Source organism: Zingiber officinale, chromosome 6B (assembly GCF_018446385.1).
Source record: "Zingiber officinale cultivar Zhangliang chromosome 6B, Zo_v1.1, whole genome shotgun sequence".
Lineage (NCBI taxonomy): Eukaryota > Viridiplantae > Streptophyta > Magnoliopsida > Zingiberales > Zingiberaceae > Zingiber > Zingiber officinale.
This window is the reverse complement of record NC_055996.1, coordinates 89,877,327-89,932,533: the sequence shown is the minus strand read 5'-3', so window position 1 is coordinate 89,932,533 and position 55,207 is coordinate 89,877,327. Positions and strand designations below refer to the sequence as shown.

The 55,207-nt window shown below is 44.1% G+C and overlaps 2 protein-coding genes across 2 annotated transcripts; one reads left to right on the top strand and one right to left on the bottom strand.

The window, feature by feature from the left end:
- The first annotated feature begins 21,653 nt into the window (after positions 1 to 21,653).
- Positions 21,654 to 30,503, top strand: LOC121993067 (translation initiation factor IF-2, chloroplastic-like). Its single transcript, XM_042547739.1, has 12 exons — positions 21,654 to 23,575; positions 23,676 to 23,708; positions 23,814 to 23,927; positions 24,726 to 24,875; positions 24,952 to 25,050; positions 25,159 to 25,221; positions 25,302 to 25,457; positions 25,624 to 25,689; positions 28,687 to 28,923; positions 29,009 to 29,284; positions 29,377 to 29,565; positions 29,917 to 30,503. The coding sequence occupies exons 1-12, from the start codon at positions 22,106 to 22,108 to the stop codon at positions 30,076 to 30,078; spliced, it is 3,015 nt and encodes a 1,004-aa protein (XP_042403673.1). The 5' UTR covers positions 21,654 to 22,105; the 3' UTR covers positions 30,079 to 30,503.
- Positions 30,504 to 30,772: 269 nt separating this feature from the next.
- On the bottom strand, positions 30,773 to 31,777 carry LOC121990408. Its single transcript, XM_042544542.1, has 2 exons — positions 31,347 to 31,777; positions 30,773 to 30,907 (listed from the first exon to the last, which is right to left on the bottom strand). Exons 1-2 carry the CDS (start codon positions 31,681 to 31,683, stop codon positions 30,903 to 30,905), a joined length of 342 nt encoding a protein of 113 aa, XP_042400476.1. The 5' UTR covers positions 31,684 to 31,777; the 3' UTR covers positions 30,773 to 30,902.
- Positions 31,778 to 55,207: the final 23,430 nt, after the last annotated feature.

The window sequence follows — 55,207 nt, the reverse complement described above, 5'->3', positions numbered from 1 at the left end:
AGTGTCAAGCCAGGGAGGGGTTCCCCGGCGACGGTCCTCCGACGCTCAAGTTAGTTACTGGCGGCAAGCGAATGAAGAAGAAAGGAGCAGCACGTAACTGTAGTTACAGTAGTGAACATACCTCCGTCGAAGCTTGGGAGTAATTATATAGGGCTACCAGGAGGCGCGTGTACGCTTCTCAAGATGTGCGCACTTCTCAAAGCATACCTGAAAATAACGTGTCAGGAAAGCGTGTTTGACGTCATACCCGAATAGCCCGAGCATATCTCTGACGTGACAGTGAAAGCTTCCACCGTACGATTCTCTGTCCGACCATGCCGCCTGTCACACCCCGGAGGAGTCCCTGCAGAATAAATTTCGGCAACATCTCCCCTGTACGGGTGACAATCTGAAACTTTCTACAATGCCCTCAGGGCCACATATACATCGGCAAACATGGCCGGAACAACAACAATAAATAATAAGTAATCACCACGCAGTTTAATAGTAAAACTAAACAAATGCAACGAATAGAAAACCAAGTCAAAAATCCTACTCAACTACACCCATAAAGCTCAAAATCGATATCATACTCCACTACACCCATAAAACACAAATCACAACAATCTCACCTCTTTTGCCATCCAGGCAGGCATGTAGCAAAAACACATCCAAATAAAACTCATAGACAATAAAGATAACACAATATCCAAGTGTCAAAACTAGAACAAGTCTAAAAAGTACAATAAGAAAACAAAAGATAAAACACATCCTCGCGATCTGCAGGGGACTAGCGACTGGAACTCCTCCGGACAACCTCAACCTGAAAATAGTAAATATCTACGGGGTGAGTCAACTCCTCAGCGGGTAACTACTGATATGCATAATAAAGAAAATAACAACTAGCACTAATCATGCGTACAGTCTCCTGATATAATAATGATAAATGTAACTGAAATAAACAGGAGAAGACTGTACTAACTAGGACCCGGTGTATGGATAATAAAACCGAGAGGTATAAAAATCCTGTATGCATGTCAAACAAATGCATCTATCCGATATGCAGCATACAAGTGCAGCAAACACAAGCAATAAATGCATCAATGCGTATGATGCCAATGACATGTCGTGGTCACCCCTACTGCCAGTCAGTTATCTCACACATGATGGTGAGACCGAGTGGATAGGGTTGTGACAACCGCGCACTCTGTCATCACTGCTCCTGATGAGTGACCGAGTGGACGGGATGCTATCGGAGTACACCTATCATCCTACCCTAAATCATAAGTGGGGGAGCGCAATCCTCTCATTTCCCTGAGACAATCCAGAGGAGGGATCCCTGACGTGCTACCACGCTGCGTCAGGCTACCTATGAGTGGACCAGCGGAGCACTGATAGAGCAAACTGCCACACACCCTGCCTGATATATCATTAACCCATGAGTGGTTGTGTGTGCAGATCTATGAAACTGGCGATGAGCTCAACAATAATGGGGCTACCAATTGCACAGCATGCAATCATGCAGATGATACATGACACTAAGCATGAAGATCCTGACCATATCTACCTCCATAAAATATGTACCAAAAATATACATGGATCAAATCAGAAGATCTAGGTACACAGGTCAAATATGATATCAAATAACTCCGGTATATCCTATGGCATGGTATGTCATTACCTTTATAATCATAAGTAATCTGAAAGTATAAACATGAATGCAAATAGGAAACAATCAAAGCATGCACAGGAAATGGGCAATGACATACCGATGTAGATATAAAACATAATCATTACTATTTGTTAAGAAATTACTATGCACATCAAATGAAAAATCTAAAAGATAAGTCAAGGTACCCGCCTCCAATAGAAAGGTCTAATCCGGTAATCGAGATACTCGTCCCGCGTCAAAGTCCTGTGATATCAAACAAAATATCTAGTTTAGATAATCCTATCATACAACAATTAGTCAAACTAAATTCTAATCCAATTAAGAAGTTCTAAATTAGATCCAACTAATCAATCCAACACAATTAACGAACCCTAATTAGATAAAGTCAATTGGTCAACTAGGGTTAGTTTCCTTAACCCTAGTCAACCCACTATTTGATTACATTAAAAATCTACACATGAACCTAAGTTAACAGTTATTGCTAACTCGATTAACAATCAATTTACCAAAATATATCTAACTCTTTCACCTCACCTCAATACCTAGCCACTGTTGACACTGGAACAAGATGGGCCGGACCAAGAACACCACAGCAATGTAACCTCTCTGCTGGTTTCCCCACGATCACATAACCTCACCTTACTGGAATCAATCGAATCACAAAGAGAGCAAGAGATCAACACCATAAAGATCAAGTACTCGATTCTAATTAGGGCAGCACCCTTAACTCTGTGCTATGAGCCCCAATCGACGCCGGCGATCTAGGGATGAGGTCCGTCGATGGCGCGGCAGCAACTCATGAAGAGGGAGAGGCTCGGCAGTATCCTGCAACCACACGAGAAGCACCTCCAGCGATGAATGGTGGCAGTCGGGTGATGATGGTCGGCGATCAAGTACCGAAGCTAGGGCTCGACGGTGATGTCGGCAGTGCTGCGCAGAAGTCGTTCTAGGGCACGGCGGTCGGAGTCGGCGCACGGATCAGAAGGGGAGGGAAGAAGTAGAGGAGTCGAGAGAAGAAGAACCCATTTTCACCTTGGTCGATGGCTTAAATCGCGAGGGAGAAGGGAAGGAAATCGTTGCGTGCGGCGCCGGTTGAGACAAGGGGCGGTTAGGGCAGAAGATCGAAGGAGGAGAAGGTGCGGGGAACGACATCAGGCTTAAGGCGCGGTGAGGAGAAAAAGAAAAGAAAAGGAATAAAAAAAGAAAACATTTTCTCGTTAAAATAGGGTAGCCTAAACAGACTTTCCCAGGACCCAATTTTATCCCCGTAAACTCGTCCACACAGTCTCCGAATAATTCTAGAAAAATTTCTAAAAATTTCGGAAAATTCCCTTATCATTATTCGCCATTTTTGGTATTTTACATCGCCAACCATGCAGCCCGTCGATGACACTGGTGCCTAGAAAGATATCGTCAACTGCCCCTTTTGTTTGCTATTGGGTCGAGCGGGAGAGCCGCTCGGCCAGTTTGTTATCTGGGTGATACAATGGCCGGGCCGAGCGTCCGCTCAGCCAATGATCTGCTACTCGGCTCCGCCCTACCGAGCGAGGAAGCCCTGCTTGCCGGGTCGAGGCTGCGTCTACTGTTTAGCCGAGCGAGACGACCGCTCAGCCTTTGCCCCTCCCTGCTTGAGCTTTATGAGCGTCAGAAGCTCGGTATCTGACCAAGCTGTCGAAATGTCGGATCGGCTATTCTTCATGCTGACCGAGAAGGTAGCTCGCTCGATCGACCTCATGCCTAGGACGTTGACCACTTTGACCTCCTGCCGGACGGGCCCCACCTTACCACCGGATCACGTGTCTTCCTCTCAAGTCTAGTCGAAGGAGGTTGCAAGTCCGACTGACTGGACAAGTAGTCTGGCGACCAATTGGCCGATCGGCCAATGGGTTGGTTGGATCCCGATCGGCCCATGTAGGACTGATCTTTCTTTGCCGGTCGGCGCTTTGAGCCTTCGTACTTGGATATTTTTTCCTCATTGTCCCCGGAAGGGCGTGAGCCGGGCGGTCAATGCCAACGCCATCCGAATCTCCTCGGGATATGCGCAAATCACCCCCATTAAGGCCGAGCACGCGTCCACACTCATTAAATGCTGCCTTGTGGGAGGGCGCCACGTGTTGTCGCCGCACGTCCGAGGTGACAACTACTGATGTGACATTTGGCGGTTTGAATTCAGCGGTTGGATGCGTACTCTGATTCACGTGCCCTAGATCGGACGGCTCCGGTCGCCCGAGCCATTCTTTATAAAGTCGCGGTGTCGTCTTCTGTTCCATCGTCTTGCGGTTGCTGTGTGCTCCGGCAATTTAGTGTGTTTGGTTGCTCCAGCGAACCTCGGCTCTTTGTTGTGGCAATCCACTGTTCCCTACGGCGGTCCTCTCCCTCTCGTAAGCTTTCCTTCTCCCTTTCTGTCGCTGCTCTTCCGCTGCTTTTTCTTCGCCACTGTTCCGGCGTCTGTCCAGTGTCCGTTTTTTGTTTTTCTCCCCCTTCGTATGTCGAGTTCTTTGCTTTTCAGTTTTGCGACGATGGCGAGTTCTTCTCAGCCTTCCGACCCAGCTCCCGGTCTCTGGTATAATACCATGGAGACTCGGTTCGACGCGGGCGATGTCGCGAGCCTGATAAACACCTTTGACATCCCTTCTGACCATGAAATAATTCTAGCCTCCCTGTCCGACTGGCTCAATGATCTGCCGGTCGACACAATTTGTTTCTTTTGAGACCAATTCGTGGCCGGTCTTCGGTTTCCCGTCCACCCTTTCATGACTGAGGTTTGTAATTACTTCCGTGTCTCGCTCGCCCAGCTTGTTCCTAACTCCTCCCGCTTGTTGTGCGGCGTGGTAGTGTTGTTCCGAGTACACAACATTCCACTGACCCCTCTGGTCTTCCACTACTTCTATTATCCCAAACAGTCCGAGCTAGACACTGACCTTTTCCAATCCCGGATCGGTCTGGTCTTTTTCAACAAAATTCCCACTTCCAACAAACACTGAAAGGAGTACTTCTTCTTTTTGAGACTCCCCGAGCGGCCAAGCTACCGGACCAAATGGCAGGTAGGGCTTCCTCCTCAACCCGATTTGAAGAAGTACAAGACCCGACCGGACTACCTCCACACTACTAACACGCTGGTCGACCTGAAGTTCGACATCCATAAGTTGTTGCCGGAGGGTGTGATGTACGTGTTCGGGCTTAGTCCGATCCGAATGAAGCTCCCGAGCAGCCTAGGTATGAAATTTCTCAACTTTCATCCCTTGAGTCTAACTGATTCTTTTCTTCTTTTGCAACTGACATCATGATGTGCGCTCAGGCAGTCGACATAATGAAGGTCAAGCAAGCTGAGATTAAAGCAGCTGCAGCCAAGGAGATGGAACGACTCGGCTTAACCCCCGTCGGCTCACAGGAGGGTACAGGTGGGGAGACCCCAACTGTGGGCGAGGGGACCGTCGAACGGACGCACAGCGTAGGATGGGCGGCTGACCCACGCCCAATCCGAGAAATGTCGCCCGCCGTCCATACTGAGGGCTCGGGTTCTTCGGGCGATGAGGTACCGCTGACTCGAAAGAGACGTTGAACGGGCACGCCCTCTCGCTCCGCCACTTCGGTCGTACAAGTTTCCGCTGGGGGAGGCGCCTCGTCTCCCGCCACCTCCGAAACAGTGGAGGCTACTTCTTCTGATCGGACTCCGTCTTTGGCTGAGCTACTAGAGCCGCTCACCGTTCAGCCGATCACTTCCTTGCCTCCGGCTAAGCGGAGGATAACACGGTCCTCTATTCTTCCAGTCCATCCTACCCAAGCTTCCGGCCCGGCAGCCTCTTCTTAATCGGCGCCAAGCGGGCGGTGATCCATCACTACCATGCTTCGCCTGCCGACGGAGGACCTTCTTGCATCGGGCGACCAACCCAGCTCTCCCCAGCATCAGGTCTATATTCGTGGTCGGCTCACTCGTATCTGGGAGGAAGCAACGGCACGAGCGGCGGTGAAACCCCCTAGCGCGCTCGCCAATAGCCGTCTGGAAATGTCCACCGAGGTTAGTATTCTCAACTATCAATTCATGAGTTACCTCCGATCGTCACTAATGCTTGGTTGCAGTTCTGGGTGGAGAACATTGCCATGTGCCAGCGGTTAGCTCAAGTGGAAGACGAGCTGAAGAGACTCAAGATCTCTGGAGGTGCTTCCTCTTCCTCCCAAGGGACACCGATCGCTTAGGTGTAGGCCGACTTGGAAAAGGCCCGACAACATCTCGCGGCATAACAGCAGAAGTCGACTGACCAGACCAGCAGTTTAGGTCAGATCGAGGCGCAACTGAAGACTTATGACCGAAAGTTTGAGCTAGCTTCCAAAAGGAAACAGTGGGCCATCGCCGACCTAGAACTGAAGAACCAGGAGGCTCGTTAGTTGGCCGAGAAGCTCAAGAATGCGGATAACTCCCTGGTTGCTGAGCGGGAGAGTCGTTCGGCTAAGGAGGCTGAGCTTCAAGATCATGTGAAGCGCCTCGAAGAGGATCTGGAGGACTCCCGTACTACACTGACAGCCTACCAGGAGGCTGAACCGGGCCGCTTCATGGTCCTAAGGCAACAATATCTCCGCTCGGACCAATTCCTTGAAAAGACGACCAATCGGATTGTCCGATCATTTGAGCTGGCCATCGACGCGACGCTCAGCCAGCTGAAGGCGAACGACCACATCTCCGAAGCCCTGTCCAACAGCGATGTTAACCGCGTCCAGCTCCTCAACTTCATTCCTGACGAAGCCTTTGACTATATCGAGTGAGCGAGGGGTTTGTAGAGAATATTTTTTGGAAGCCTTGAATGTATTCCTGCCGCTCGACAGTGTTTGACTTATTATCAATGAAGTCTTTTTGTGATTTTTCTTCATATGCTGTCTTTTTGCTAGTATCTGGTTGTATAGTCCCGAACGGCCACTACGACCGTACTTTCATTATTGATAAATTCGTTAGGATCATACCTCCTGGTTTTAAGGTCGCCGCTCGACCCGGGGGTTTATAGTCGCTGCTCGACTCTAGGTTTTAACGTCGTCGCTCGACGGTCTTCTAAGGCGGGAGTTTAAGGTCGTCGCTCGACCGTCGGTGGAGACATGGGTTTAACGTCGCCGCTCGACAATTTGGTGAAGACCAGGGTTTAAGGTCGACGTTCGACCGTCAGTGGAGACTTGAGTTTAACGTCGCTGCTCGACGATTTGGTGAAGACTGGGGTTTAAAGTCGTCGCTCAACCGTCGGTGGAGACTTGGGTTTAACGTCGCCGCTCGACGAATTGGTGAAGACCGGGGTTTAAGGTCGTCGCTCGACCGTCGGTGGAGTCCTGGGTTTAATGTCGCCGCTTGACGATTTGGTGAAGACCGAGGTTTAAGGTCGCCGCTCGATCGCCAGTGGAGTCCTGGGTTTAACGTTGTCGCTCGATGATTTGGTGAAGACCGGGGTTTAAGGTCGCCGCTCGATCGTCGGTGGAGTCATGAGTTTAACGTCGCCGCTCGACGATTTGGTGAAGACCGGGGTTTAAGGTCGCCGCTCGACCGTCGGTGGAGACCTGAGTTTAACGTCGCCGCTCGACGATTTGGTGAAGACCGGGGTTTAAGGTCGCCGCTCGACCGTCGGTGGAGACCTTTGGTGAAGACCGGGGTTTAAGGTCGCTGCTCGACCGTCGATGGAGACTTGGGTTTAATGTCGCCGCTCAACGAGAATTTTGGTAACCTTTCATTTTTTATTCCAATCCTGCACTCAAAGGAAACAGGAAAAACGGAGAGTACACCTCAATTACATTAGCGCACCTTTCATCTAGCTCGATACGGCTAGAGATGGTTTGCACTCCAAGGACGTTCTAGTTGCCGCCCGTCTTCATCCTCTCGGTAGTAGACGCCTAAGCGGAGCTTCTCCACGACTTTGAATGGTCCAGCCCACGGAGCTTCTAGTTTAGTGACGTCGCCGATCAGCTTCACCTTTTTCCACACGAGGTCGCCGACCTGAAACGACCTCGGGATCACCCGTCGATTGTAGTTCTGTCTCATCCTCTGCCTATAAGCCATCAGCCGAACGACTGCCTTGTTGCGCGTCTCATCCATAAAGTCCAGCTCTAGAAACCTCCGCTCGGCATTGTCATTACTGTAGTGCTGTATTCGATTGGACTCGACTCCGACTTCAATCGGGACGACCGCTTCACCGTCGTACACCAGGTGGAACAGGGTTACCCCCGTCCCTTCTTCAGGGGTCGTGCGGATTGCCCATAACACGCCGGGGAGCTCGTCCACCTAGCTCCCTCCGATGTGGTCAAGTCGAACTCGCAAAATCCACAGATCTCCCCATTAGCGACTTCAGCCTGTCCGTTGCTCTGAGGGTATGCTACGCAGGTGAAGGCCTGCTGGATGTCATACTCCTCGCACCACTCTTTGAGTTTTCGTCCGATAAACCGTCTACCATTGTCTGAGACAAGTCGATGCATAATGTCTAACCGCTAGATGATATGCTGTCAGATGAATTTTTGGACCATCTGCTCAGTTATTCTCACCAGCAGCTTAGCTTCAACCCACTTTGAGAAGTAGTCCACTGCGACGAGCAAAAACTTTCACTGCCCGGTCGCCATGGGGAAGGGTCCCACAATATTCATGCCCCATTGGTCGAACGGGCACAACACAGTGGAAGCCTTCATCTCTTCGGTCGGCCGGTAGGAGAGGTGGTGGTACTTCTGGCAGGACAGGCAGTTAGCTACTGTCCGAGCGGCATCCTCCTGTAGAGCCGGCCAGAAGTACCCGGCCAACAGAATCTTCCTTGCTAGTGACCGACATCCCAGATGCCCTCCACAGGATTCTTGATGTACTTCTTACAGTATATAGTCGGTGCCCCCCGATCCGACACATTTTAAGCAATGGCCTGGAGAAGGCCTTCTTGTAGAGCTGATCCCTGACTAGGGTGAAACGACCAGCTCTTCTTCTCAATAAGCGAGCTTCCTCCCGATCGGACGGCGTAGCTCTCGATCGTAGAAACTCGATTATGGTCGTTCTCCAATCGCTAAGGAAAGTGAGACCCTCCATCCTATCGACGTGCACCACTAAAGATATTTACTTAATCGGCTGTGCAATGACGACCGGCGAGAGTGAGCTTGCTAATTTGGCCAGCTCGTCTGCCGCTTGGTTTTCTAATCGGGGGATCTTCTGGATGATCACCTCCTGAAAGTTTGCCTTCATCTTTTCGAAGGCTTCGACGTATAACTTGAGCCGCGTGTTACTGATCTTGAATGCTCCAATCAGCTGCTGAGCAGCTAATTGAGAGTCAAAGTGGATAAGCACCTTGTCGGCGCCGACATGCCGAGCGGCTTGTAGTCCGGCTATAAGCGTCTAGTACTCAACTTCGTTGTTATTTGCCCGGTATTCTAGCCGAACGAACAACTGCACCCGCTCTTCTTGCGGGGAGATAAGCAGTATATCAATCCCACTGCCCTGCCGGGTGGACGACCCATCCACATATGCTTTCCAGATTGAGTCGGGTTCAGGGTTTTGTACCTCCGTGACAAAATCCGCCAAGGACTGCGCCTTGATGGCTATTCGGGGTTGATATTGGATATCGAACTTGCTGAGCTCCGTTATCCATTTGATTAACTGACCGAACGCCTCTGGGTTAAACAGGATTCTTCCCAGAGGGTTGTTGGCCATCACAATGATAGTGTGAGCGAGGAAATAAGAACGGAGTCTCCGAGCGATGTGTACTAATGCAAATGTGAGTTTCTCAAGACCGGTGTAGCGAGATTCAGCATCCTTTAATATATGACTCAAGAAGTACACTGGATGTTCTTCGTCGTTCGACCGAACTAGCGTTGAGCCGACAGCATGCTCGGTCGAAGACAGATAGATCCAGAGTGGTTCACCGGTAGTAGGCTTAGCTAGTACGGGTAGCGAGTTCAGATACGCCTTGAGTTCCTCGAAAGTCTGGTCACACTCCTCGTCCCACTGAAACTGATGGCTCGACACAGAATCTTGAAGAAAGGAAGGCTCCGGTCGGATGACTTGGAGATGAACCGTGATAATGATGTTATCAGGCCGGTGAGGCGCTGAGCTTCCTTCAAGTTTCTCGGTGGTGGCATACCTTGAAGTGCCTTCTGTTGGAACCCCAAGGTGTTTTGATGTGATCAAGCAAGCTAAGTTAGGTCCTGCGTTTGTTTAACCCTTGTGTCTAAGTGTGCAGGAGCTTAGGAACACAGGAAGTCGAGCGGAAGACGCGACTAGCGAGAAGGACGGCACGGGAGAGAGCCGACGGGCTCGGTGCGTCCGAGGGACGAGGTGTCCGCGGAAGAGTACACCGGTGGACGAGAAGAACATGCGCGGCGTTCGAGGGACGAGAAACCGGGAAGGAAGGCTGCTCGAGGAGAAGGCCGGAACATGGGTTTGGGTGAGCCCTATTCCGGAAGGCCGAGATCACCCAAGCTAACGGAGCCGGAGCGAACAGACCCGGACCGAAACGAGCTAAACCGGAGCAGTGGAACCGGACCACAAAAGGTCAACAAAGTTGACTTAAGAGGTCCAGGCGCCCGGAATCATTCCGGGCGCCCTTGGCGCTATTGAGGGTCCGGGCGCCCGGAGCTGGATTTTGACCAGGATCGCGTCAAACGCGATCTGATCGTTGGGGATAGAATTTTATCCCCTCCAGGGCGCCCGGAACTCCTTCCAGGCGCCCGGACCAGTACTATAAATATAGTACTGGTCTGCACATTCAGAACAACTCACTTGTAATCAATTCTTTCTGTGCTTTCAGTTGTGTTCTTTTCATTTGTGCTATCAACGTTGTAAAGAGGCTTCTCCGCCTAGAGGAGATCATAGTGCGCTTACTTTCCTTGGATTAGCAATCCTCTGATTGCAAACCAAGTAAATCTCTGGTGTATGATTTCTTTACTTAGTCTCTACTTTTTATTACAAGTGTTTATGTTATATAGTTGAAATCCGAGAAAGGTTCGAGTTTTATTTTGTAGGGTAATTCACCCCTCCCCTCTTGCCAGCCTCCAAAGGGACCAACACCTTCATCTTGTTGGGGTTTGCCTCAATGCCCCGCTCGGTGACGATATATCCCAGGAAGCGTCCACTTTTCGCTCCGAACAGACACTTCTGAGGATTTAACTTGTTTCCGTACGTCCGGAGAGTCTGACAGGTCTCCTTGATATTTGCACAGAGATCGGCAGCTTGGAGGGATTTAATTAGTATGTCGTCGACATATACCTCCATGTTGCGACCGATCTGCTGCCGGAACACTTTGTTCATCAGCCTCTGGTAGGTGACTCCTGCATTCTTTAGGCCAAACAACATTACGTTGTAGCAGTACATACCATCGTCAGTGATGAAGCTGACTTTCTCTTGGTCTTCACGGGTGAGCGACACTTGATGATACCCTTGATATGCATCCAGCATGCATATCAGCTCGCACCAGGCCGTGGAGTCTACCATTTGATCTATCCTGGGCAAGGGATAGAAGTCCTTTGGGCACGCCTTGTTAAGATCCCAGAAGTCGATGCAGACTCTCTATTTATTGCTTGGCTTGGAGACCAGCACCACATTAGCGAGCCAGCTCGAGAACTGAACCTCGCGTATGTGGCCGGCCTCTAGTAGCTTCTCAATCTCCGCCCGGATAATCAGATTTTGTCAGCACTAAAGTCTCTCTTCATCTACCTCACCGACCGAGCGTCCGGTCGGACGTGGAGCTCATGCTGAGCGATGCTCTGGGAAATGACGGGCAGCTCATGCGTTGACCATGCAAAGACCTCATGATTCTGTCGAAGGCATCTAATCATCTCGGCCTTCTGCTCAGCTTCCAGGTCAGACGCTATGAAGGTCGTCGCTTCTGCTTAGCCCAGATGTATCTGTACTTCCTCCTTTTCTTCATAAATTAAAGGAGGCTTCTTGGTTATTGCACTTACCTCCATCCGGGGTGTCTTCCGAGCGGACTTTGCTTCCGTCTTGACCATTTCGACGTAGCAGCGCGGAGCGACCAACTGATCCCCTCTTACTTCTCTAACCCGATCCTCCACTGGGAATTTGATTTTCTGACAGAAGGTCGAGACGATCGCTCGGAATTCATTGAGGGTCGGTCGACCCAGAATGACATTGTAGGCAGAGGGGGTGTTTACCACGATAAAGTTCATGGTCCTCGTCCTTCTGAGCTGCTCCTCCCCAAGTGATATGACCAACTTGATTTGGCTAATCGGTTGGACCTCATTGCCAGTGAACTTGTATAGTGGGGTCGTCATTGACAATAGCTCTCTGCGATCGATTTGGAGTTGATCGAACGCTTTTTTGAAGATGATGTTGACCGAGCTGCTAGTATCAACGAATATATGATGAAGGGTATAGTTGGCGATTACCGCTCGGATAATGAGGGCGTCGTCGTGCGACACTTCAACTCCTTCAAGATCACTGGGCCGAACCTGATCTCTGGTCCGCTCGCCTTTTCCCTGTTGCAACCTACAGCATGGATCTCCAACCGTCGAGCATAGGACTTTCAGGCCCGGTTGGAGTCTCAGCTGGTCGGCCCACCAATGATGATGTTGATTTCGTCCCGTGCAGTGTTAGTTCTATTTTCTTCCTCCCGAGCGGACGACCTGTTCGGTCGCATGTGGCCTTGCTCGTGTCACCGATCGGAATGATGATGCTCGTGTCGCCGGTCAGAACAGGGGGACCGGCGACGATAACTCTTAGGCGCCGGTTGGGCGATCGGGTTGAATCCGCGACAGTCGCGGGTGTTGTGAGTTACAGACTGATGGAATGAGCAGAACAAAGGGGTCTATACCTTCCCCTTGGGTCTCGACCGCTCGGCGGCGTGTGACCTTGCTTCATGGTGTGGGCGTACTCCTTCGGCTCGGGGCCCTCTCGGAGGTTGATGGCTGACCGGCGACCTTCGTTCGGTTGCCGAGGGCGGCTTGGACGGTGCCTCCTTCCTTCTTGCTGCCTGAGCTTCCTCTTCATTGATATACTCGTTGGCCTTCTTCAGCATGTGGTCATAGTCGCCGATCGGAACGATGATGCTCGTGTCGCCGGTCAGAAGAGGGGGACCGACGACGATAACTCTTAGGGGCCGGTTGGGCGACTGGGCTGAATCCACGACAGTCGGGGGTGTTGTGAGTTGTAGACTGATGGAATGAGCAGAACAAAGGGGTTCATATCTTCCCCTTGGGTCTCAACCGCTCAGCGGCAACATGCTGGACGGCGTGTGACCTTGCTTCCTAGTGTGGGCGTACTCCTTCGGCTCGGGGCCCTCTCGGAGGTTGATGGTTGACCGGCGGCCTTCGTTCTGTTGTCGAGGGCAACTCGAACAGTGTCTCCTTTCTTCTTGCTGCCTGAGCTTCCTCTTCATTGATATACTCGTTGACCTTCTTCAACATGTGGTCATAGTCGCGGGGCGGCTTCCTGACGAGCGATCGGAAGAAGTCCCCATCCACGAGCCCTTGCGTGAACGCGTTCATCATGGTTTCAGACGAGATCGAGGGAATATCCATAGCCACCTGGTTGAAGCGCTGGATGTAGGCTCGGAGAGTCTCTCTTGGTCCTTGCTTCATGGAGAACAGACTAACGTTTTTCTTCTGATAGCGTCTGCTGCTCGCAAAATGGTGGAGGAAAGTCGTTCGAAAGTCTTTGAAGCTTCGGATAGACCCATCCAGCAGCCTTCTGAACCACCGTTGGGCCGAGCCGGAGAGCGTAGTGAGGAAATTAAACTCGACACTTGACTCCATCTGTGTACTGATGAAGAGTAGTGGCGTTGTCAAACTTACCGAGATGGTCATCCGGGTCGATCGACCCGTTATATTCTCTGATCGCCAAGGGGGCGTAATGCCTTGGCAGTGGATCTTGCAGGATTGCCTCAGAGAATTGCCGATTGATCCACTCGGGAGAAAGACCAGCTCGGGTTGCTTTGCCCTTTCACACGTCCCGAACGAGAGCTTCATCTGATGTGGATCCTTGCTCTTGCTCTTGATTTGCTTGCGCTATTTTGGAGGGCGTTTGAAACAACGTCGGTTGAAACGGAATGGGTGCAGGAGGAGCTTCTCCAGGAGTGTCGGTCGGCAGCTTATTCTGTCCCCATATGGAGAGTTGCTCCGGTCGGTCTTCTTGCGCCGCTCGGCCTCCTGAGGCCGATGTTGCTTGCTGCGCCAGCCGATCAGCTAGCGCCTTTTGTTGCTGCTGCTCGACTATTTTTGCCACCCGTACTTGTATGAGCGTGTCGAGCTCCTCTTGCGTGAGCATCACTGTGTGGGGACGTCTAAATTCTTCCATCTTCTCGGCTCGGATTCAGGTGCGTTCCCACAGACGACGCCAAATTTGATCCTGCCCGATAATGAGTCGACGGATGCTGGGGAGATGGTGCTCACGTTGACTAGATGTCGACTGAAGATGACGCGGATCTCCAACGAGTTGAGCCTGTAAACACAAGTCGTTAGTGCCGAGCTAGGGAGGGGTTCCCCAGTGACAGTCCTCCGACGCTCAAGTTAGTTACTAGCGGCAAGCGAATGAAGAAGAAAGGAGCAGTAACGTAACTGTAGCTATAGTAGTGAACATACCTCCGTCGAAGCCTGGGGGTCCTTATATAGGGCTACCAGGAGGCGCGTGCATGCTTCCCAAGGTGTGCGCGCTTCTCAAAGCATACCTGGAAAGGGCGTGTCAGAAAAGCGTGCCTGACGCCATACCCGAACATCCCGAGCATATCCCTAACGTGACAGTGGAAGCTTCTACCGTACGATTCTCTGCCCGCCCATGCCGCCAACCATGCAGCCTGTCGGTGACACTGGTCACTAGAAAGATATCGCCAACTGCCCTTTTTGTTTGCTATTGGATCAAGCGGGAGAGCCGCTTAGCAGTTTGTCGTCTGGGTGATACAATGGTCGGGTCGAGCGTCCGCTCGGCCAATGATCTGCTACTCGGCTCCGCCTTGCCAAGCGAGGAAGCCCTGCCTGCCGGGTTGAGGCTGCGTCTATTGTTTAGCCGAGCGAGACGACTGCTCGGCTTTTGTCCCTCCCTGCTTGAGCTTTATGAGCGTCGGAAGCTCGGTATCTGACCGAGCTGTCGAAATATCAGATCGACTATTCTTCATGCTGACCAGGAAGGTAGCTCGCCCGATCAACCTCATGCTTAGGATGTTGACCACTTTGACCTCCTGCCAGACGGGCCCCACTTTACCACCGGATCACTATCTAAACTCTATAAATAGGGAGTTCATTTCATCATTTTCATACACATCTTCTCTATTCGTAATCTCAATTTCGTATTCTCTATACATTTTTCGTCTTCATTTCTACGCACTCTCGTTTACAATTTTCGATTATAATGGAAGGATATCGTGGAGGTGCATCATCTCGAGCTCAAAAGGGAAAGGAAATAATAAATCCACGCGAGGACCCCAACATTCAATCCACGAATGATGAGATCGAGCACCTTCCAAATTCGACACCCGAAATACAAGGAAGTACCGATACAATTACTCCTAAGGCTTGAAAAATTTCTCCTCTAAAGTCCTCTATTTTCACTAAACATTTTGAGAAAATCACTCTTCCATCGGGAGAATTATGTGCAAAATGTAAGTCATGCAATGCTTCCTATATATTTTAAGTCAGCGGCGTTTATGGGTCCTTGAAATAACATGTAGAAACGAAGTACCCGATGGAATATGGACTCAATCGTTCTTAAATACAATTATCTAGATTTTCTTCAACTAGCGATAATACTGATTCCAATTTATTTTTATATTTTGATAATAAATTAAGAGAATCATTAGTTAAATTTGTTTCCGTATAACATCTTTTTTTTAGTCTTGGATCTAAATGCACATTTGAAGATTCTAGTAAAGAATCTCTTAATCCATATGCTAAACATGTTCCTAGGATTACCCTTACTCGTATAATTTAAAAATTAGTAAAATAAGGGAAAAAGAATTTAATTAATACATTTAGTAAATTAGTTAATAAAGTTTTTTATGTTATGATATTTGGAGTGATCATTGGAAAACACATTTGTATATGGATATGACTTATCATTGAATCAATAACTCTTGAAATCTCAAAAAAAGATTGTTAGCTTATATGGTGCGTTTGTTGGGGGTTATCCTTGATAACCTTGGTTATCTATCCAAGGTTATCAACAAAAACCCTGTTTGGTTTAGGTAATCGATGATTCCCGAGTAATGTTCCATGCCCGACGCGTCAGCAAAATGGGGCATGCAACCAGGAATCGGAAAACCTCAAAAAACTGAGGTTTTCTTAATTCCGGGGTTATCGAATTTTTTTTACCCAAAATATCCTGAGATAAAAGAAAAATGTAAAGAAAAAAATGAAAAAAATAAAAAATAAAATAAAAATAAAAAATCATATTTTTTTTAAAAAAATAAAAAATCATTAAAAATAATAAAAAAATAAAAAATGGTAAAAAAACCTTTTAAAATAAAAAAATTTAAAAATCGAAAAACATTAAATTTTTTTAAAAAATACAAAAAAACATTAAAAAAAATAGAAAAACATTAAATTTTTTTAAAAAAATACAAAAAAAAAGAAAAAACATAAAAAATTTTAAAAAGTAAAAAATAATAAAAAAATGTTAAAAAACATTAAAAATTTAAAAAATGCTAAAAAATTTAAAAACCCTAAAAAATAAAAAACTAAAAACTAAAAAAAAACTAAAAAAAATAAAAAATTAAAAATTAAAAAACATAAAAAACAAAATAAAAAAATATATAAAAATTAAAAAAAATGTGTAAATATAGTAAAATATAATTGAGTTTAAATAATAATAATAATAATAATAATATTATTATTATTATTATTATTATTATGTATAGTTGATTTTGTAGCTAAGAGTAATTTAGTAAAATACTAAACTAGGTTATTCATTAAAACCTTCAAACAAATATGTTTTTGTTGCATTACCTAGATTGAACCAAACAACATTTGGTTATGTTTTATTCCCCATAACCTTGGTTATGTGATTACTTGGTAATCACATAACCAAGGTTATACATGATGACTTGAATCAAACGCACCCATAGAGTTTTTGATGAATCACATAATACTTATAACATCACATAATTATTATGTTTAATTTTAGAAGAATATTGTATTAACTCATAAAATATTTTCAATATATTAGATAATGTCAATTTCAATACTGCTTGTATAGATGATCTAAAAATTGTTTGTCAACCTATTATTGGTGGTTTATTTTTTCATATTTGTCATTATAGATAATGAGATAAGTTTTGTAAAACTAATGGAATAAGGCCTAAAAAATTTTCATGTGATGTATTAATACGTTGTAATTCAATCTGCAAATTATTATAAGATTCATTTCAATATAAAGAATTATTAAGTTCATTTGTTTGTAAAAAAACTAATACTAATATATATTTATTTTCACAATGATAGAATATTTGTAGTAGTATTTGTAAAATTTTAAAAGTATTTAATGATGAACTAAACAACTTTTCGGTGTTTATTATCCTACTGGTCAGTTAGTTTTAGAAAATTTTTCAATTTTACATGACATATTAATAATGAATCTTTATCTTCTTGTATATTATTTAAGGAAATTAAATGAAAAAATATTTTTATTTTATTCTTGAAATTTATTTAATTATATTTACTTACATCTTAGATTTAAATTAGAAGTTTTATAAAAAATACGCTTTAATTCCAATCATAAGTTCTTCTTATTTATATGATATTTATAATCAATATTGTATAAAATATGAAATACAAACTAATATTTCTAAAATACAACAAACTGCTACTAGTAATTCAAAACTTACAAAAGCATAAATTTTATTAAAATAACAGACGAAACGTCCACGAGTATCTTTAAGTTCGACACAAAAACTTGAGAATTCATTTACGACTTATTTTGATTTTAATGAAGTAGATAGTAAAAATTTTGATATTTTAAAGTAGTAGTCACAGAAAGCTCAAACTTTCCCATCCTCTTTGTGATTACCAAAGAAATTTTAACTTGTCAAATATCAACTGTTGCTGTGGAGCAGACGTTTAGTGTGGCGACAACATATTAGATAAACAACAATCAACTTTGTCTCTCCACTCATTGAAAATCCAAGCATTACTCAATGATTAAATCAGAACCGAGAAAAGAATCTAAGAAATACAACTTTTAGATGACAAAGTTGAAGATTTTGATACCGAAAGAAAGAATAAAATAGGAACGAGAAATGGAAGTGAGTGACAATATCACTTTCAAATGCAAAAGGGTAAAAATGTAAAAGAAACATGTGAACTTTGATTCTCAAATACCCTAAGGGGATACATAAGTAACTTAAATGAGTGCAAATTCTTTTCTAAAAAAATTTTAAATTTTATTTTTTTTAATATAATAATCTTGAACTATGATGAACTGTGGTGAATCGTGATAAATCATAAATCAAATCGTGAATCGATGATTCCTAAATCATAAATTATAATTATCTTGGATAGTTAAGATTAACAGTCGACTTGTCAAAAAGATTGAATCGACATTTCTAAATAATCTAAGTTGTCGGTTCCGAACGTAATAAAAAAAATGATAATTTCAGTTAGCCTCATTGATTATCCCTGGGGGTGACTGACCCGGCCCCACGAAAGTTTCTCATCGGCCACCAGGGTAAATTGGGAAGCGCGCGCGACAGTCAACCCAGACGCCTAACATCCTTTGATTGCGCTCCCCATTTGAAGAAAATTCCTGCAAATACACCGTAGCTGGAGATTGAACCACGGATATCTGGGTGACAATCTAGATGTCCTACCGCGGCACCATACCCCGGGGACTTCCGAACGTAATAAGTTCTAACATAAAGTCGACCCAAAACCTTAGAAGGAAATGCAGAACGGCAATTTACCAAAGGGCGCACGTGGAAATCTAAATTTACCAAAAGGTGTACATTACTTTGGTATTTACCAAAGAGTGCACTTTTTTAAATGCATTTCCTATTTTACCCTCCTGATAATTTGACTTTTTCTACTGTTTTTCTTTTCTTCTCTCTCTTCTCTGTCGGCAGAAGATAGGAATAACATAGTCAATTTTTAATCACATTTTAATACATTTGAAGAAGCCAAAATAAATAATGGACACCATATTTGGACTCCTTGTAATTTTAGAAATCCACATGAACTTAAATGGGTGCAATCAGAGCTTTCTAGGTCGATCAGTGAGTTTCGGTCAAAACCCACTGATGGACCTAGAGAGCTCCGATTGCACTCATTTCAGTTTCTATGGATTTCTAAAATTACAAAGAGTTCAAATATGGTGTCCATTATTTATTTTGACTTTTTATTAATGTTAACAAGCAAAATCAAAGAATCGACATAAAAACCCACGTTGGGCCTGATATCATTCCATATCAGGCCCACGTTGGGCCTGATTTGAGTCCATATCAGGCCCAATGTGGGTTTTTTTGCAGATTCTTTAATTTTACTTGTTAACATCTATAAAAAGTCAAAATAAATAATGGACATCATTTTTGAACTCATTGTAATTTTAGAAATCCATAGAAATTGAAATGTGTGCAATCGGAGCTCTCTAGGTCCATCAGTGGGTTTCGGTCTCAGTGGGTTTTGACCGAAACCCACTGATCGACCTAGAAAGCTCCGATTGCACCCATTTCAGTTTCTATGAATTTCTAAAATTGCAAGGAGTTAAAATATGGTGTCCATTATTATTTTTGATACTCCTAGTGGTGGACTAGAGGTTTTGAAAACCCTAAATCTCTCTTTATTTTTTTTTATTTTTTTATTTTTTGTTGTTACTAGGCCTGATATCTCCCATATCAGGCCCACATTGGGCCTGATATGGGGAGATATCAGGCCCACGTGGGCATGATATCTCTTCATATCAACCCTAAACAAAAAAAAGGAAAAAAAAAGAAGAAGAGAGATTTAGGGCTTTTCAAAACCTCTGGTCCACCACTAGGAATGTCAAAAATAATAATGGACACCATATTTGGACTCCTTGCAATTTTAAAAATCCACAGGAACTGAAATGAGTGCAATCGGAGTTTTCTAGGTCGATTAGTGAGTTTCGGTTAAAACCCACTGATGGACCTAGAGAGCTCCGATTGCACCCATTTCAGTTTCTATGGATTTTTAAAATTACAAGGAGTTCAAATATGATGTCCATTATTTATTTTGACTTTTTATAGATGTTAACAAGTAAAATTAAAGAATCGGCAAAAAAGCCCACATTGGGCCTGATATGGACTCAAATCAGGGCCAATGTGAGCATGATATGGAATGATATCAGGCCCACGTTGGGCCTGATATGGAATGATATCAGGCTCACGTTGGGCCTGATATGATTCCATATCAGGCCCAACATGGGCTTTTATGACGATTCTTTGATTTTGCTTGTTAGCATCTATAAAAATCCAAAATAAATAATGGACATCATATTTGAACTCCTTGCAATTTTAGAAATTCATAGAAATTGAAATGGGTGCAATCGGAGCTCTCTAGGTCCATTAGTGGGTTTTGACCGAAATCCACTGATCGACCTAGAAAGCTCCGATTGCACTCATTTCAGTTCCTGTGAATTTCTAAAATTGCAAGGAGTACATCCTAGTGGTGGACCAGAGGTTTTGAAAAACCCTAAATCTCTCTTTCTTTTTTTTCCTTTTTTTTTGTTTAGGCCTGATATGAAGATATATCATGCCCACGTTGGGCCTGATATCTCTTCATATCAGGCCCAATGTGGGTCTGATATGGGTGGGCATGATATCTCTTCATATCAGGCCCAATGTGGGCCTGATATCTCCCCATATCAGGCCCAATGTGGGCCTGATATGGGAGATATCAGGCCTAGTAACAACAAAAAAAAAAACAATAATAAAGAGAGATTTAGGGTTTTCAAAACCTCTAGTCCACCACTAGGAGTGCCAAAAATAATAATGGACACAATATTTTAACTCATTGTAATTTTAGAAATTCATAGAAACTGAAATGGGTGCAATCGGAGCTTTCTAGGTCGATCAGTGGGTTTCGGTCAAAACCCACTGATGGACCTAGACTTTCTAAAATTGCAAGGAGTTCAAATATGATGTCCATTATTTATTTTAGCTTTTTTATAGATGTTAACAAGCAAAACTAAAGAATCGGTAAAAAATTCCACATTGGGCCTGATATGGACTCAAATCAGGCCCAACGTGGGCCTGATATGGAATGATATCAGGCCCATCGTGAGCTTTTATGCCGATTCTTTGATTTTGCTTGTTAACATCTATAAAAAGCCAAAATAAATAATGGACACCATATTTGAACTCCTTGTAATTTTAGAAATCCATATAAACTGAAATGAGTGCAATCAGAACTCTCTAGGTCCATCAGTGAGTTTTGACTGAAATCCACTGATCACCTAGAAAGCTCCGATTGCACTCATTTAAGTTCCTGTGGATTTCTTTGGCTTCTTCAAATGTATTAAAATATGAGAAGAGAGAGAAGAGAGAGAAGAAAAGAAAAATAGTAGAAAAAGTCAAATTATCAGGAGGGTAAAATAGGAAATACATTTAAAAAAGTGCGCTCTTTGATAAATACCAAAGTAATGTACGCCTTTTGATAAATTTAGATTTCTACGTGCACCTTTGATAAATTGACGAATGCAAAACGAAGCACGTGTTTGTCGCACGACAGCATGACACGTACTCGTGTCACGTGCCAGCCACGCTTTTAACGGCCCGCTTACTTGAGAAGAAAGGGCATTGACAAAAACATATACCCGATCAAGTGACACAATCTTACGTATTTTAAATATCTTAAAAATATTTTTAATTACAAAATTCTATCTTTATTTATTGACAATAATTGAACCAAAAAAATAACGAACAATAATTGTCGAGGTTTTAACAAAAACTCAAGAAGGGTCTAAAATTGTTCTTTATTTAGAGATTTCTATAGGGAAAATCTATCAAAAATAAGAGAAAAAAAAACATTTGAGTTTTACTATTTAAGCAAAATTCTAGGACGACAATAAGTATTTCACATGAATTTAGAAAACATTTAGAACACGAGCAGGGATTTCCTTCAACCACAAACCTTCATCATCACAAACGTATCGACGACAGGCGGAGAGCGAGCCACATCCTTCTCTACGAGACTACGACAAACAGCAGATTTCCTTCCTAAATTTCCCCCTTTTCCCCCTGTTTTTTTGCTTTCGTGGGGGGCAGAAATAACCGCGAGTCTGCTTCATGCTGCTCAGGTACTGTTCTCTCCACAACCTGTCGCTGGCCCTTATCCGCTACCAGGAAAATCTCTTGGCACAACATTAGGTTTTTTTTTTTGTGGTTCTTAGAACCTGTAATCTGAGATTTTGGTGAAAGTTTGTATTTTTTTGGCTTAAAAATCGAACTTTATTTTGCATCTTGCCGTCCGAGATCAAGCTGCGATCGAAAGATGGTATTTTTATGCTAGTTTGGAGAGAATCGTTCGTTTGTGTGGCTTCAGGGCTATTCGTGTGATGCCATGGCTTGCCCTGCTTCCCTCGCGTTTTTGGGAGGCGCGATGGCAGTCTCCCCAGTTCTCCTAGAGGTCTCGCCGACGGCCGTCGCCGTCGGGAGGATTCACGTTGTTTCTGGGGTTCGATTCGGTACCTTCCTCAGCCCGAGGCAATGGCATCATCTTGGAGGTCGTGTCTATAGGTGTATGGTGACCACTAATTTAATCGAGGAAAGGGGGATTCCGTCATCTGCCGATTCCATATTGAAGATCACTAACAGTAGTGGTAGCAGAGACGAGGATGCTGATCTCATTATCAAGCCTACCCCCAAGCCTATACTGGCAGCACGCCCCAATGGCCCAGTAAATCCTCCAAACACAGCTTCAGCCATTTGGTCGCCTGACTTGGCTGTTCGAGAGAAGCCAGCAACCTCATTGGAAGACAGAGAGAAAGTAGTAGAATCTCTTAGTGAGGTTTTAGAGAAGGTAGAAAAGCTTGAGAAGACCACTAATTCAGTGAACTTGAGTGATAAAGCTATCAAGGATAATGGTGTGGCCAATGGCAGCTCCAAACAAGTTAGGCCACAAAATGCAACTCCAACTATAAGGAAATCGAAGACTGTTAAGAGTGTTTGGCGGAAAGGGAACCCTGTTACAAGTGCACAAACGGTGGTTAAAGAAATTCCCAAGGGTGAAGTGAAGAGTGAACCCTCTTTAACCAAAGGGACAAAGATATTGGGAACTCCTGCTGTATCCCCTATCAAGCCTCAAATGCCTTCTCCAGCCCGACCAAAGCTGCAAGCAAAACCTGCTGTTATTTCACCCTCCCTTTCTGCAGTGAAGAAACCTGATGCCCCAAAGGAAAGAAAACCCATTCTTATAGATAAATTTGCATCCAAGAAGCCGCCTGTTGATCCAATTGCAGCTGCAGTGATGACATCAATCCCTTCAAAGCCAGTAAAAGGGTCCTTGGCATCCAAAGTCAAAGATGAGCGTCGGAAGAAATCTAGTTCTACTAGTGGTTTGCGTAGAAGGCTGGTGGAAGATGGTGAGATATCTGAAGAGGAAGCTTCAGAGCTTAATGTGCCTATCCCTGGGGTCATGGAACAAAGGAAAGGAAGAAAATGGAGCAAGGCAAGCCGCAAAGCTGCAAGACTTGAAGCAGCTAAAGCTGCAGAACCTGTAAAGGTTGAGATACTTGAGGTAGGTGAGGAGGGTATGCTCATGGAGGAGTTAGCATACAACTTGGCCATTAATGAAGCAGATATTCTCGCATTTCTGTTCTCAAGAGGGGTCAAGCCAGATGCAGTCCACATTCTAGATAAAGACATGGTTAAAATGATATGCAAGGAATATGATGTGGAAGTAATTGAAGTTGATTCAGTTAGAGTGGAAGAGATGGCAAAGAAGAAAGAAGTACTTGATGAAGAGGACTTGGACATGCTAGAAGATAGGCCTCCTGTAATTACAATCATGGGGCATGTGGATCATGGGAAGGTACAGTTATTTTATTTATTTCTTGTTTTCCATATTATAGTGATTAAATCCATGTATATATGAACCTTAAATTGTTTTCTTCTTTAATTTGCCTATGCAGACAACATTGCTGGACTATATTCGAAAGAGCAGGGTAACGTCAGAATATTTTCTTTCAGAATATTGATCTGTTTGATTGAATATCTACACAATTCAATTTCAGAAGGCAATTTAAGTTTTGTTAGGTTTACTTCTACAGGTGGTTGCATCAGAGGCAGGTGGAATAACCCAAGGTATTGGAGCATACAAGGTTCTTGTCCCAGTAGATGGGAAGCCTCAGCCATGCATATTTCTTGATACTCCGGGCCATGAGGTATGCAATATCTTGCTCCTTTTCTTGCATTATTAGGATTTTCAACTGATTTTTAAGTTTTTTGAGGACCTCTTAGTGGTTTTGGCTTTAACACAATGCAATCCAAAGTTTCGAATCTCAATTTTGAGTCAGGGTTTTGGTTCCCAGATGGAACAAGATGTTTCAATGTTGTGCTAACAGCGCGATAGATGATGCTCATGACATTAACACACGATTGGGAGGGGGGATTGGAGAGGAGTAGATAAAAAGGAGAAGATTGGGGGAGAAAAAGAACAAAAACTCTAACAACTTAACCTCGTCACTTAGTTGCCATGCGAAAGCTCGCGTAGTCTCAGATAGTTTGCGGAAGCCTTGAGCAGTTTTGTTGTCTCAGACAAGTCATGGAAGTTTCATCATCATCTTAGACAACTTGCAAAATCTTCATCATTGTCTGGGATGTCGTAGAAGCTTCTTCATCATCCCAAAGAATCTCATTGTCGATAAGTTCTATGTGTCGGTCAGTTAGCGGCATGAGATTCTTTACTCATGTCAGTCGACACGGAACAATATTTAAATCCTTGATGCAAGGTTCCTATTTGAATTTGACACCTGATGTCCTAACTACCTTGTTAAGTAGTAGGATGAGCCATTTGAGAGATTAAGTCTATGTTTACTAAGTTTTTGTTTGGGACCTCCAAATGGTTTTGGCTTTAACACAATGCAAGTTTCCTATTTGAATTGACATTTGAAGTCCTGACTACCTTGTTAAATAGTGGGGCGAGCCATTTGAGAGACTAAATTCTAACTGATTTGCAACAGGCATTTGGTGCGATGAGGGCTCGTGGAGCGAGAGTAACTGACATTGCAATCATTGTAGTGGCTGCTGATGATGGAGTTCGCCCACAAACTAATGAGGCAATTGCTCATGCAAATGTTGCTGGGGTGCCTATTATCATAGCCATCAATAAGGCATGTTTCATCGACTGCTATATAGGTTCTTCATGCTATGCAAAAAACTGATTATTTCTTTCTTATATGGACTCAGGTAGATAAGGATGGAGCAAATCCAGAAAGGGTAATGCAAGAGCTTTCTTCTGTTGGCCTTATGCCAGAAATTTGGGGTGGTCACATCCCTATGGTTCAGGTTTCTCCTCTCTCTCTACACACACACCAAAAAACACAAAAAACAAAAAAAAAACTAGACATGCTCTTCCTTTTTTCATACTTTTTAATTCTCTATCTCTTGAATCAGATCAGTGCTCTTAAAGGTGAGAACATTGATGAATTGCTGGAGACTGTTATGCTTGTAGCAGAGGTATAAACATTCTGCTTAGGTTCTTAGATGTTTCCTTTGTCAAATTTTATATCTGAATCATCCTTTTCATGATTGTGAAGATGCAAGAATTGAAAGCCAACCCAAAAAGAAATGCTAAAGGCACCATTATAGAAGCAGGTCTTGATAAAGCAAAGGGAGCTGTCGCCTCACTTATTGTGCAAAATGGAACTCTTAAAAAGGGTGACATTGTAGTTTGTGGTGAAGCTTATGGAAAGGTGCTCCTTTTGACTTGTTACTTGCCCTGAAAATCATTCCTGAAACATATTTACAGTTTTTACAGGCATTTGTGTTTTTCTTCTCAAATCGTTAAGCTGTATTGACCTTGGTTCCTTCATTTTGATAGCTTACTACCTCGTTTTCATTGCTTAAATTGATGAGTAGGTGCGCGCTATGTTTGATGATAGAGGAGGCCGTGTTGATGAAGCTGGACCGTCAATGGCAGTACAGGTTGGTTTCCTCAGCTCATGCTATCTTCTTCACCATTAATCCAAAGTTTACAACTCTTTTAACATAGTTACAACAAGGATAAATATGGTTTGAAACTCCATTCAATGCTTGAAACAGAGGGAACTAACGAACTTAGCATGTAAATGCATTTTGGATCTTTTGCTCACCTATTAAATGCATTTGCTTGATTTAAAGCATTTTCCAGTATTTGTATTTCCTTGTGACTTATAAGCTAAGGTCAATAATGTCATTAACGAATTTCAATCTTTTTTGACCATCTATGTGTCCTGAAAGCATCAACAATCTGTATCTGAAACTAAGTGTCATTAGTACAATTTCGAGAATCAGATACAGTTTTACAACTAGGTGGTTTGGATATTAGTTGAACCTATATTTAAGATGTTTATCTAATACTAGTTTCTTTTCATGCTTTTTGTTTTCAAATTTTGTTAAATACTAATAACCACACAAAAGATCATTTTTTCTATTTCATTAGGGAGTGGCCACATTCCATTTCTCACATTCTAGTTTGCAGAAATCTTACGTGGGAAACTCATTTATAAATCCTTTGTATGCTCATGCATCAAAAACAGTACTTCTGAGAAATGTTGGACTAGAGAGGTTTTGCAAAATGCTTACTTGATTTGTTTACTATATTATTCTGTTTGATTTTATGTTCAATATCAAATAGATGCATTGTTGTAGCTGTTAAAGTTATGTGAGCTTGATGCATTCAAAAGAGTGCTCCTATTTTCTGAGTCGTCAAAAAGGCGATCCATTTTAATTTTTTATCAAAAGGGCCCCCACCACCTTGTAAAATGGCATAACTATCCTTTAGTACATTGCTTGACATTATTACACTGTTCTCATTATTATCCTGTCTATATCTCTGACTCTCGCTTAAATCTAGAATTGATCAGGCGCGTTGTAGCAACTATGAAATGATAGCTACTACAACTACAACAGTTGTAGCTTTAGGATCGTTATGCACGTGAGAGGGGGTTGAATAACGTGATTTTTAAAAACTTATTCTTTTTCGATTTTGAAAACGAGTATGCAGCGGAAATAAGGTAAAAGAGGAAACTAAAAAAGAACAAACACAATGACTTAGTAGATTATTTGATTCGGAGCCTTTGACAACTCCTACTCCAAGACCCAGGCCCCTTGGACTTATCAATGGGTAATCCACTAAATTCTCTTTCGGAACCGCCAGAAGAGTAATCCGAATAGAAATGATCTAAGGAAGTGTAACAACTCTACACTTCCTCTATTAAACAATAAACAATAAATAATTATAGCTTAAATTAAAATATACCGACTCGTAGTAAATGGAAGTCAAGGCTTGTAGTCGGTTGCAGCGTAGTAGCAGAGTAGCAATGCTGTCGGACTAGTAGAAGAATCGTTTGAGCTCGGATATTAGTTGTGTATTGAAAAGTGGCTGAACCTCTCCTTTATAGAATGTTGGAGGTGCCTCCAATGCCACTGGAGGCGCCTTCAACCCCAAAGTATATCCCCACAGATTCGACTTCTTATCATCGACGAAGCCTTCTGCCTTATCCGATTGAAGGTGCCTTCAAAGCTCTCCAAGGTGCCTTCAGTCGTATAGAAGGCGTTTATGCGTCCTTCTGCACGGGGCCTTCTACCAATGCTTTCGAGGCGCCTCCAACAACGGAGGTGCCTCGAGAACTGTTCACTCGAGGTTTCTTGTTATTTTTTCTCATGCAAAACATGTTAGTTCAACAAGAAAATATCTACTCTGCAAAACAGAATTAGTACAATTATAAAACAGTAGTATTAATTAGACTCTGTCTTCATGGTCTCAATTTAGGTTTTCAAAATGGACCAATTGAACCTGTACAAGTCCCTAATTGAGACTCGTCCTCACTGGAATACTCCCCTCCAGTGACTTACCTTACCATGCAGAGTCGTTTGATTTTACTTCGGTCCACCGGGTCTTCCTGCTAGTGTCCGTAGATCCAACTGGATTTCAGCTAGCTGTTAGGTCCCGCGGACCCAGCTGGACTTCCCACCAGATATTGGGTCACTCCTTGACATATTTGAACTTCTACACTAGCTATTAAGTCCTCCAGATCTAGCTGGATTTCAACTTGGTATCAGACCAGTCAAGTTTTGCACACTTGGTAGAAATGTTAGATCACAACACACCTAACTTTAATCCATTTGCCATTTATCAAAACTTAGATTTGGCCATTGGTGCCAACTGCACTAATAGTAAAAGCATAATTGCTACAACATAGAAAATAACCTTAATAAAGAGGACTAAAATTTTCCGGAGTCTTTGAAAAGGCTTTAAACGATGTTTTTTTTTCTTAAGACTCGGTCATTAAGGGTTGCACAAATGTATATCAGAAGAAGCTTCGATTTGATATATTGCGCGTCTCGTGGTTCAACTTGAGTCAAAAGTTATAATCTCTTGTAACAACTATGAAATCACATATGCTACAACTATGTAGCAGCTACGAGTTTGTAGCTACTACAATGCATCTCCAATTCAGGATTTAGGCCGGAAATATAGGCGAGAGATAATAATGAGAATAGTGTAGTGGAGAGTAGTTGGATAATTGTACACGGGGAGGGGCGCCCTTTTGATAAAAAATCAAAGTGGAGCACCATCTTGATGATTCCAAAAATAAGGGGCTCCACTTTTTATTTTTGCCCTTGTTGTATCGATTAAAGTGGTGTATGTTTGGATGAGACAACAACAATAGAAACTGTAAAATAAAATATATATTTTTTGCACTTCTGATGACTTCAATAAGTTACTAAGTAGGTAGTGATCTATTGTTTATACACGGAAGAGTTAAATATTCAAATTTTCAATTATGTTGCATAAAAATAATATTGTGATGAACTAGGCAAACATGGTTCGTGCCTTACAATTCGATAGTAGCATGTTGCATTAATTTCTATTTATTCTGTTCTTTGTTTGTGTCTTCTCTCAGCCTTACCTCACAGTTTGAACATTTGATTTCCTAGGTCATTGGTTTGAATAGAGTTCCTATTGCCGGTGATGAATTTGAGGTTGTTGAAACTCTTGATCTTGCACGTGAAAGGGCAGAACTTCGTGCAGAATCATTAAGGGTTGCACGGATATCTGCAAAGGCAGGGGAAACAAAGGTCACCCTATCTTCCATTGCTTCTGCTGTCGCGATGGGAAAACAAGCAGGTCTAGACATGCATCAGCTGAATATCATTTTAAAGGTTGACGTTCAGGTAAGATTTCTGAATAATGTTATCTTATATGTTTATACCAGGGGATATTGTTTCCCGATATCATCTTATCCTATATGCATCGTAGGGTTCAATTGAGGCCATCAGACAAGCTCTTCAAGTCCTCCCTCAAGACAATGTTAACTTGAAGTTCCTCCTTCAAGCTCCAGGGGAGGTTACCACTAGCGACGTTGACCTGGCTGTTGCTTCTGAGGCCATTATATTTGGTTTCAATGTAAAAGTACCCGGTTCAGTAAAGAGCTATGCAGACAAAAAGACTGTCGAGATTCATTTATATAGAGTCATTTATGACCTCATAGATGACATGAGGAATGCAATGGAAGGACTTTTAGAGTCTGTTGAGGTGAACACTTGACCGATATTAGGCTTCTTCCTTATAGATTCTTACCCCATAGAGATGCTGGTCTAAAATCTGTTTTATATTATATCTTCTAGGAACAAATACAAATAGGAACAGGAGAGGTTAGAGCAACATTCAGTAGTGGCAGCGGACGTGTTGCTGGATGCATGATCACCGAGGGAAAGGTAGTGAAAGAATGTGGTGCCCGGGTTATTCGAAATGGGAAGATTATTCACAGTGGTACAGTTGATTCTTTGAGGCGGGTGAAGGAAGATGTGAAAGAGGTATGTCTCAAATATCTAATTGATGCTTTATAGTGTCAATCTCTGCGTAGCTTAGGTGCATTGAAGCGACATTTTCGTAGTAACAATGCTTTGCTAAAAGTACTTCATCGTGTTCAATGTATCCTTGATAATTTCGAATGCCAGAATCGTCAATAATGTGTCATGCTTATAAATGAAGTCACATGACATTCTCCAGGACTAACAAAATTTTGACTATGATCTTCTATCAGTAGCCGTAAATGTTATAAGAATTTCTATCCACATGTTGCAAGTATCGAGCCAATGTTGTAATGTCACTTTAATCCACAGTGGATGGTTTCAAGCAAACTTAAAGATTCTTTATGGTTGCAGGTTGGTGCTGGACTTGAGTGTGGTATTGGTGTTGATGATTTTGATGATTGGGAAGCCGGAGATGTTATAGAGGCCTTCAATACAGTGAAGAAACAACGCACGCTCGAGGAAGCATCTGCTTCTGTCACAGCTGCATTAACTAGAGCTGGTGTTGATTTGTGAAGCAGTAAAGCATTCATAATTAACATTTATGGTGGATTTGAGATTGTAAAGCATCCCCCAGATGGTGGTCCAAAGAAAGTTCATTGCTGATTTAGCTCTCGGCAGGCCAGTTTGCCTACCAAATCTTTACTTATCTTTGATAACGCTGTGGTTCTCGTGGTTCTCGGCCGTAAAGCTCATACCCTTCTTTGGGCTCTGCAGAGAAGGCAGTCACTAAACTTCTCAACGGCAACCTGTACTTAATAGTGACAGTCAGAATGCTGTTTGATATTTTATAATTTGCATTCCTTTGGCCTATGTATAAAGAGGTTGTACATGAAATAATGGGGAAACTATACAATTCTGTTTTCAGTACCTGCAGTATTTTTGTACTAACCTCAGACTACAATCTTTTGGAAAGATCACTTCATTTCGTATTGTTTTTAGAGTCTTAAGCATGTGGATGACCATTTTGCTAAAACCACATTATGAACAAGTGTTGGATGGAACAATGTAGTGGCATTAAGTAATTTTGGCTCAAAATTAATGAATGATATTCCTCTACTCCAACATGAACCTATCACTTGTTGGTACTATATTGTTCATATTTATCAACAGACTGAAAGCAAAATGAATCATAAAGAACATCAGCTTTCATCTGTTAAAATATCAAATGCACATGAATACATGAACAAATTTAAGTGCAACAGCGATTGTAAGCGCTAGGAATGGAACATGGTCTGCAATTTCTTCCATGTCAGAAGCAGAGATCTTGTAAGGAGATGCAAGCAATTGCATGGTCTAGCTCATCATTTCTTGTTCGCAACAGCATCCTAATAGGCGGATCAATCTGCATTAGTGTGTAGTTGGATTTCATTCAGGCAGCAAAAGTATGATAACACATGCAATTAAGTAGTCTTTAAAGCCTGCTAAAATTTTCTATATTTTCCCAAGTTGCAGGACAATTTACAAAAGATCACGAGCAGCACAAACCTTAGCAGAATAAACCAAAATTAAGTATAAACGCAACGAAGCGCATCCATGTAACAGGAAGACTTGTCACATTTGAGTACGATTTTTTTTTTCACGTCTAACTAACTCAATCTGCATTAGAAAGTTGCCTCTTTCGTTAGCTGAAGCAGAAAAGGAACAAAGCCCTAAGCAGAACATATAGGTAGTCCAAAGATCGTTTTTTTTCTCTCTCTGTTATTAAGGATTTCGAGGAAACAATCGGAAAAAGAAAAAGAAAAAAAGCAAAAAAGTTCAATGTGCAGCGACCAGATCCACACCGAAAGCGTCCAAGAAGGGATCTGCAAGATCCGGAGACGAGGAGGCCAGATAGACCGACTTGGCGGGGGAAAGCTTCTTCCGCCTTGGAAATCGAGGGCCGTGCACCCTGGCGGCGAAGAAAGGGCGGAGCCCCTCGACCTGGGCAGGCGGCGCGGCACGGGCGGAAGGGAAGGGGGGCAGCGAGAGGTCGAGGAGCGCGAGCGAGGCGGATCTGGCGGTGCTGATCCTCTCGTCGCGGAGACGGGCGAGCGCGCCAGGCCTCAGGTACCGGTGCAGCCGCTCGTTGGTGGTTGGCGGCGTGGGCTTCGCGTTGGAGCTCCGGAATCTCTGATTCATCACGGACACTGAGGCGGAGGCGAGATCAGAGAGACGAATGAACTGTTTCCTCTTTGCTACGGAGGGCAAAGGCAAAGGCGAAGGCAAAGACAAAGGCAGTGCAAAAGGGGCGCGATTTCGAATATTTTAAGGGTGGAGTTGGATGCGAGAAAGGCGGGAGCATTGAGGAGGGAAAACGATAAGGCAGCGGATTTTAAAGGTTAAGGCGGGACTGTTGCTTTTCTTTTTCTGGTAGAATTTTACATAATCATCCTTTCAAATTATAAAATTACAAATTAGTTCCTTTGAATTTAAGATAGATAAATAAGGATCTAATTGTTACAGCTGTCGGACGGGTCGATTCATAGATGGATCCAAGAATTAAAGTTAGGGGCTTGAATTTAATGTAATAAATTATATATTATTATTAAAAATATAATAAATTATATAGATATATAACAAAAAAAAAAATTATTACATTATATTGTTCAAAGTTGTGCCCTACAAAATTTTGAAATATAAAATTTATTTATAATAGAATCTACATCTATATCTTTAGCTAAATTTCATTCAATATAGAATGTCAATTGATATTCAAGAAAATCATTCTCTATTTTATTGTGAAGTGTCGTCTTCACATGCTTCATTACTAAAAAGGTTCGCTCAGTAATGATGGTAAAAACAGGTAACGTCAAAACAAGATGAACCAATCTAGTCAACATGATATAAACCTTTGATAGTCCACTTTCAGTCAATTACTAACACAACTCAACAAGTGTTGGAACCTTCAAATTTTGTGTCATATTAAGTTTATAATGTACCAATTCATACTCCAAAGCAACGATGTCTTGTAAAAGTGAAATCTTAATGATAAAATTTCTTTGCAAGTTTGCAAATATAAATACTGTTAATTGAGTCAAATAAATTTTTATAATCTAAAGTTGTACTAAGAGAAAGAAGTACCCCTGATGACTCATTGAATAGAGTATTTTACTTTATCAAGATGAAATCTATTGCTACATTAAAAATATCAAAATGGAATAACGCTCAACTGTAGTTTGCTGACGAGATCGTCCAATCTTATATAGACAATCAAGGACAAGCATATCAATTTCATTTCTAAAAAAAAACTTTCACTTCATGAAAAAATTTTCTCACTCACATTCTCTAAGTTCTTGAATGATAGTTTTGGTAGTAGAGATAAATATAATAATAGTTAAAATGTCTTGAGATTTTCTTTAAAAAATTTGACAAAGAATATATGTTGTTATCATAATTTTATGCATTAAGTGGAAAATAAACACAAATTCAAAACTTGCTTTGTTTTTATAAATTTCCCAAATTTTAGACTTAGCTCTTCCATTTAAAGAATAGTCACTGAGAACTTTAAAAACTTTGCAAGTTGCGACATACATACTTATCAAACTTTTTACTGAGTCATAGTGAGAACTCCAACAAGTAGCTCATGCCCACTGCAAATCACCAATCTTATTGGCCCACTTCTAGAATCACGTTCTCAAATTGCCAACATATGTCCGATTTCATTTCTTTATGCAGTATGTAACTTTGCAATGCACTTAGTTAGTGTTGTAAATGAGCCGAGCCGAGTCGAGCTTTGGGATGTTCTAGCTTGTTTGATAAAGTAACCGAGTCTAGCTTAAAATGAACCAAGCTTTTGAAATGATTGTTCAAGCTTTGCTTGATTTATTTTTTATGAGCTTGAGCTTGGTTCATTTAGATGTTATCGAATTCTCAATTCAAGCTTGCTTAAGCTTGGCTTGAGCTTGGTTCGTTTAGATGTTATTGAGCTCTCAATTCAATGATTGTTTGAAACTTTTATTTGTTTGATTGATTATTGAGTTTGGTAATTTAAACTTATTTGTTTATTTTATTTTATTATTTCTTTAACATATTATAAAGATTTTTTATTAATAAATATGGTTCATGAACATTATTCATGAATATTGTGTTGGTGCATTTTGTACAAATGATCTAACTAAAGTTTTGATGAATGACAAGTGGATTAAAGTTAGAGTGTCTTGTGATCTAATTGTTTTACCAAGTGTACAGCAGTTGACGGGTTTGGAGGACCTGACACTAGGCTGAAATTCAGCTAGGTCCGTAAGACCCAATAGCTGGTGCGAAATCTAGATAGGTCCGTGGGACCCGATATCTGGCGAAAATTCAGGTTGGGTCTGCAGGACCTGATAATTGGACGAAGTCCAGTTGGGTCCACGGGACCTGACAACTGGCGGGAAGACCTAGTAAGTAAGAGGTAAGCAACTGAAGGAGAGATCCGGTGAGAATGCATTCCTGGTTGAGGGAACTGTAGGCCTCGGTCCAACTTAGGTTAATTTGAGAAACCTAAGTTGAGACTTTGACTAGATCTTGGTCTCAGGGAGACAGGATCTAATTAGTGCTATTATCTTGCTATATTGTACTAACTTTGTTTTACAAGATAATCATATTTTTTGTTGTATGGACTAACCCTTTTTGCAAGGAAGGAGTTGTTGAAAAAGGGAGTTCGGGCGCTCGAAAGGGATTCGGGCGCCTGGACTCCGGGTGCCCAGAGCTTGTCCGAGAGCCCGGAGTTAGTCTAGATGCCCGGAGCTGCCTTGCTCGGGTGGCTTGGCTAAGCACCCGGGCAGTTCGGGCGCCCAGGGTTGGTCCAAGTACTCGGATCAGAAAAGTTATCCAGAAGTTGAGTTGGAGTACGATGACTGGCTGAACCCACGTCAACGGTCCAGACGCCTGGAGGGGGATAAACTTGACGGATCAAGTTTCGACGAGAGATCGCCATGTCAGCAACGGTTTAGGTGCCCAGAGGGGTTCCAGGCACTTGGAATGAGCCTATATAAAGGTCTTCGACCAACAACTTCACAACATCTGCTACAAGTTTCATTCTTACGTGCTGCTCCGACGACACCGAAAGGTTGCTCCGAAGTTCAAAGAACAAAAGATTTTAAATTTTCTTTCTATTTGTCAGTAACAATTAATTTTAGTTCTTGTACTTAATCTTTGTAACTCATTATTCGAATTGATAGTGATTGCCCATTGAAAGCACTCAAAGAGTGTGGGCCTTGGAGTAGGAGTCGTCGAAAGCTCCGAACCAAGTAAAAAATTACTTGTGTAGTGCATACTTGCTTCTTCCTTCTAGTTTCATTTTCGTTCTTTCTTTTCCGTTGCGTAACTTATTTTAAATCATGATTTTCGATGAACGCTATTCACCTCCTCTAGCGTCTTAACTATCCAACAAGTGGTATGTATCAGAGCCAGGTTGGTTCTGAATTGGTACAATCACTAATCAGGCAAGGGGTGATTTTTAAAATTTCTTTTTGCTTTTTAAGCTTTTCGATATAGTCTAAATTGGTACAATTATCTCTTTGAACAAGTTTTTTCATTGCAAAATACTTTGAATTGGTGCAACACCAATCAAGTTTTAATACTTTTATTATCTCCCACATTACTAATCCAAGACCTAGTCTTGGGATTTCTTTCTACTTTTCTTTGTGTGCAAGGTTCTATCTTAATGACCCAAAACAAGGGATACAACACTGTTCGTCCCCCCTCTTCAACAGGACGACTTCCCGTATTGGAAGAAACCGATGGAGATGTACCTGAAGATCGACATCGATCAATGGTTCATTATTCGACGAGGATACAGGGCACCGATAGACGAAGCAACAAAAGTACCGATTGACCTAAAAAGATGGAATCCGAAAGATAAGAAAATGACCCAGATTGACTCGAAGGCAATGAACACAATCAGTGTGGACTTACTAAGGAAGAACTAAACCGTGTTGACCCATTCGAGAACGCCAACGAGCTCTAGGACAAACTGATCGAATTACACTAAGGCACAGGTAATGCAAAGGTAACGAAGCGTGATTTATTATTAAATAATTTATTTAACATCAAAATGCAAGAAGAAGATAAGGTGACTTAGGATGAAGAGTCAGATGTCGAAGATTGGAAGCATTACAACTATCGCGCTAATGACAACCGAACCGGAATCAGAAAGTGAGACGGAACAAGACGACGAGTCCGAAGACGAATCAAGCCACGAGTCCACACTTGTTTCTGAAAGTTCGAACAAGGTATCATCTATCTTAACTGCTAAGTTTTTTAAAATAATTACACATCTCAGTAAAAAATTAATAAAATTTAGAAAACAAAATAACCCACTCTTTAAGGAAAACCAACACCTTAAGGAACAATTAAACTTCCAAAAAGAAAACACTAACTCAACTCAAGTCGAAAGACTTGAAGAAGAAAACTCTAAATTGAAAACTGAAATAATCAATTTAAAAGATTTGTTAAAAAAATTCACAACTAGATCCAAGTGCCTAAATATGATACTTGAATCACAAAGAGCTGTGTACAATAAGTCCAAACTAAGATACAAGTCCAACTCGACTAACAAAACCTTCATATCTCTAGTCACTCAAACTACGAGTAAAACCAAAGCCTGAGTTCCGAAAGCATGCCTAACCACGCAAGTAAGACTCAATCAATTCTATATGCCTAAAAATAAAATACACAACCTAAAATCAAACCAAAATAAACCTTCAAAGATAAAATCCAAACTAAAGAATAAAATAAAATAAAAAACTAAACCTAAATTAAATAAATACTGATCCTGTCCAAAAGTCGAAGAGATGGAAAGCCGGGGATGTGGCGCTTCCGCTGACCGCCTGTAGACTCTGCTTGGACCTGCAACACAAACTACGCCAATGTCAAGCCTGGGAAGGGGTCACCGACGATGAAGTAGAAAGCGGAGCAACAAGAAGACTGTAGCGCAAACAGTGAATATCGCATAGCTCCACCGATGCTTGGACCCCCCCCCCCCCCTTATATAGAGCTACGGTAGCACGCTTGTATGCTTCCCAAGGTAGGCACGCTTCTCAAAGTTTTTTCTGAAAAGACTTGTCAGTAAAGTGTCCCTGATATAGTACCATAACAAGCCGAGCATATTGTTAGGACCAAAAGTAGCTAGAGGGGGGGGGGGGGTGAATAGCTCGTCGCGTTCGCTTGGTGCGCTTCGTTGCTTGGCGTTGCTTGTTTCTTCTTGGATGTGCAGCGGAAAATAAAGAAACAAATACAACCACGCTAACACTAGGATTTTACTTGGTATCCACCTCCAAAGGAGGTGACTAGTCCAAGGATCCACACCACGCACGCACCCTCCACTATGAAACACTCCTTTTCGGTAACTACCGAAGGCGGAGAAGCCCTACAAGACTCTCAGTACAAGAAGAAGAAAGGGTAGTAAAGATTAAGTACAAGCTTACAAGAAATGCAATGAAAACCCTAACCCTAACTTCTTCCTCTTGCAATGGATCCGCCTCTTGACTTGGAAAGCCTCCAAGAACCTTCAAGAACTGGCGATCATGTGCTTGTAGAGAGCTGTGGAGAAGCTGGAATGAATCTGAGAAGAGCTCGTGAAGAGATCGCGAAGACGATGCCGGCCTTTACCGACGCCGACGGTCGGATCCCGATCGATTGAATGTTCGAATCGATCGGGATCTGGATCAATCCACGGATCGATCCGGCCCTTCGTGCTCGAAAGCGCTGGATCGATCCACGGATCGATCGGCTATCGCGGCGAAGCGATCGTCCGATCGATCGGTGATCGATCGGGCTCTGGATCGATCACGGATCGATCCGAGCGTTCGATTGGAAGAATCGGATCGATCCAGCGATCGATCCACGCTGAATCGATCCACGGATCGATCGGTTTTGCCCAAACCAAGTCCCAAACCTCCTCACCAACATCCGGTCAACCTTGACCTGTTGGTACATCATGCCTCGCATCTGGTCACTCCCTTGACCTGCCAGGACTCCCCACCAAATGTCCGGTCAATCCCTTTGACCCACTTGGACTTTTACTCGTCGTGCCAAGTATCCGGTCACTCCGTTGACACTCTCTAACCCATTCATGGGGTAGAGAAGATGCTCCTAGGGACTTCCTTCCTTGCCAAGTATCCAGTCAATCCCTTTGACCTACTTGGACTTCCCAACACCAGATGTCCGATCATCCTTGATCCATCTGGATTTCCTTCCTTGCCAAGTATCCAGTCAATCCCTTTGACCTACTTGGACTTCCCAACACCAGATGTCCGATCATCCTTGATCCATCTGGATTTCCTTCCTTGCCTGGCTTCACTCACCAGGACTTTCACCTAGCTTCACTCACTAGGGTTTTCCATCTGCCTAGTTTCACTCACTAGGACTTTCACCTGGCTTCACTCACCAGGACTTTCACCTAGCTTCACTCACTAGGACTTTCACCTGGCTTCACTCACCAGGACTTTCACCTAGCTTCACTCACTAGGGTTTTCCATCTGCCTAGCTTCACTCACTAGGACTTTCACCTGGCTTCACTCACCAGGACTTTCACCTAGCTTCACTCACTAGGATTTCCTTCTGCCTAGCTTCACTCACTAGGACTTTCACCTGGCTTCACTCACCAGGACTTTCACCTAGCTTCACTCACTAGGGTTTTCCATCTGCCTAGCTTCACTCACTAGAACTTTCACCTGGCTTCACTCACCAGGACTTTCACCTAGCTTCACTCACTAGGACTTCCTTCTGCCTAACATGCCAGTTAGGACTTCCCAGTCAAGTATCCGGTCAACCTTGACCTACTTGACTCTTCTTCGATCAATATCTTATTGTCAAACATCTAAACCCTAACCAAGGCTCAGCTTGGTTAACCAGGTCACCCTTGACCTGTGGGATATTGCACCAACAATCTCCCCCTTTTTGATGTTTGACAATACCACAATAACACTTACAATCCCACATGTAAGTTAGGCTAATCCTATAGCCTCCTTCTTCATGCCACTAGGTAATGAACCCATAAATTAAGCTTTCCATTCTCCCCCTAAGAGGGCAAACTCCCTCTAGGTAATGAAAACCTAACTTACTTCCTTTCATTCTCCCCCTATTGGCACACATCAACCCCCTACAAAAAACACATCAACCCGTCTTTGGACACACATCAACCTATGCTCCAATTTTGGGCACACTTCAACAACTCCATTTGTTGAAGACTCTCCCCCTGAAGAGTTGCTCATCGTGATCACAATTTCACTCATTGTGATCAACACAATAATGAAGGTCCCATACCCTTCATTTATCCTTAACTTCTTCCTCAATGTAGACAAATACCCAACCTTGAGCATTTTCTAACATCTTGAGTTCCCACTTGAAATGATGAGGATATCCACTCCCCATTTATCCCCATTTCAAGTTTAAATGCTCAACCTTGAGCAAGTTAACAGAAGGTTAACCACCTTCCAAGGTTCATGAAAATAATTTTCATGTCTTTAAAGAGTCCCTCCCCTAAAGACATGGTGGAAACTTCTGTCATTGCACCAACAATGACTTGGAATCCTAAACCTTTAGGAAACCCAGATTTAGAAGTTTTGAGGTTCAAATGTTCAAAATTTGAAACAAACCTCAACCTAAACTTCAACTTAGCCTTCCTTTACCATTCCATCTTTGTTTTCAACACGAAAACACCCTTTTTATGTATACAAATGTATTTTAAGGGTTTGGAATGAGTACCTAGACTAAAAATAGGTTCAAAGTGCTGAAATCAGGCTTTCCCAGCCAAAATCAGCAACTTGGATCGATTGGAGTTGGGTTCCAATCGATTGAACCTTTCTGAATCGATCCACTGATCGATCGATCGGCTGATCGATCCAGCGAGCTACTGCTCGCGAGATTTGCCTTCTGAATCGATCCATGGATCGATTCAGGCACTCCAATCGATCCATGGATCGATCGGAGCTCTGATAGTTGCTGAAATTCCATTTCAGTCAACTTCAGAAACCCCTAGAAAATTCTACAAAAATCCAAAAATTATGAAATTTCGTGTAGACATTGTTTAGGGCATATATTATCAAGGAAAAATAGTTTTCTATGAAAATACATCATTTTTTTCAAAGATTGACACAAACTTGAAAACAAAAAAAAAAAAAAAACTTTAGTGTTTTCTTCAAGTTTGTGTCTAACTATACAATGGTGATTACTATCAAAAGATAGCCTTCACCAAGGTTTTCCAAAATCATTTTAAAAACTTTTTCAAAACCAATATCCCACCATATTCCTTGGGCTTAATGCACATGACTTGTACATTAGCTTTCCCAATGATGGGAAACCACATAACTATGTGTTTTGATGAACTTAAAAACTCAAATGAATGCACTAAATCAACATCTTGAGCTTTGTTCATCATCCTAACATCTCACTTGTATCTAATGTGCACTAAAGCACATACAAGTCACCTTATAGTCTTTGTGAGATGTAGATTTTGGTTTTGCCCTAATCTAGGGATCATGCATATCTATCTAGACATTTCAAAGATATTAGACATCCACCTAGGATGTCACTTGTTAATAAGTGTTGTTAAATGCCATTTATCCTTAATTACAAGGAATTAAACTAATGCATGATAATGTTATGGCATACATCAAAAGGAAATAATTTTCAAAAGAAAATATCCTATAACTACATGATGTATGAATGTCATGACATGGTATTCTTGTATTTTTCATAATAAGTCATGAATGCAAAATACACATAAGATAAAATATGATGTCATGGCATATTATGAGCAAACAATCATGGCAAGGTTTAGCATAAATAAAATATACCTAGATTACCTATCTAAGTATCCTTAAAACCTTAGCTAAACTTACAACTTAAACCTAGATTGCCCTTAAGTGCGTCAAGAAAACGCCAAAACCTAAATTGGCATTTCTAATTCCCTTGATTAATTTATGCCAATTGAAATTAAGCATATTCCTCAAATGTTGGCATATTTCATTTTTCCACAAGAGTAGCACTTTAAAGTTAAGGCCCGGATTGCCTTAAATTTCCTAAGAACATACCAAAATCCCAACTTGGTAGCTCTTATGAATTTCCCAATATGTGCCTTTTAAGATTAAAATCAACTTTTCACCACTAGGCACATTTTACTCTTTCAAGGAGTAAATAATAGTTCCATTTCATTTTCAAAGGTTAACAAAAACCTTGAAAATGCTCCTTGAGTGTCAATTTCCTCAAAGTTGGGTTAACTGCCCTTCTAATTGGAGTTGACACTCTCTAACCCATTTATGGGGTAGAGAAGATGCTCCTAGGAACCCAAAACCTATTGGTGCTCCTTGGATGCTCTAGGTACTCACTAGGGATAACTTCCCTAGATACCTTCCTAGTGACCTTGTTGGGCTTCTTAGAAGCCTTGGTCACATTTTCTAGGTCAACCCTAGGGATAGCCTCCCTTGTGACCTTGTTAGTGACTTTCTTAGACTTCTTAGAAGTCTTAGTCACTTTGGTTGCAAAAATACTCTTAGGGATGACTTCCCTAGTATTCTTGACTTGACCACTAAACCTAGGGTTTGTTCCATAACTATATGGAACCCTATGATAACTAGGCACATCCTTCTTAGCCTTTGGTTTGTATCCCAAACCTCTATGGCTATTTGATGGCTTTGACTTTCCTAGCCCTAGGTTTTGCTCATTTTGCCCTTTTAGGATATTTTCCATCCTTTTTAGGGTCTTTTCCATTTTATCAAGTCTTGATCTCAAGACTTGATTTTCTATCATTAAATCCTTAGAATTTGGTTTTTCATTAAGTCCATGAGCATTTTGGTTTCTAGGCTTGTATCTAAAATCCTTAGAGTTATTGCCTAGACTTTTACCTACATTCCTAACCCTAGGAGTGATAGTCTTAGCATGTAGGGCCACATGCTTTTCCTTAAAGCCCTCATGCTTTCTATTCTTATGGTAAATTGCATTAAAATGATAAAAGTTAGACCTATCATGCTTTTTACCATAATGTAAAGGAGTAGGCTCAATAAATGTTACCTTCTTCTTTACCTTGGAGGCTTCCCCTTGATTAGTGCCTCCTTGAGCCTTGACCCTTTTCTTCCCCTTGGGACATTGACTACGATAATGCCCCTTTTGATTGCAAGAGAAGCATATAATATGCTCCTTGCTCTTCTTTGTGTTGGGGATGGTCTCCTTGGGCTTCACCTTGCCCTTTTGTGCCACTTGGTCCTTCTTCTTGGCTAATTTAGGGCACTTGCTCTTGTAGTGCCCATGTTCCCTACATTCAAAGCATATAATATGATTTTTATTATTAATTGAAACATTTATACCTTTGCTTGTAGGGGTGGCATCTTTTTCTTTGGATCCGGAGGTAGAAGCTTCCTCTTGATCGGACCTTGATTCTCCTCCATTTGATTTTTCTTGACTTGTGGAGGTAGAAGCTTCTTCCTCCTCTTCTTCTCTTGACCCGGATGTAGAGGCTTCTCCTTCTTCTTGATCCGGTGTCACCAAGGATTGCTCCCCCTCAATCCTAGAGGTGGAGGCTTCATCATCTTGAATATGAAACAAGGAATATGCTCCCTCCTTGTTCCCTTCGTTGCATTCCCTTGAGGATAAAGCTTCTTGGATTTCCTCTTCTTCGGAGGTTGAGCATCTCTCAACCTCGGAATCCTCCTCTTGGTCTTGCTCCACAGAGTCTCCCTCTCTGGATTCTTCTTGATCTCGTACAGTGGAGGGGATCTCTTCATGAAGCTTGGCCAATTTGCTCCAAAGCTCCTTGGCATCTTCGAATTCTCCAACTTGAGCCAAGATGTGGCTAGGCAATAAGTTGACCAAAAGCTTGGTCACTTTGTCATTTGCCTCGCCCCTTTGAATTTGCTCCGAGCTTCATCTGCTTTTCTTTAGAAGCTTGCCCTTGGAGTTTGTTGGAGCTTCGAAGCCTTCCATTAGAGCAAACCATTGCTCTATCTCCATCATAAGAAAGGTTTCGATTCTTGATTTCCAAGAATCGAAGCTTGTGGATGTGTATGGTGGAGCCACCCTTGTGTCAAATCCAAGTCCATCTTGGAATTGCATCTTGAAGTTGAGCTTGATAAAATCTTGAACTTGAAGAATTTGCTCCAACTTCTTCACCCTCTAGCTTTTCTTGATATGCTTGACCCTTCCGGCGATGATTCCGGTGAAGAGCGGCCTTGCTCTGATACCACTTGTTAGGACCAAAAGTAGCTAGAGGGGGGGTGAATAGCTCGTCGCGTTCGCTTGGTGCGCTTCGTTGCTTGGCGTTGCTTGTTTCTTCTTGGATGTGCAGCGGAAAATAAAGAAACAAATACAACCACGCTAACACTAGGATTTTACTTGGTATCCACCTCCAAAGGAGGTGACTAGTCCAAGGATCCACACCACGCACGCACCCTCCACTATGAAACACTCCTTTTCGGTAACTACCGAGGGCGGAGAAGCCCTACAAGACTCTCAGTACAAGAAGAAGAAAGGGTAGTAAAGATTAAGTACAAGCTTACAAGAAATGCAATGAAAACCCTAACCCTAACTTCTTCCTCTTGCAATGGATCCGCCTCTTGACTTGGAAAGCCTCCAAGAACCTTCAAGAACTGGCGATCACGTGCTTGTAGAGAGCTGTGGAGAAGCTGGAATGAATCGAGAAGAGCTCGTGAAGAGATGTCGAAGACCACGCTGCGGCTTTAAACCCGACGCAGCGGTCGATCGATTGAATGTTCGAATCGATCGGGAGGCTGGATCAATCACGGATCGATCCGGGCGCCTCGCTCTGAAGCGCGCTGGATCGATCCACGGATCGATCCGGCGCTTATCGCGGCGGCATCGTCCGATCGATCGGTGATCGATCGGGACCTCGGATCGATCCACGGATCGATCGAGCTTCGTCATTGGAAGAATCGGATCGATCCAGCGATCGATCCCGGCTGGATCGATCCACGGATCGATCCGACGGATTTTGCCCAAAACCAAGTCCCAAACCTCCCTCACCAACATCCGGTCAACCTTGACCTGTTGGTACATCATGCCTCGCATCTGGTCACTCCCTTGACCTGCTAGGACTCCCCACCAAGTGTCCGGTCAATCCCTTTGACCCACTTGGACTTTTACTCGTCGTGCCAAGTATCCGGTCACTCCATTGACCTACTTGGACTTCCACTAGATGTCTGGTCAACCTTGACCCATCTGGACTTCCTTCCTTGCCAAGTATCCAGTCAATCCCTTTGACCTACTTGGACTTCCCAACACCAGATGTCCGATCATCCTTGATCCATCTGGATTTCCTTCCTTGCCAAGTATCCAGTCAATCCCTTTGACCTACTTGGACTTCCCAACACCAGATGTCCGATCATCCTTGATCCATCTGGATTTCCTTCCTTGCCTGGCTTCACTCACCAGGACTTTCACCTAGCTTCACTCACTAGGGTTTTCCATCTGCCTAGTTTCACTCACTAGGACTTTCACCTGGCTTCACTCACCAGGACTTTCACCTAGCTTCACTCACTAGGACTTTCACCTGGCTTCACTCACCAGGACTTTCACCTAGCTTCACTCACTAGGGTTTTCCATCTGCCTAGCTTCACTCACTAGGACTTTCACCTGGCTTCACTCACCAGGACTTTCACCTAGCTTCACTCACTAGGATTTCCTTCTGCCTAGCTTCACTCACTAGGACTTTCACCTGGCTTCACTCACCAGGACTTTCACCTAGCTTCACTCACTAGGGTTTTCCATCTGCCTAGCTTCACTCACTAGAACTTTCACCTGGCTTCACTCACCAGGACTTTCACCTAGCTTCACTCACTAGGACTTCCTTCTGCCTAACATGCCAGTTAGGACTTCCCAGTCAAGTATCCGGTCAACCTTGACCTACTTGACTCTTCTTCGATCAATATCTTATTGTCAAACATCTAAACCCTAACCAAGGCTCAGCTTGGTTAACCAGGTCACCCTTGACCTGTGGGATATTGCACCAACACATATCTCTGAAGGATGTCCACTATCGAGACCTACTGCCAGGCCGAGCGGAGTAGCCGCTCGACCGAAGTTGAACTCTGTTGATGTCAGGCTTAGATGTCTGGCTGAGCGGGGTAGCTGCTCGGCCGAAGTTCCATCTGCCAATGCCAAATATTGGTGCCTTGACGAGTGGGGAAGCCACTTGGGTGCTTCTGCATATTGTCTTCATTGAGCGTCAGTCATTTGACTTCTCCATGTGTTAAAGGCGGCGGTGGATCGGGGCGTCTCCCCCAGTCAGGGCATGCTTCACCCAACCGTCCGATGCCATCTACGCATTGACCATCTTGACTTTGACCTCCTTTGACCTCCACCGTGCAGCGGGGTGGGGTCTCTCATTATCACCGCATCACATGCCTCCCCTCAAGTTTAGTCGAAGGAGGTTGCAAGTCCGACTGATTGGACAATTGTCTGAGCAGTTTTTCCTCCCGGTCGGCCTTCGACCTTAACTCGGCTTTTGATTGGGATGCGAACACTCCCTGCCGGTCAACCTGTTGAAGCCTGTCATTTGGCTGTAGGTATGCTTCCTCAATCTGGTCAACACAACGAAGGTTTATAATTGTGAAATCTTTTCTTGGGTTGTTTTGGGTGGGCGCGAGCCAGGCTTACGTCACCTAGATTTCTAGGAAATTGTACAAATCTCTTCGCATTAAGGCTGAGCGTGCCCCCATGCCTTCATTAAATATTGACCCGTGGCAATGCACCACGTGTCCTACCCATTGTCGCCGCATGCCTGATGTGACAAGCATATATCCTATGGTGATGTGACGTTTGGCGGTTCAAATTCAATGCTTAGATCTTGACCTGGGTTTCCGCGACTTAGATCGGGCGGCTCAGGTTGGCCAACCCTGGGGCTTATAAGCCCGTGTGCGTCGCCGCCTTTGCGCACTTCTCTTCGAGTTCTTCGGCGACGATCTTTGTGCTCCGGTGACGTTCTTCTTTCTCGCTCCTCCGGCGACCTTTCCAGTAAGCTTTCTTCCCACCGCCTCTTGTTTTCTCGTCTCCGGCATCTGTCCTCCCCCGTCTTCTGAGTTTTTCGGCGTCCCTTAGCGTTTCATCTCCACCTTTCCTTGTTTTGCGATGACAAGTTCCTCACAGCCATCCGCCGGCATCCTTGGGCCCTGATACACCTCTACCGAGTCCCGATTTGATGCCGGCGATGTTGAGAGTTTGACAGTCGCTTTTGAGCTTCCTCCCGAATATGAAGTTGTCCTTCCTTCTCCTTCCGATCGACCAAATTCTTCGCCGCTCGGCTGTATTTGCTTCTTTAGGGATTATTTTACCGTCGGTCTGCAGTTTTCCATCCACCCTTTTTTTCTATAGTGTGTAAATATTTTCGAGTCTCCCTCCATCAACTAGTGTTGAACTCCTTTCGATTGCTGTGCGGGGTGATGGTTCTTTTTCACCTGCACGACATCTCCCTTACTCCCTGGCTCTTTCATTACTTTTATTATCCCAAGTCGTTCGAGCCGGACACTTTTCTCTTCCAAGCCCGAGTGGGCTTGATTTTCTTTGATAAAATGCCGACTTCTAACAAACACTGGAAGGAGTACTTCTTTTTTGTGTGCTTTCCCGAGCGACCGGACTTCCCAACCCTCTGGCAGCTCGACGTGGCGACTCAGCCTCCATTAAAGAAGTACAAGAGCCGATCAGACTACTTCAACGCAGCTTCGATGTTGGTCGGTTAGAAGTATGACATCCACAAACTGTTGCTGGAGGGTGTCCTTTATATCTTTTGCTTAAGTCCGATCTGCACCCGACTTCCGTTCAACCTAGGTATGCGACCTCTTTACTCCTTCCTTTGATTCTAACTGATTATTTTTCCTTTTTTGCAGCCGAAGTCATGCTTCGCACACATCTGGTCGACAAGGTGAAGCTTACGGACGCCACGATCAATGTGGCTGCTGTAGAAGAATTGGAGAGCCACGACCTACAACCGGTCGGCTCCCAAGAAAAGCCACAGGACGAGAGCGAACCGGCTCCCATCTTGGTAAGTGGTGGAGCGACCGATGGCTCCCAACCTAGTTTCGAACGGCAGCCGGTCGTTGAGATTGAGGGGGCTTCGGGCTCAACCTCCTCTGCTGAGCCACTTATTCGGCACAAGAGGCACCGGGCGGAGCCTTCATCGCGCTTCGCCACTTCAGGGGTGTGGTCTGCCGAACGGGTTGAGACGTCGACCCCTGCTCCTGTCCAAGAGTCCACTGCTCTTGAGTCATCAGATCGGACCCTCTCCCTGTCTGGTTTGCCTCAGGGAATAGTCTGCGCACCGCCAGTGGCCTTCCCGCCACCAAAATCGAAGGCCCAGAAGTCAGGCATCCATTCGACGTCTTCATCCAAGCCGTCCGGACGCGCTACTTCTGCACAATTGGCCCCGAGCGACCAACGCCATATTACAGCGATTCTCCACCTGCCGACCAAAGAGTGGTGCAAGTCGGCAGGCGCTTCATCCCGAGCCCCTGAGCACCAGATCATCATCCAAGGGTCGCTTGCCCAAATATGAGCGGATGCCCGAGCCCATGCGACGATGATGCCTCCAGGGGCGCTCGCGAATAACCACACCCAGATGTTTGTTGTGGTAAGTGTTAACATTCTTTTTAGTCCATTTCCGTTTGGCGCTTATATTCTTTTTGTTGCTTGCAGTACTGGGTGGAGAGTCTGACCATGTGCTAAATGCTCACATTTTTGGAGGAGGAAATGAAGAAGATGAAGGCGTCGAGCGACCAATCCTCTGCCGCTCAAGAGTAGACGAACGCTGAGATGGCCAAACTGTGAGCTGATCTAGTGAAGAGCATGTAACTGCTCGAGGTCGAATGGGAAAAGAGTTCAGGACAGGCCACTCTTTTGGCTTGGCTCAATAAGCAGGTCACCACTTTCGATAATAAAATCGAGTCGGCCAATGCGAGGAAGAATCGGGCCATCGAAGACCTCGAGTTGAAGAATAAGGAGGCACGTGCCCTCGCCCTAAAACTCAAGGAAGTTGAGGATTTCCTGGTTGTCGAGCGGAACATCCAGTCAGTCGAAGAAGTCGCCCTTCGCGGCCAACTCGCTGACAAAGATAATGCGCTGGCCACCATGAAGGATGAGCTGGAGGCCTCCCGAGCGGCATTGAAGACTTATCAGGATGCCGAGGCTGGCGGTTTGAGGCGGTAAAGAAGAATTATATCCGCTCGGATGTGTTCAATGACAAGATTATCGACCGGACACTCCGCCTGTTCGACCTGGCGATCGACGGGGTGACCAACCAGCTTAGAGAAGGTGACTACCTGCCGGCAGCTCTGACCAGTAGCATTATCAGCCGAGATAAACTTACTGCGTCACTGCCTGACGATGCCCTAGACTACCTTGAGTGAGGCCGAGAGTCCCTGTAAAATTTCTATACAATTTTTGAAGTTTCAATGAATGCTCGTCCGTTCGGACGAGTTTTATCTTCTTGTATGTTTTTTTTACTCCCCTTTTCTTTGAGCATTGTATGAATTCGTGGCCTCGTGACTCCGATCGTCCATGATTAATCTATCCAGCCGACCGATCCCTATTGTATTCAGTTCCGTCATGATCCTACGAACTTTTGATCGATCCTGGGAATGTCTTGAAGAATAGTGCCGAACGATCACTATATTTTGAAGACATAGGTTTTTGAGTAGCCGACGCTTGCCCTCATTGAGCCAAGGGTTTAAGGTTGCCGCTAGACCATTGGAGAAGATTAGGCGAACACTAGGATTTAATGTCGCCGCTCAACCGTCGATGTGATCCCGGGTTTAAGGTCGTTGGTTGACCGTTGATGTGATCCCGGGTTTAAGGTCGCCGCTAGACCGTTGGTGGAGACAAGAGCTTAAGGTCGCCGCTTGACCGTTGGTGGAAATAAGAGTTTAAGGTCTCCGCTCGACTGTTGATGGAGACAAACATTTAAGGTCGTCGCTCGACCATTGGTGGAGACAAGCGTTTAAAGTCGCCACTCGATCGTTGGTGGAGATAAGCGTTTAAGGTCTCCGTTCGACTGTTGGTGTATACCCGAGTTTAAGGTCGCCGCTCGACCATTGGTGGAGACAAGCGTTTAAGGTCGCCACTCGACCGTTGGTGGAGACAAGCGTTTAAGTTCGCCACTCGACTATTGGTGGAGACAAGCGTTTAAGGTCGCCACTCGACCGTTGGTGTATAGCCGAGTTTAACGTCGCCGCTCGACTGTTGGTAGAGATAAGAGTTTAAGGTCACCGCTCGACCGTTGGTGTATACTCGAGTTTAAGGTCGTCGCTCGACCGTTGGTGGAGACAAGTGTTTAAGGTCGTCGCTCGACCGTTGGTGGAGACAAGCGTTTAAGATCGCTGCTCGACCGTTGGTGTAGACAAGCGTTTAAAGTCGTCGCTCGACCGTTGGTGGAGACAAGCGTTTAAGGTCGTTGCTCGACTGTTGGTGGAGACAAGCGTTTAAGGTCGCTGCTCGACCGTTGGTGTATACCCGAGTTTAACATCGCCGCTCGACCGTTGGTGTATACCCGAGTTTAAGGTCGCTGCTCGACCGTTGGTGGAAACAAGCGTTTAAGGTCACCGCTTGATCGTTTGTAAGATATCGACAAATTTAAATAAATAGGTTATTTGGGAAATAGCCTTATAGAATTTCTCCGGAATTCTTAGAAATTTTCTTGGGAATTTTTCGGAGCTTGTACGACGGGTTTTGAGGGGACAAATTGACAGGTTCGGATAAAGCCTATTTTAGATACCTATTTAAGTGAGGAAATGTTAATATATAAATTCGTTTCCTTTATTATTCCTCCCCAACCCAAATCGCCGAACCCGAGCCTTCTTCTTTCTCTCTTCCCCGATCTCCCCTCTCTTCCTTCTCTGTTCTCTCTCGCAGATGAGTGACGTTGACGGGAGTGAGGCTCCAGCTCCGGTGATCTTCTCTGCCGGCATCGACGCCCATTGAGCTCAGATCCGACCGATGTTTTTCTCTCTGGGTTGCATCACAGCGTCGCATCTCCTCTAGCTGGCTGCCGACGCCACTAGATCGATCCAGATCCACTCGATCGCCGGTGTAGGTAAGCTAGCTTTAACCGAATCTTCTTCTTCTTTGGATTTCCTCCGACTCGTGCCCTAGCACAGTCGGTGATTCTTCTTCTTCTCTTGATTCTTTCCGAACCATGCCCTAGGTTCGTTGCCGGTGCTTTGCATTCGGATCACTACTTCGTGTGAGCAGATCTTCGATCAGGAAGGGGGTCCTAGCCCTAGCCCTAGCCTCAAACCTCCTCTGTTCTTGATATCGTGCCCTAGCTCCGAACTTCGCCTCCTCTTCAGAGCAATGGGGTTTCGACAGTGAGACAGCGCCTCCAGCAATTTCTCTATCTCTGCCCGGATGATCATATTTTGCTCTGTGCTGAAGTCTCTCTTTCTTTGCTTCATTGGCCGAGCGTCCGGTCGGACATGAAGCTCGTGCTGAGCCACGCTCGGGGAGATACCGAGAAGTTCGTGTGTCGACCAGGCGAACACATCATGATTTTGTCTAAGACAGACAACCAACTCTGCCTTCTTCTCCACCTCCAAGTCGGCAACAATAAAGGTGGTTGCTTCTGCTCGGCTGCGGTGGATCTGAACCTCCTCCTTTTCTTCATATACCAATGTAGGAGGCTTTTCCATGATTGCGTTCACCTCTAAGCGCGGATTCTTCCAAGTGCTCCTCGCCTCGGGCTTGACCATCTCGATGTAGCATCGTCGAGCGGCCGGCTGATCACTTTTGACCTCTCCCACCCGGTCATCTACCAGGAACTTGATTTTTTGGCAGTAAGTAGATACTACCGCCCGTAACTCGTTGAGGATTGGTCGACCCAAGATAATGTTGTAGGCCGACAGTGCGTCTACCACGATAAAGTTTGTGGTTCTGGTTCTCCTCAATGGTTCTTCCCCGAGCGAGATGGCCAGTCGGGCCTATTAGAGCGGCAGCACTTCATTGCCCATAAAATCATAAAGAGTGGTCGTCATAGGCAGCAACTCATTCTGATCAATTTGTAATTGACCGAACACCTTCTTAAAGATAATGTTCACCGAACTCCCTGTATCAACAAAAGTCTGGTGAATAGTGTAATTAGCCATTACTGCTAGGATGATCAGTACGCCGTCGTGAGGGATCTCAACTCTCTCCAAGTCGCTGGAGCCGAAGCTGATTTCGGGCCCTTCGGCCTTCTCCTTGCTACATCCCACCATGTGGATCTCTAGTTGCCGAGCGTATGACTTCCTCGCTCGATTGGAGTCACCGTCGGTCGACCCACCGACAATCATGCCTATCTTCCCCCGGGATGCATTGCTTCTGTTTTCTTCTTCCTGAGCGGAGGGTCTATTTCGTTAGGTCGGGACTCGGGAGGGATCCGCGTCATCCCTCCAGTGATGTTGATGGTGCCGCTCGGGCGCCCTTCTTTCGTGCTTGGTGGATCGATGTCTTTGTCGCTAATCGAGAGAAGGAGATCGACGGCGGTATCCTCTTGGAGCCGGTCGGCTGACAATCGATGTCAGACCGCAACAATCACGCGTGTTGTGGGTCGTCGACTGATGGAAAGAACAAAACATCGGTGTCCACACCTTGCCTGTTCCACCTTCTACCGATAGGAAGCCACATGCTGTACAACATGTGTCCTGGTCTCCTAGTGCGGTCGCGCTCCTTCATCCCCTTAGGCGGCTGATGGTTGCTTGATGATCGGCGCTCGATCGTCGCCTAGGGCTCGGCTGGCGCCTCTTTTCTTCTCGCCGCTTGGGCTTCTTCCACATTTATATATTCGTTGGACTTCCTGAGCATGTGGTTGAAGTCCCTGGGCGGCTTCCTGATGAGCGATCTAAAGAAGTCTCCATCGACGAGCCCCTGAGTAAAGGCGTTCATTATTGTCTCAGATGAGACCGAGAGGATGTCCATGACTACTTGATTGAAACGCTGTATGTATGCTCGGAGCGCTTCCTTGGGCTCTTGCTTTAGGGCAAAGTGGGTGACGCTCGTCTTCTGATAGCGTCGGTTGCTGGCGAACTAATGCTGGAACGCGGCTCAGAAGTCTTTGAAGCTTAGTATTGAGCCATCTGGTAGTCTTAGGAACCAACTTTGCGCCGATCCAGAGAGGGTAGTGGGGAAGACTCGACACTTCACTCCATCTGTATACTGGTGCAGCGTAGCTTCATTATCAAACCTATCCAGATGATCATCTAGATCGGTCAACCCATTGTATGTCCCAATCACCAGCGGGGTATAGTGTCTAGGTAAAGGGTCTTGTAAGATCCCCTCCGAGAACTTCCGGTTGATCCGTTCGGGCGACGCGCTACTTCGGGGAGACGCGCCCTTTCATGCGTCCCGAACGGGAGCATCATCCGAAGACGATCCTCGTTCTTGATTCGCCTGGGTTATTTCTGAGGGAGTTTGGAACAAGGCGCGAGGGAAGGGGATCGATGCGAGTGGCGCTTCCTCCTGTGTGCTGGTTAGCCTTCTGTTCTGCCCCCATATGGAGATTTGCTCTGCTCGGTCTTCTTGCCCCGCTCATCTGCCAACCCCTGATGTTGCAGGCTGTGGCGCTAGTCGATCGGCTAATGCTTGTTGTTGCTGCTGCTCGATCATCTTTACTGCTCGGGCTTGCACAAGCATGTCGAGCTCTGCTTGAGTGAGCGTCACGATGGTAAGTCGTCCAGCGTCCTCCATCTTCTCAGGTCGGATTAGGGCTGTGCAAAAAAATCGACAAACCGAAAATTGGGCCGGAACCGGTAGCTTACCGATTCCAGTTTACCGGTTAACCGGTTAATCGGTTAATCGATTTTAATCGGTTCCGGTTAACCGATTTTTACCGGTTGGTTCCCGATTTTGGATTTTTTTTACCGGTTTAACCGGTAAACCGGTAAAACTAGGCACCAACCGGTATATCATAGGGTCTTCCTCTTACCAAGACGAAGTCTAGCTGTCTTATTGATCCTTCGACGACTTGTGCTTTGTGCTGTTGCTCCTCGAGCACCATGGCAGCAAAAATCAGAGGAAGAGGAAGACGAAGTCTAGCTGCCTTATTGATTATTGCAGGAGGAAGCGCGAGAGAAGGGACGATCCAAATCGAGAGCAAAAAGGAAGCAGTGACTGATCTGGCAAAGTTTTCGAACCGATTCAGAAAATCTTCAATCTGAATGGGGATAATAAACTTGAAATTTGCATCAAACACACCAGTGTTGACAACAAAAACAAAAAAACTAAATAATACTTACATTCATCCTTCCAGCTACTTTTGAATTAAATATCTTATAAATCCAGCAACCTTCAAAAAGACTAGCACATAAACCCTTTCTCCACAATGTCTCCACCGACGACAGCTGAGGTAAAATAAGGGAAGGAAATAAATATAATAAAAAAACACATGTTGCAATGAATATTGTTAGAAAAAAAACACTTCTTTGCAAATACTGAATTAAAAGATGAAGAACGTGTGCTTAGACTTGTTAGAATGCATAAAGAGGAAAATAACTTGAAGACATGTGAGAGCAAACTTTGGTTAAACAATTGATTTATTCGTCAAAGTTAACAGCAAATGACAATATTAACCAAAGCAAGCAATAAATCATGTGTTCCAGCTACTTTTTATATTTGGTTGTAAACTTAGATATTCCTTCGATTTCTATTCTTTTAGTAATACATATTCTTATCACCTCGAAGCAGATTTTATCGCCCAAACTCTCTCTCTCCGCTCTCGAGCGCAGACTTCGCAAGGTAACTCTCTGTCACTGCCTTGTTTTTTTTTTCTCGCTCCCTTTTAAGCCTCGCCTTCCATCTTCCTGCGTTGGGTCTGATCGATCGAATTAAACCCACCGATTTAGTCAGATCACCATCCACTATTCTGATTTAGTTAATTAGTTTGTAAAAAAAAAAAAGCCCAATAACCCACTTCACTAAGTACACTTACCCAAGCCCAATGGTCTTTACCGGTTCTCGGTTGGAACCGGTTAACCGACCGGAACCGGTTCTACCGTAACCGAAACCGGTAGAACCGGTAAGATACCGGTCGGTTAACCGGTTTTAAATAAACCATGGTAAACCGGAATTAACCAGAACCGATAAACCGGTAAACCGGTTAACCGACCGATTGAACAGGCCTAGGTCGGATGCAGGCTACGTTCCCATAGATGGCGCTAAATATGATCTTGTCCGAAAGATGGAAAGCCGGGGATGTGGTGCTCCCGCTGACCGCATGTAGACTCCGCTCGGACCTGCAACACAAATTATGTCAGTGCCGAGCCAGGGAAGGAGTCCCCGGCGTTGGTCCTCAGACGCTCAAGTCAGTCACCGACGATGAAGTAGAAAGCGGAGCAACAAGAAGATTGTAGCGCAAACATTAAATATCGCATACCTCCGCCGATGCTTGGACCCCCCCTTTATATAGAGCTTCGGTAGTGCGCGTGCATGCTTTCCAAGGTGGGCATGCTTCTCAAAATTTTTCCTAAAAAGACTTGTCAGTAAAGTGTCCCTGACACAACACCTTAACGGGCCGAGCATATCTCTGAAGTGATGGTGGAAGCTTTCGCCGTACGATATTCTGGCTGTCCATGCCTAGTGTCGGCGGCATCAACTCCCAAAAGGATGCCCATGGATATCAGTGTACTGTACTACTAGGCCGAGCGGGTTGGCCGCTCGTCTAGAGTTTCGCCGCTCTGGTGCTCCTTCCCGTCGGCCAAAACCTTGCTACTCCCGTGTGTGTGTCCAGTTGACCGAAGTTCCACTCTACCACTGTCGAGACCTGCTACTAGGCTGAGCGGGGTAGCCGTTCGGCTGAAGTTCAACTCTGTCGATGTCAAGCTCGATTGTCTGGTTGAAAGGGGTAGCCGCTCAGTCGAAGTTCCGTCTGCCAATGCCGAATACTGGCGCCTTGCCGAGCGGGGAAGCCGCTCGGGTGGCTTCTGCACATTGTCTTCATTGAGCGTCGATCGTTTGACTTCTCCATGTGTCGAAGGCGGCGGTGGATCGGAGCCTTATTCCCGGTCGGGGCCTGCTTCGCCCGACCGACCGATGCCATCTGCGCATTGATCGCCTTGACTTTGACCTCCTTCGACCTCCACTGTGGTAGCGGGGTGGGACCCCCCATTATCACCGCATCAAATACAAAATCAATCTAAATTCAAACTATAACCAAATCTATTATAACTATAAAGTAAATCGACACAAAACTAAAACCTAAACCTAAAAGTTTAATAATTCAGGGGGAGACTCCAAATTAGTTAACACCTCCAATGCAATAATTTACCCGGCTGAATAATTAGAACTGGCTTAAAAAGGAATAAAAGTTTAACTTAAAAAATAGCACTGGAGAAGTTTTGGATGATAATAGGTTAAGAGAAACTTTGTCTATGTGTGTCTAGGAAGATATGGCCTCGACATGGTGGATTTGGCTTAGTGGAACTAACTGATGCTACCCGTTACTAATCCTAGCTGGTTAGACTAAAGTTTTGTATTAAGTTCAGTGGATAGGATTATTTGAAAATTTTTGAAGGCGTGGTTACTCTAATGATGTTTAGGTGACTCACCACAGTTTAGAAGTTTATCCAAAGAATGCATGTTGGTTGAACCCAAAGCTAAATTTGAATCTAACATAAGTTAAACTAAACTCTGAAATTCAATTTAACTTATCTCACAAAATCATAGGATTCCTCTATCAGAAAACCTAGACAGGTGAGATGAATAAAGTTAAATT

Excerpts from the sequence above, each read along its gene's own strand:
- LOC121993067 (XM_042547739.1), top strand. The coding sequence starts at position 22,106 with ATGGCTTGCCCTGCTTCCCTCGCGTTTTTGGGAGGCGCGATGGCAGTC. Across the intron at positions 23,576-23,675 it reads GGCATGTGGATCATGGGAAG|ACAACATTGCTGGACTATAT; the intron begins GTACAGTTATTT and ends TTGCCTATGCAG. Across the intron at positions 29,566-29,916 it reads TGAAGGAAGATGTGAAAGAG|GTTGGTGCTGGACTTGAGTG; the intron begins GTATGTCTCAAA and ends TTATGGTTGCAG.
- LOC121990408 (XM_042544542.1), bottom strand. The coding sequence starts at position 31,683 with ATGAATCAGAGATTCCGGAGCTCCAACGCGAAGCCCACGCCGCCAACC.